The 70,017-nt window shown below is 48.9% G+C and overlaps 2 protein-coding genes and 1 non-coding gene across 4 annotated transcripts; 2 read left to right on the forward strand and 1 right to left on the reverse strand.

The window, feature by feature from the left end:
• The first annotated feature begins 11,613 nt into the window (after nucleotides 1-11,613).
• Nucleotides 11,614-37,139, forward strand: Nsmce1 (NSE1 homolog, SMC5-SMC6 complex component). Its single transcript, XM_052199721.1, has 8 exons — nucleotides 11,614-11,720; nucleotides 16,612-16,758; nucleotides 31,251-31,372; nucleotides 31,527-31,604; nucleotides 32,434-32,580; nucleotides 35,591-35,707; nucleotides 36,375-36,495; nucleotides 36,942-37,139. Exons 2-8 carry the CDS (start codon nucleotides 16,623-16,625, stop codon nucleotides 37,019-37,021), a joined length of 801 nt encoding a protein of 266 aa, XP_052055681.1. The 5' UTR covers nucleotides 11,614-11,720; nucleotides 16,612-16,622; the 3' UTR covers nucleotides 37,022-37,139.
• A 3,148-nt stretch (nucleotides 37,140-40,287) lies between these two features.
• On the reverse strand, nucleotides 40,288-57,375 carry Kdm8 (lysine demethylase 8). 2 transcript variants are annotated; one of them, XM_052199733.1, is made up of 9 exons: nucleotides 57,214-57,375; nucleotides 54,829-54,911; nucleotides 49,003-49,503; nucleotides 46,470-46,636; nucleotides 45,190-45,322; nucleotides 44,764-44,808; nucleotides 42,709-42,858; nucleotides 41,746-41,838; nucleotides 40,288-41,666 (listed from the first exon to the last, which is right to left on the reverse strand). In XM_052199733.1, the coding sequence occupies exons 3-9, from the start codon at nucleotides 49,492-49,494 to the stop codon at nucleotides 41,502-41,504; spliced, it is 1,245 nt and encodes a 414-aa protein (XP_052055693.1). In that variant the 5' UTR covers nucleotides 49,495-49,503; nucleotides 54,829-54,911; nucleotides 57,214-57,375; the 3' UTR covers nucleotides 40,288-41,501. The 2 variants fall into 2 exon arrangements, with proteins under 2 accessions (XP_052055693.1, XP_052055684.1); XM_052199724.1 differs by lacking the exon at nucleotides 54,829-54,911.
• On the forward strand, nucleotides 53,936-54,042 carry LOC127676496 (U6 spliceosomal RNA). Its single transcript, XR_007975973.1, has one exon. It is a non-coding gene; the product is annotated as a U6 spliceosomal RNA (small nuclear RNA).
• Nucleotides 57,376-70,017: the final 12,642 nt, after the last annotated feature.

Here is a 70,017-nt window from a genome sequence, read left to right on the forward strand (position 1 = left end):
GGCTGGGTGAAGAATATGTTACCCCATCCTCCTGAGCCTCTGAAGCTGCCTGTGGAGGCTACAAATTATCAGTCTCTGCGAGTTACGAGTCTGCTACTTCCTCTCTGTTCCACAGCCTGGTGGAAATCCCTCTCCCCCTTTCTCTCTTCCTCTTCTTCCTGGGACCTGAAAATCCCACCTTATCCTTCACCCAGAGATTAGCTTCTGCTTTATTGACCAGTTAAAATGGGGAGGATGTTCACTTTGTATGTGATCCACTCCTCTTCAGGGCAGCCCCTCTTGAGGAAGCAGAATTAGCATCAAAATACAAATAGTACCAGGGCAATCCACAACACTCCGAATCTTATTGTCGCAAGTACTTGTAGTAGTGACAGAAAGCTAGCATAAGCCACAGGCCACAGGGTCTCTGCAGCATAACCTAGGACAGCAATGGTGTACCCTACACTAGCCCATCCTGTCTAACAGAGTGCCAATACCCTTTCAATAAACTCTTCTTGCCTAAATGATGATATCCTTGTACTCAGTGACTTAGTAAGTACTCTATCAGCATTCAGCGATTTCTATGTTTTACTGACTAAGCTCCCATTTTTAAATGGGAGATTTAAAAAGACCATTTTTAAAAGTTTTTTTATGACATTAATTTATTGTGTGTGCATGTGTATGCGTTGGGGTGGGGGCTGGGTGGGCACATGCTCGGCCCAGATGTGGAGGTCAGAGGCCAGCCTGAGGCATCAGCAGGAGCTGCTTCTCTCCTTCCACCGTATGGGTCCTGGGGCTTGAACTCCGGTCCTCAGGCTTGGCAGCAAGCTCCTTTTTCTGTTGGCCCTCTTAAAGACTATTAAAGTTCTCTGCAGGACTGAGATGTGGCTTTGTCGAGTACGTACAACACTCCAACCCAACACTCCAGCTGTCTGCTTGTAAAGCTCTTGATGAATCCTAGGAGGGGTGCCAAAGCGAATGAAAACGAAAACTTACGTGAGTCAACGTGATACTTTCTTTTCAGCTGTGGTTCCCTCATTCATTTGCAAGTGAGTTCTAAGTAAATGAGAATTAAAAACACGGCTTGACTTCCATCTGTGGGAAGATGAACGCCACCTGTGCGTTATGTGTTAGAAGTCTATCATCGCAACTTGGGTCACATGGCAGTGAACCCCTGTTTTAACATGATAGAGGTTTGTGTTTTTATGTTGTCAACCCGTATTACAGTTCATACCTCTGTTATGGGGAGTCCACCAGAGATGACCACTCAGAAGCAGTTTATATTGCTCTTTCCCTCTCAGAATTGCAAGCAAACTGAAACTCTTTATCTCAGCCAGCTGGGACTACACTCAAGAATTTGGGTCCTAAGTGTAGCACAGAGTGTCTGGAGCACAGGGTGTTTGAAGGCAGAAACCCAAGCTCTGGCAGCTGCGGTGGGGGCTTCTCGGAAGCAAGCAATTTGACAGAAGCTGAGATAAGAAGTTGGCTGGAGGGGTTTCTGCACATTCGAGCAGTTTAACAGAAGCTAAGATAAGTTAGCTGGGGCAACTTGAGTTCCTAGAATAGGATTGGGAAATTTTCTATGGGATTCTCCATCAAGGAGATCAAATTCTAGTTAAACCTGAAATCTCTGTACTCTCATGCCCTGTCACACCTCAAAAAAAGATGTTGTTAGGTTCCAAAGAGTAAAGACTTTTGAAATATTAAACCAATGTTGCTCACCTGCTCCTAACCTTTGACAAACAAGATGCATTCAGCCCTCAGGCCCATCCCACCCCTTCCCTGGCTGGTTTCCAACATATTACTGGAGAGAAAGGAAACAGGAATGATTTGGAAATTTGGAATGAATTGTCTGCTGTTCCCAGAGGAGTGACTCAACTTCAAGTCAGACAAAAAAGGCCCCTGGAGGCTGCTGTAGACTGAGGAGTGTGGCGAGGAGGCCACTCCTCACTTCTGTTCCTTCTGAAAGTGATGAGTGTGAAGATAATTCCTGAGGAGAGAATAAGTACAAGAAGAGTGAAGGGAATGTGGGACGGCGTCACCATGGGATGCGGGTGGATCACACTGTCTCCTTGCACCTCTTTGCAGAGACCGTGATATAGGGTGGAGACTCCAGACACCTGGCTAGGTGGCCTCCTAGATCCCAGGAAGTCCTCCGATGATGCATAGAAGGCCAACTGTAGATAGGAGGGGCGGTGTTAGAGCCTCCTTGGGGGTGATCTGAGGCTTTGATTAACTTGTTCTGAAATCAGCTTTTCATTAGTATTGGCTGAGATGTTGGAAAATCATTATCACCTGGCCTCTTCTCTGGAAATAATTTCTCTGGTAATTTCACTACCTTTCAGAAAGCAGTCAAATAGTCAAGAAGGCCAGATGAGGCCAGACTGAAGGAGAGAAGAGTAAACAGGTGGGACACGTTCTTACACCTGGGCAGTCTTTCTGTTTGACCACACAGGCTATATGGCTTTATAAGGATGTAATTAGCTGGGCATCTATAGTCCCAGCTGCTCCAGAGGGCTACTCTTATCAATTTATTGTATGTGCATGTGTGGTGTGTGGCCCAGATATGGATGTCAGAGGACAATTTGCAGGAGTTGGCTCTCTCCTTCCACCATATGGGTTCCAGGAATTGAGTTTAGATTGTTTGGCTTTTTGGAAAGCATCTTTACCTGCTGGGCCATCTTGCCAGATAATTTTTTATTTTGAGGTAGAGTCTCACTGAGTTGCCTGGGCTGGCCTAGAGTGCATTTGGTAGTCCTGATTTTTTATTTTTTTATTTGACAGTCTCAATATGCCTGGCTAGGGTTTTTTGTTTCTAAGGCAATAAGCCAACACCGTTGGACAGACGTGAAGAAGCCACTATAGCAGACCTACTAGAGGGAGCTCCACCACTGGCCACTCAGGCTCTCCTACATTAGGTACCAACCAGACTTCAGTTATACACAATGCCACAGCCAAAGAATCCTCTGGAGCAGTCAGCTTAACATCTTAGAGGGGGTGATGCCTCCCACCCCAACTTTTCCTGAAGTTAGCCAAGAGTCAGACATGGAGTGACAGGCATTAGTGGGAGTGTAAATGATTCATCTTTGTTCACCAAGAGCCCAGATGCATGTGCATTCTTCAACCCGTAATTCTGCTTCTGGGAATCTGAGCAAGCAGGGATGTCCTCAGCAGTTAATGTGCAGACAATGCATCTTAGTCTTCTCTGTCAGGGAACATCCTCTTGTCAGCAAAGTGCTTCAAGAGAGTGATGGTAGCACATGCTAATTCTGGGAATACTAGGTCGCCTAAAAAGCGTGACGTCAGCAAGTATTTGGTGCCAGAAAAAAACAAAACAAAACACCATAATGCAGCATATTTAAAATGGGGACAGAGATTAGTGCGGGGATTGGGGGCTTGTGCCTGTAATCGCAGCAACTCAGAAGTCTAAAGCAATGTTCAAGGCCTAGTAAGAGCTGGGGACACACTCCTTTAATACCAGTACCAGGCATGTAGATCTCTGTGTTTGAAGCCAGTCTAGTCTACAGAGCAAGTTCCAGGACAGCAGGACTAAACAGAGAGAGCCCGTCTCAAAACCAAGCCAAACCAAACCAACCAAACCAAATAAAAACCAATAGCACAAATCATCTAAAATCTTTAGGAACTAGAGCTCTGGACTGGAGAGATGCCACACACACCTCTTATTTTTTTTTCTTGCATCTCACCAATCTTGCATAGATGATAACCTGATGCATGCATTCTTTTCTCTTGAGGTTTTACATTTCCGTGTGTGTGTGTGTGTGTGTGTGTGTGTGTGTGCTTGTGAGTGACTGCATGTGTGTGCAAAGGTCAGAGGATAGTTATCAGGAGTCAATTCTCTCCTTCCCCAGGGATGAAAATCAGGTCTCACCATTCCTCCTTCTCTTTTCCTTCTTCATTCTATGCTTTTAGGAATTGCATATGTAGGAACTTACGAGCATGGGTTAGCACATTCCTTTTAAGGTCACAGGATCATGACACAAGTATGTTTTACTTTTTCATTTCTTTGACAGCGGAACTGTAGACTATCCCCATCTTTCCTCTGTTGCATCAACCTTCTTGGCACACATGTGGGGTTCTCCAGCTGAGTTCAGACAAGCTGACTTGCTAGATGAGCTCTTGCAACATCAGAGATGCCAAACTGTCCTCCACTGTAGCTAGGAAGCTTCTACCCCAGCACATGCCCATAAATGTTGGTCTCTTCTTAACTCTTGGCAACAGTTAACCACTTTTATGGGTAAAGTTTTATATTTTTTCTTGTTTTTGTTTTCAATGAGTAGTAAGGTTGACTATTTCCCTTTCTCTATCCTTTTTTTTTTTTAAAAGATATTTATTTACATATTTTATGTATATGGGTGTTTTGTTCGCATGTACATTTGTGTATCAAAAGAGAGAAACATATCCAAAAGGACTGCAGTCATAGACTGTCATGAGTCATTATGGGGGTGCCAGGAACTGAATTCAGGACTTCTGGAAGAACAGCCAGTGTTCTCAACCATGAAGCCATCTCTCCAGACCTCTCCACATCTTTTGTTACATCAGTGTATTAGTCAGGGTTCTCTAAAGGGACAGAACTGATAGAGTGAACATATGTGAATATTCATATATGGGATATATATTCATATGTATGGGAATATTCATATATATATATATATATGTATATATATATATGGCTATTTATTAGAGTTCCTTATAGGCTATGGTCCAGCTAGTCCAACGATGGTTGTCTCTCTACAGAAAAATCTAATAGTTGTTCAGCCCATGATGCTGGATGCCTCAGTTGGTCTTCAGTATACATTGCAATCCTGAAGAAGTAGGCTCTAATGCCAGTGAATTGAGATCAAGGACAAACAGGCAAAGAACAAAAGTGTCTTTCTTCCATGTCCTTTATAATAGACAGCCACAGAAGGTGTGGCTAGATTAAAGTTGAATCTTCCCAACTAAAAAAAAAAAATCTGGATTTATAATTTCATTAAGAAAAGTCCCTCATAAGTGTATCCAGCAACTAGGGCGTTAGTTAATTCCAGATACAGTCATGTTGTCTACAGGAATAGCAGTAGCATACAACCAGTAAGCTGACCTTTGGCATCTGTGTTTGTGATAGAGATGTGCTGTAGCTGGAGAGATGCTCAGTGGTTAGGAGGACATTCAGCTCTTGCAGAAGGACCTATGTTTGATACCCAGAATCCACCTTGAGTGATTTACAACCAACTATAACTCCAGTTCCAGGACACATATACTCAGACACACAGATGCAAAAAAAATTAAAAACAAATCTTTTCACAAGTAGTTATACTTGGTGAGTTCTCTAATTTTGTATTTGTTCTTTTGATGCCAAGATCATTACCCGCAGAGGATGTATTATATAGCGTCTCTATCTTTGTATTCTTGTGACACTTGTTTACTATGATCCCTCCCCCACCCCTGCCACTTTCTTTCCCTCCCATGTCCTCTCCCCTTCCCTGCCCTTTCCTCTTCTCCCTGCCCCCTTCAGTTCTCCTCTGCTCTTTCCTTGTGGTTGAGTTCTTGGACCTTGGCCTGTGCACTCTGGAAGCTGGAGCAAATCCTTTCTTATTATTTCAATGTCATTGATAATTACTGCTCTACCTTTCTTCTTTAGCCAAGTTTCAGAATTTGCACTCTTATCAAGAAAGTATCTCTTCAACTTAACCTAACTTTCCAAAAACTTTCACCACAAGTTGTTTATACTCAGTCAGGTTTGGTGGTGCAAGCCGGTATCCTAGCCCCTGGAGCTGGAGGGCAGAAAGACCCCCAGCAGCCTGAAGTGATCCTGGCAGGTCCTGGCCAGTCTCAGCTAAGCACTGAAGGTCTGCCCTCCTCCCCCCACCACCACCTGCCGGTCAGCTTCTCGTGCTGCCTTGAGTGTTACTGTATCTGCTGTGTCCCCTTTGCCATTTACAATGTTGTTTGTGCCATTTTCCTGATCAACTTTAGAAGTTGATTTCACGGGACTGTAACAGAGCCCCAGCCTTTGGTTTCTGACTTCATTTTGAACCTATTTCTTCTTTTCTATTATTATGCCCTTCCTTCTGCTTTCTGTTTAGCTGACATTTTCCTGCTACTTAAACTGAGTAACTTACCCCATGACATGATCATGTCTGTTGTCTTGAATTCCTGGTCTGCTGGATCCCGGGCTGCCCTGCTACCCCAGCTCCGACCCTCACCCCCTTCTAATTCCTGTGTCTTGGGTCTGCAGAATGTTTTGTCATCTTCGAGCGCTCACTCCTGAGTGGTCTGTAATTTCCAGACTGCTGTTCTTGTTAACCTGCATGTATTTTCCAGTTTCTAGATAAACTATTTTTCTGTTTTTTTTTTTTGTTGTTTTGTTTTCCAGTTTCTAGATAAGCTATTTTTCTGTGTTTTTTTGTTTTTTTTTAAAGTATGCCAAAAATACTTTTTTCAGAAAGGCCATAAAGATGAACACAGCAAACACCTGCACATACATGCCTCATGCATCACTTAGTGTCAGAAAGGAAACTCAAATGTATACTTACAATTTTTAATTTTATTTTTTTGCAAATAGGTGCGTACAGTAAAAGAGAAAAAAGAAAAAAAGAACTCGTCTGACTTCCTGGCCCCTTCCTCGGAAGCAGCTGCCCTAACTGACTTAGGTGCAGTTTGCGCAAGGGCTTCTGGCCTGGCCTGGGGTTGACTTACAGTCTCTCTGTGCTGTGGTTCCTTGAGTGTGAACTGAAGATTCTCTGGAAGCTGTCAAAGCTTTGAGGCCCAGCACGCAGTCAGCTTCCGTACCTGTTCCAAGAATATCTGAAAAGCCTAGATGCCATCAAAACCCTTTCTCGTCAGTACAAAGTTAAAATCATTTCCTCTCTGACTGCTTCCATTGTCTTCTGGCAAATGACCCACCTGCTCAGTGCGACCCTTGAACTGAAGCTTCCTCATCAGCCCAGGCCTTGGCTACCTTCCTCAGCCTCCACTGTCCTCCTCCCTCAGCCTCCTCTGTCCTCCTCCCTCAGCCTCCTCTGTCCTCCTCCCTCAGCCTCCACTGTCCTCCCTCAGTCTCCACTGTCCTCCTCCCTCAGTCTCCACTGTCCTCCTCCCTCAGCCTCCACTGTCCTCCTCCCTCAGTCTCTACTGTCCTCCTCCCTCAGCCTCCACTGTCCTCCTCCCTCAGCCTCCACTGTCTTCCTCCCTCAGCCTCCACTGTCCTCTTACCTCAGCCTCCACTGTCCTCCTCCCTCAGCCTCCTCTGTCCTCTTCCCTCAGTCTCCACTGTCCTCCTCCCTCAGCCTCCTCTGTCCTCCTCCCTCAGCCTCCTCTGTCCTCCTCCCTCAGCCTCTTCTGTCCTCCTCCCTCAGCCTCCACTGTCCTCCCTCAGCCTCCTCTGTCCTCTTCCCTCAGTCTCTACTGTCCTCCTCCCTCAGTCTCTACTGTCCTCCTCCCTCAGCCTCCACTGTCCTCCTCCCTCAGCCTCCACTGTCCTCCTCCCTCAGCCTCCACTGTCCTCCTCCCTCAGCCTCCACTGTCCTCCTCCCTCAGCCTTTACTGTCCTTCTCCCTCAGCCTCCACTGTCCTCCTCCCTCAGCCTCCTCTATCCTCTTCCCTCAGTCTCCACTGTCCTCCTCCCTCAGCCTCCACTGTCCTCCTCCCTCAGCCTCCACTGTCCTCCTCCCTCAGCCTCCTCTGTCCTCCTCCCTCAGCCTCCACTGTCCTCCTACCTCAACCTCCTCTGGCATCTCACCAGTGTGTGTGTGTGTGTGTGTGTGTGTGAAGCTCTCTGACTTTCTTTGGGAGCATTTGAGCTTAGATGTTGTCATGAGTGGGTAGTCAGTGCTTGGCATATCAAAGTGGTAAACACAGAGCCAAAAACAGACTTCACGTCTTCACTCCTGGGGTGACGTGTGTCCTGTGGGGGAACCTGTTCTCCCTGGTCGACCCTAGTCATTTCTCATATTTGTTTCTGTAGAAAGATCTTGGACATGAGCCGAAGAGAGACAATGAGATGAATTGTTGAGATTATGAAGTTTATCAGAAGAGTTATCGATGCCACGGGCAGACGGCACGGAGGGGCTCTGAGGAGAGGCGGCAGGAGCAGAGGCCACAGGACTACTTTCCTGAGGATGGGGTAGTTCCGCAGCTCGAGGCTGCAGCTTTCCAAGACCAATGCTCTCTTTGCTGTAAGCTCATGTCCCCGGGTGAGGAGCCCGGCAGCTGGAAGAAAAGCCTGCCTCAGAGGGCGCCTGTGCTAGGGGAAGGACTGTTGCCAGCAAGGTGGCTGGATATCAACACCGCATTCTCAGGCCCACTGAACCAGTTCACCTCACTGAGCCCTCTGACTGACTCAGCCTCTTCATTCTTGATTGCCAGAACTTTCCCGTGTCTTAGGTTGAACAGAAATATCCACTATCCTCTGGTTTTGGTCATAACCACAGAGCATCGCCTCCACACAGCACTCTTACAGGTGTTTTCCGGGAGTCAGCTGCACAGGCCCACCGAAGGGCACTTTAAGGTGTCTCCGGGTCAGCCTTGCCTCTGGGCTCAGATAGCTGTTGCTCCTGCAGTCACAGTGTCAGACCTTGCTCCTCTTCGGCGCTTGTCTTGATGTGTGCTCCAAATCTTCTGGCTCCATCCTCTCACCCTCCTCCCCAGCATCTCCTCAGCACCACTAGGCAGTGTGAGACTCCTTTAGAGAGAAAATAGAAAACCTCATGGCGGAGAAAACAGAAGACACTGAGGCACTGATGCCTTTATTCCAGCTGGCCACTGAGTTGTCAAGGCTTCCCTTTCTACAGCACACTTCCTAAGACAATGCTTAGCTGCCCCTGCTTCGAGGCTTCTCTCCTTTTGGAGTCTGCTCTGGATTCCTGGCTGCCCCGTGGAAACGTTGTCACCTAAACTGCCAACCTATGGACCATCTTGCTGGAACTCCTCCCACTCCCGTCTCTCCTGAGCATAGCCTGGGTCACTGTGGTGTGGGCTTCCCGCACATTGCTCTCTTTACAGCCTCCACTTCTTTCCCCCTCCTTTCTTGGGCCTTGGTCCCTGGGATTGCTGCTGTTCCTGGGGTCTATCTTTGCTCCTTAGCTTTTCTGTTTTGCACAAGAGGAAAACACATTGTCATGACAACAGAGGTGAGGCTCTCCCTAGCTGCAAACAGACTTTGCCAAGGCAAAATACTGGCCCGTGGTTTCAGATTGGCTGGCTATGCCAGTCTTCTGTGAGATGCCCTTACTTTGATTACATTTATTTGTGTGTGTGTGTGTGTGTATGTGTGATACATATGTGGATCAGAAGGCAACTTTTGAGAGTCAGTTTTTCTACCATGTGGATCTAGTTGAAAAATGAGTATTGTGGTGTCACAAAAGAAATACACCACCAGATAAAAGTTACCCAGCAAGGCAGTGCTTTCTTGTTAAAACAGTGTGCCATGCTTGATTATCAGATCACAATTAGCCAAAATGTCCTCTGGCTCATCTTCAATTCAAGGCAGTTCCTAATGGCTGAGGTTCAACCCCACAATCTATTCCTGATTGGCTAAGTAAGCTAGAAAGCAGCCGGGGAGGGGCGGAACGTCCAGGGATAATGTAGACTATCTTAGGGGTTTAAGCAGTTCAGGGAATCCAGGTAGCAGATTACACCTGTTTCAACAAGCATGTTGGACAAACAAGTAACAAAAGGACTTTTCAGGAGCTGGGAGCATCAGGGAAAGTAGGCTTACAGCTTCTAATCCTGTCTGTAAGAAAAGAAATGACTGCATCTCTCACTTTAGGCTTGCATAGCAAGCGTCTTTACCCACTGAGACATACCCTTGACTCTGAATTCTGACAATGGTTTGAAAGGTTTTTCCAGACTGCAGGGCAAACCAACCATGCCAGCTTATATAAAGTTCTTTTTCATTGATATTTCAGTTACCAAGAATTTATTATTCACCGTTCCCAGTGGTTCACAGTTCATCTTCACAACCCTGTCCTCAGTCTGATACTATGGTTCTGTATAGATGTATAAAGACTCAGGCCAGGGGCTGACCCAGAGCTTTGTCCGAGAGCTCAGAGATTTTGGGTTCAAGAACCAGGATTTATTTGATCTTGGCCTTCCACCTCCAGAGATCAATCTTTTAATGACCTCTGTACTGTTAGTCTCCCTTCTCAGTTGAAGACCTCTCCAGAGGATAAGAAGCTGTCCAAGACTCCAGGGGTGGTGAGAGGCTACGTGTGCTCTCAGAGATTGGACCGTGCACTTTGTACAGTTGTATAATTAGTCACTTTTCCTGTGCATTTCCAGCTCTGAGATTCTCGTTTGGGATGCACGGAAAGGAAATGTGTTCAGCAGTCAGCTGAAGTGATTTCTTTGAAATTACTCCTTTTGGCAATTTCATCATCATGCCTCACAATTCTTAGGTGGGTGGCTAAGGCTTAACCCGCGGTATTGGGCCACACTCCTCAGCTGCTGTCCTAGCTCTCCCTGCACATTGGTAAAACGTTTCTGCCCCAGTAGTAAATTTCCCCCCTGATGGAATAAGCCAGATCAAGCAAAATTAAAAATATAAAAGCAGGTTTATTGGGAGCATACTCTTGGGCAGGTTCAGTGGTCTCAGAGAACGAGGCCAAAGAACTCTCCATGAGATGGAGAAAAGAACCTAGCAAAAAAGAAAGAAACGGAAGGCAGAGAGACAAAGAACAGAGTGTCAGAGAACAGAGTTTTAGGATGGCTGGGGAGGAGGCCTTTTATCTGCAACCCGCAACTGGGTGAGGACTTAAGCAACAGCTGGGTCCCCAAGAGCAGGCCAGTGGGATCACCTGTGTACTAACAATTAGTTCTTTCAAGTCTTATATTCAGGAGTGTGTGTGTGTGTGTGTGTGTGTGTGTGTGTGTGTGTGTGAGAGAGAGAGAGAGAGAGAGAGAGAGAGAGAGAGATCCTCTCTTATGCTTTTTCCTGTGTTATGTGAGGTCAATGTTAGATGTGGTTCCCCAGAATGCCTCCACTTTGTTTTTTGATATAATTAGTTCTTTCAAAACTCATATTCAGGACTTGTGTGTGTGTGTGATATCCTCTCTTATGCTTTTTCCTGTGTGAGGTCAGTGTTAGATGTGGTTCCGCAGAATGCCTCCACTTTGTTTTTTGATACAATTAGTTCTTTTAAATCTCATACTCAGGACTGGTGTGTCTGTGTGTGGGTTCGCGCACGGTTAGATGTGGTTCCCCAGAATGTCTTCACTTTGTTTTTTGATACAAGGACTCTCTTTGCCTGGCCAGGTCTCTGCCTGGCCTGCAAGCACTTTACAGATTGTGCTAGCCAACCCCAGAACCGACTGTTTTAACTCCACTTAGTAGTAGCTCCTGAATGGTCACCGCTCAACCAGTAGCTGCAGAACCAAGTTTCTAGCACAGGCTACAGGAAAACAAAAGCCACATTCTTCCTCTCCAGTCTTAAGCCTGCATTAATTTTACTACGACACAGGCCGTGGACTGTCCCGCCGTGGGCGCTCCTCCAGCTAGCGAGAGGCGGGGGCGGCGGAAGCCGTTCCGGGAAGTACGAAAACCGCGCGGGAAACCGAGTAGCTCGGAACGCAGCCCACAGGTGCGGAGGCGCCATGGCAACAGCGCAGGTTGGGGAAACGGAAGTACTCCCCTAGTGAGCAGGAGAGTGCGCATAGACTACCAATAGGAGCTTCATTACTGGCGATCTCTCCGCCCAGGAGGCGGGCTCCGAGAGTGGCTTCCGGCGTGACCCCGCTGGTTTGCGGTACGTATTAAGACTTTGGGGTGCTGCGGGGACCAGAGCGGGCGGCTGTGGGCGATGGGATCGGCCGTGGGGTCGGTGCGGGCTTTGGCGCTGGCGAGATACTGAAACCCACAAAGGGCATGGGTTGGAACAACTCCATAACAAGTTGTTCATTTTTAATTTAAATTTGAACAATTTGTCTTTTTGAGACAAGCTCGCACCATGCACCCTAGGCTGACCTGGAGCTCGAGTAGCTTCTGTCTCGATCTCCTGATGGGTCAGGCGGTGAAAGTGTGCCTTGCCATTAGCAGTGTTAGGTGACAGCCATTTGTATCGTTCTATCCAAAACGACCACACCCGCCTCGTGCCTGCACCCCCCACCCAAACCCCCTTTTGTTTTGTTTGTGGAGCCAGTATTTGAAAGCCCGAGGCTAAATGTGTTCAGAATCATCCGTTTGTCCGATTTTGGAAAAGTCTAGGATTCCTGTGCTCTGTGTTGCACTTTGTCCTGATAACCCCCAATAACACCTCTAACCCAGACCAAGTTCTCAAACAGAAGTCTGGAGAAGTCTAGATAAGGAACCTAGATCATGGTTTTTGGTCTGTCTGTCAGTCAATCATCTACCTACCTATCTAAGCAATCTAATCTATGATTATGTCTTCTAGACAGGGTTTCTCTTTGTAGCCCTGGTTATCCTGGAATTCATTCTGTAAATTAGGCTGGCCTGAAACTCAGATCTGCCTGCCTCTTCCTCCCGTGTGATGATGGGATTAAAGGTGCACCACCTCTGCCCAGCAACCATGGTTTTATTATTTGTCCAGTTTTTTTAGAAAAAAAAAATGGACTGGAAGTGCCTTAAGAGAGACTGCTTTTGTAGTACCCTCCAGGGCCCCATCACCTCTGCCTGTGTGCTTTAGTGGCCTTAGATCCCTCCTTGTAAAACACAGTTCCTCAGGTGAGTTTCAAACCAGGCTGTGCCATCAGAGCCTTAACACTGCCCAGCACAGGCTATCCATGCTGGGCAAGCTTCTCTTACTCTGTAGACGCTTGGGTTTTAAAGTCCTTTGAGTGGGCTGCGCGTATCTATGGTTAATCCTCTCTGCACAGTCCCTTGTTGCAGATAGTTGTTATCATAGCCACAGCAAACATGGCTCCTGTGATCTGTTCCACACCCATTTTCTTACTGCCTTTCCCTACATCACACCATTTACTACTCTTCACTCATGAATATTTAAGTTGCCTTCAAGTATTTTTGTTTTGTAACATACTTATAAAAATAAAACGAACACTTTGTGTGCCACCACCAGATTAAGAGCGGTATTAGTCCACCTCGCCCCTCCCTCCCCCATTGAATCCCCTTTCCAAAGTTTCCCACTGCTCTGAATTCTGTTTCCCTTGCTGCTGGTAGGCCTCACTAACTTGCTATGGCCCTGTGACAATCACTGTATACAGACAGCTCTTTCAGTCTTTGGCATCCTGTGTAAATGTGTGACTTGCTTTTTGCATATGGTGTGGTTTTGTGTGTTTGTGGTTTGTTTTGTTTTATAGCAGTTTCTTTGTATCCCTGGCTGGCCTGGAACTGGCATTGTAGACCAGGTTGCCCTAACTCAAAGAGATCCACCTGCCTCTGCCTCAGCGTGCTGGGATGAAAGGCGTGTGCCACAATGCCCAGCTTGCTACAGTGTGCTGTGAGCAGCACTGGTGTGGATGCAGTAGCCTTGCTTTCGTCCTCACTGTCCTGGATTCCACAGTGGGATTTGAATCCCTTTATATGGTTATTCCTTAGTTGATAAGGCATTTATTTATAGCACTGCCAGGTGTTTCTGGGGACATGCAAGTTTTTTAGAATCTGTTTTCCTCCAGAAGTAGATGAAAGTCATGGTCCAGGCATTCCACCACTTTTACCCAGCTGAAGATTCTTCTCTTTCTTTCCACTCCTCTTCTCTTCCCTCCTTTGGTATGTCCGAGTATGGGTGTGTCCGTGATGCCCTCAGAGACCTTGGGTCCCCCGAGCTGGACTTAACAGGTGGTTCTGAGGATGCTGGGAACAGAACTCTGGTCTTTAGTAAAAGCAGCACACGCTCTGAACCCCTGAGCAAGAGTCTGTAGCCCACACTGGCCTGAAACTCCCTCCATCCAGAGTCCAGACTGACTTCAAACTTATCCTCTTGCCAAAGTTGTGTGAGTCCTGGGAATGCTGGTGTGCATTCCAGTGACCGTGCCAGCGTGTCTTTGGCTGGCTTGTGTGATCACACGTGTCTTGTGTGATCACATGTGTTTGTGTGATCACAGCTTTTAATGTGTCCTTGTTTATGCATCACCTCTCATGCTGCCTCTGCGTCTGCTCTTGCCTTTATTTTTCTCCTCCTCTTGATCCGCAGGGCTTCTTAGTGTATTCTGAAGAAGGCTCTGTGGTTAGTGTATTTTAAACACCTTCCAGCATGTCGCCTCCTCCCCTTCCTTCCCCTCCTCTGGTATTTTTGGTGAGGTTCTATAATGAAGTCAGCCAGTACTGTATTCTTTTATGCTTTGTTCTTTGTGGCTTTTGTGGACATCCTTTCCTACTCTATGTCTTTGCTACTTTGTAGCAAATACTTTGTAGCTTGAGCACATTTTATCACCTTGTTTTCTGTGTGTACTGACTCAGTGCCTGCTTTCTCCCTTTCTTCTGACTTCTGCTGCAGTGGCTGACCATTGCCAAGCCTGGCACAGATGTCTTGTCTTTACTTTGCTTCTCCCCTGTTCCCCCCCCCCCCCCCAAAGACTGGCTTCATGAGGCCCTGCATCACCAGACCTGGCTAGGATTATTTATAACTGCATTCCCTAAGTTCTGAGCGGATGGACTTTCCTTAGTCACCTCTTGGATATTGGCTTCTAACTTCATTGTCTCATAGTCAGCCCAGTCTGCAGCCTGGATCTGGCTGCCTTGGCCTGTCCTGTTCTGCAGCCAGCAGGGCAGGCAGGATGGCCCTCCCTTTTAGCTTTTGTTGTCCTGCAGGTCACCTCTCCCTATGTTCTTCGGGCTCCCGTGCACTTAGCGTTCCCTGTGTTCACTGTGTTGTCACCTCATGATTCCGAGAAGTGCATGTTCCCCATCCTACGGTGGATTTGTGTGTGCTGCTGCAACCCTGATAACTTAACGTGAAGGTTTGTGAGGCTTCCTGTAAAGGCCTCAGCATTTGAAGAAATGGTGTGCGCTTGTATGACCATTTGCCACTTTATGATGAACTTTATTTCTGCTAATCCCTTTTTTAAAAAAAAACATAAAGTACATTTGACTCATTAATAAAACCACACTAGCTCAGTTTGCAGGATAGATTTGTTTTTAATCTTTAACTTGGTTTTCTTCTTTATTTTCTCTTCCCCTCTCCTTTTCTCCCCTCCCTTATCCCAGGGTTGAACCTAGGGCCTGGTGCATTCTAGGTGAGCTCTCTGTTATTGAGCTATTTTTCTTCATTGTTATCATTAACCTAATTGTGTAGCCAGAATTCATGTTGCCTGTCACGCAGAGGCAGAAACTGAATCCTTAAGCCGTGCTTATTCATTGAGATGGAAATCAGAGAAGACAAATAAAATTTTAAAAAGAAACCTCTGAGACAGGCATGGTAGTTCATGCGTTTAATCTTAGCATGCTCAGGAAACAGGGGCGCACAGAGACAGGAGTATTTCTATGAGTTTGAGGCTAGCCTAGTCTTCATGGTGAGTTTTAAGCCAACCAGGACAATACAGTGTGACTCTTTCTCAAAAACAAACAAGAATCTGCTTTCCTCTCCTCATGTGCAGAAAACTGATTTATACGGACTGGGAAACAGAGGCTGTCAGTCACTCCAAAGCATGGTCTTGGACCTCTGGTCACATGGTCAGCCTAGCTTCTGAGACTCTGGATGCTTTTCTGGGTATCCTCTGCGGAATTTTCCTTGTGTTTGGAGAGAGAGGGACTGGGGTGTGATCTCGGTTGTGTGACTGCATAGCCTGCATCACCCACCCATCTTCAAACCCATGTGTGTAGTGCTTACCCGGCCCCGCCTGCCTGGCAGGAGCAGGTGTTTTGATCTGCCTTGTGTCATGTGTTTGTTTATCAGCTCTGATCTTTGCGGTTTGTAGAAAGATAAGTTTTTTATTACATTTATTTTTGTATATATGCATGTCCCTCTGCGTGTGTGGGTGCACACATGTCGTAGTATTCCTGTAGAGGTCAGAGGAGAACTTGCAGGAATCGGTTCTCTTTCACCATGTGGGTCCTGGAGATTGAATTCAAGATGTGAGCCTCTGTGGCACTTGCCTTTACCTGCTAGGCCATGTTGCTGGGCTCAAAAGAGAGCTTTCTGTGAGAGAGCAGAGGAATGCAGAAGTGGCCCATAGTCCTCCTGATACATGTTTTATTGGCAGCTGGGGAGAGGGGAAGCTAGAGTCTGTTAAGGCCTTCTTGGCCGTGGGTACCATGCTTTATAGAAAGAACACAGGCCTTGGCTTAGTTTCGCCAGGGTCCAGTCTCACGGTACAGGGTACAGACTCAAGAATTATGCGGTAGTGACTGGCTACACTGTTTATCGCTGTGCTGTCCTCTCGCCTGTGTTAACTCACCAACTTACAGGAGTTCTTAGGAGAACATTTCTGGCATCTTTCCACTTTTTATGCTAGAGACTGAATAAGATGGAGACGTCAGTGGTCCGGGTCACCACTTTGTAAGTAATTAGTTAGGAGGGCTGAGCATCAGTGCTTATGGCTCCAGAGTCTCCAGAACCAGTGGGATGGACTTGAGCTTACCACTGGTCCTTTTACTTCTGGAGTCATCAGCACAAGCTGAACTTTGACAGTCCCAATCAGTGTGTGTTTCTGAACATAATGGACTGCAGACCCTCCGCCATTGCTCTAATGTGCATGCGGGTGACGGCCACACTTGTTTTCCAGCTCCCTCCGACATGCAGGGCAGCACAAGAAGAGGAGGAGCCATGACGGATGTGCATCGGCGCTTCCTCCAGCTGCTGATGACTCACGGTGTGCTGGAGGAGTGGGAGGTCCGGCGTCTGCAGAACCACTGCTACCAAGTCCATGACCGTAAGTGCTGTGCTCTGCTCCCCACAGCCCGGCTGCTGGGATGATCAGGGAGTAGCGATGCTGGGATAAAAACATGAGGAAAATAATCTGGTAGCCCTGACCCAACCATTCAAGACTCTGATCTCACCTTTCTCTACCTCCCCGAAGCGACTCTGCCATTTAGTCAGAGAAGCAGAAGCCTGGGTTCTGAATGTGACAGTTCACAGCTAGGCTCCCGTGTGCACTCCAGCACTGGTGTCCATGTCTTCAGGGTGGGAAGAGTGACTGTAACTCACAGGATCCTGAGAGCTGAGGAGTGACTTCAGCCTAGCGCAGGAAGAGTGCCCAGGGGCCCGTTGTTAGACAGAGGGCAGCTTAGCACATGGGCAGACAGCCATAGATCCAGCCTGCCTGGTGCGAGGGCCTGCTGTGTGCCCTGTGCTAGCCGTATGCATTTGGAGCATCTCCTTTGCAGGTCACTGGGAGGCGTAAGATGGTACTTGGTGACGGGGCTTGGCACACACAGATGCCTCCAGTCATTGGAAGGGCAGTGGACGTGATGGGGTCAGTCAAGAAAGCTCTTTAGACTTACAGGAAGCTGACTGTTGAGTGTCCTCATGGGAGAGTTTGTGAATGAGAAGGAAAGTTGACCCTACTCTACGATGTTACCGTGTTAAGTTCTAGGAAAGTGCAGTGCAAAGTTATTTTCCTTTCTTAGGAAAGTACCAGTGTGGACTGGAAGGTAGTGCTGTGGGCCGCAGGGTTGCGAGGTGTAGAAGAGGATGGTCAGTGGGAATCAGAGACACTTCACCTTATGCTGCGTTCCTTTCTAAAGAAGGAAGCTAGACAGGAACATAGTATACTGCTAAGAGTTTTGCTTTCTTTTCCTTCCCAGTAACCCTGACTGTCCTGGAACTCGCTCTGTAGACTAGGCTGACCTCAAACTTAGAGATGTACGTGCCTCTGCCTCCCGAGTGCCAGGATTAAAGGTGCACAAGCCCCGCCTGGCTGTGTCAGTGCACTCTTGACTGAAGTGTTTGCTTTGTTCTGCAGTTTTGTTTCCCTTTCTGTATTTCTAATTTTAACAACAACAACAACATGGTTTTAAAAAAGTGAGCCAAGCAGAAGGAGTGAGGAAGGGGGTATGGGTGGAGGACTGGGAGGAGCAGACATGAGGAAAGCGCTGAGTTAGGGCTCTGTAGAGGTAGGTAGCGCCCATAGAGAGGGGGGTGCGTGGGCTGAGAGGGGGGCAGAACAGAGAAACGGGCTTCCTTCAAGACCTGCAGAGGGGAGAGAATGTGAGAACACAGCATGGAGCCTGTTCTCCAAGCAGAGGGCACGGGTCACTCTAGACCATTCCTGGAGGGAGCGAATGCGCAGAAGCAATCAGAGGCTGGGGGCCTGAGCAGGGCGGCCTACTGAAGTGTCCTCTGCTCAGGTGCTGTTTCCAGATGGGAAGAGCCCAGCGCCCAGTGCAGACCTCTGGGAGGATTTGAAGCAGGGAACTGTGATCAGTGTCTGCTTGGGAACTGTCCTCTAGGAAGCCTGTGAGCTGCCTTTGCCTGAGCAGCAGTGGAAGAGGGGTTGGTTGAGACTCTTCACTGAGCAGGAGTATCACACCTGTCCTCCATGCTTCAAGCCCCACAGAACTTCATGTCTACCACTCAGCAGCCTCCAGAGAGAGAGAGAGAGAGAGAGAGAGAGAGAGAGAGAGAGAGAGAGAGAGAGAATGAGAATGTGAATGTTTCTGTCTCTGCCCCATTTCCCCATATGTACACCCTTACCTGGCTTTACATGGTTGCCGGGGATTTGAACCCAGTCCTCATGGCTTGCACTACTAACATTTTCCCAGCTAAGACCCATCTCCCTAATATGAGGCCACCTCTTAGCTATAGGGCAGGGTTTGTTTTCCTTCTTCCCTTTGGTTTCTTGTTGACAGCACAGTTTTGTGGTGCTGTGCTGGAGCCATATGATGCCTTAGTGCTAGTAATGAAAGCAGTTTTACTTTTATTTAACCTCTAAGTTGCTATGACCTAATTTAGGAAAGTCCTATATAATTTGTCTAGGAAGTGATTTCATAGCAGTAGCCCCTGTCTGCTTGTTCTGAGACTCCCCGTGCATACCTGAAATTTAGGCTAGTATTAAACCCCGAGTGTACTGCGCTTTCTCCTGTCCATACACACCCACAGTGACGTCTAGTGTGTGAAGGAAGCACAACAGGAGACTCACACTGAGCAGAAGACTAGCAGTGATAAGTCAAGTGAGTGTGTACTCTTGTCTTCATACCACCATACTGCTCTGTACCAAGGTGACTGCCACTGCAGGTGACATCAGAAAGTAGCAACTTGGCTGGAGGAAGCCTCTGTGACTTTGTGCACTCTGTCTGTCTATCTGTCTCTCCCTTCAAGCCCCCCCCCCCACTTTCCTCTTATTTCTGGGTTGTTTGAGACTGGGTTTCTTTATGTAGTCCTGGAACTCACTATGAAGACCAGGCTGGCCTTGAACTCACAGAGTGGTGGGATTAAATTTTGTGCCACCACGCCTGGCCATGTGCACTATTTTCTATGTTTGCCTATGCTGAGGTAAGCAGGGTATAGCCAGGCTGTTGTTCCCTGTCTGCCATCCAAGAATTCTTGTTACTGGAGAGATTTTAAAACAACTGATGATGGAACTAAAATGATATAAAAATCAAAAATGCTTACAAGACCCAGTATTATTTCTCTTCTATTCTGAAGCACTGCCCAGGAAAGTCCCTTGCACAGTGGGACAAACATTGTAAGAGAAATGTGATACAAAGTAGCGACTGATGTGCAGGCCACGCCCTGCCATGGCTGTATTCATGCACATTAGAAGCACTGTTTGTCCCAGTTTCTCCTTGTGGCCCTTGGGGGATGTTTATTCCCCATTCTCCTTGACCTGAAGTCCTGGTGCAGAGCCGTCTGGCTCCTCATAAAGAATCTGGAGACTTGTATATGTTGCTAAAGACCTTGGATTCTATCCAAGGCTTATGTCCCTGGGCATGTCGATTGTCCAGTGTTAGTGTCTGAGATTGACAGCTCAGCTCTGTGCTAGGGACTGGTGACCTTGAGTCATGAGTCACGTCATGTCTGTAGAAGCCCCTTGCTGGTCACAGGCACAGGAAGTTTAGAAAACAGAGGTTAGGAGCTAAGTGGAGGATGTCCACATTGGATCTAGGTGGAGTAATGGCGACATTTCCTTCTCCAAACAGTCCAGAAAGGACAGAATGTCAGCAAAGGCCAGCGAATTCCGGGGGGACTGACTGGGACCCCCCCCCCCACTAGACAGGCTGCCTTGTCCATTCTCCAGGACAGGTGTCCAGCAGGTCATTTAAGTTTGACACTGTCTTTGTGAGAGAAGCATCAGATTCCATAAGCTAAAGGGTGACAGTCCCCCACACTGTCCCAATTCAGGGTGCTAGCTGCGAGTTTCAGGTCACATGTACTTTTGACTGTAAGTCAAGGGCTTCTGTGAGTCCATCTTCCTGCTAGCTAATTTTCTAGACTGACCCAGCCCTCAGGAAAGTACTTTGAGATGCACAGGACTGTGGCTGTGGACTGGACATGTCTGCCATAATTGTATAACTCACACATAGACAGATAGAGAAAATGTGGAGGGTGGGACTTGGGAGGGGAGATGGTGTGGTGCTCTTGAGCCTTCTAAGTGTGCTGCCCTCCCAGAACATCAGGTTTCTTTCTGGGGTTCCAGTACTGTTCAGGGGTTTTATGAGGGTCTTATTACATGGGCCTGATTAATTAGAGCATCCTATCTATGACTAACTCACTCTTTAGATCTTCCTTTTTCTATAGTTTGGGGGGATTCTGATGCTGGCACTGTCTTTCTGGTGACCAGCTCTGTCTTTCTGGTGACCAGCTCCTACCTTGAAACTACCTAGAGTTTCCTCATTAGAACAAAAGGTATCCTCACCCTGGAAATTCAGGGCTTTTAGGAGTCCTATGCCAGGAACCAGGGGCAGAGGCTGGGTGGTGTTTCTTGTATGATAGGCAGCAATGGGGCGATACTTCGGCTGTCCTAGCTCAGCTATGCAGGGTGTCAGCCTTGGCAGACTGACCAGGCTGAGATGCAGGCACATCTAGAACGCTTAAGAGGTACCCAGTGTATCAGGAGGTCTATGTCACCAGAGAAATCACCACTTGAAGTCCAAGAGGTCAGGTAGCTTCTGCGAGGACTGGGAAGAGTTGCCTCTTCTAAGTTCAAGAACCTCCTGCCATAATTTTAAGTAAGAGATATAAGTTGACATCAGGCTGTTGAGATGATTCAGTGGGTGAAAGTGTTTCCTTTCCATCAAGTCTGATGACCTGAGTTTAGTCCCCAGTACCTACATGGTGGACGGAGAAAACCAACTCTGACTGCTGCAAAAATAAACAAATGTGAAAGGAAAATAAAATTTAAAATACATATTAAGCACTCCTAAACCAAATGCTCCACAATCTGGAATCTTTTGAGCACCAGCCTGACACAGTAGAAGTTTCCATACTCAGTCTTTCATGTACAACATTCTTTAAGCTGTTAGTGTATAGGAATCCTGAGAGAATTTCATATTTAGACTGGGGTCTCATCCCAAGATGTTGTGTTGTATAAAGTCAGATATTCCAAAGTCAAAGAGAGGGCCAAATTCTTGTCTGTAATACCGATTTTGCTCTGACTGAGTGAAGTGTGATGAGAAGGGAGTGCTATTCCCTTAGTTTATGAGGGCCGCATCCTTGTCATGTCAAAGGCTTTGTGAAGACAGATCACAGACCATGGTTTACCGTGAGCATTCTCAAGCTGATCTGCTGACTCTAACGCAAAGATGATGCAGCGGGATCAAGTGGGGTCATCTGAAGAATGTTGGGTTAGTTTGGTATTTGTCTTATTTTGGTTTTATTGCCATAAAGAGACACCATGACCTCATCAACTCTTATAAAGGAAAACATTTAATTTGTGTCTGGCTTACAGTTTCAGAGGTTTAGTCCATTATTGTCATGGGAAACATGGCAACATGCTGGGAGACGGTGCTGGAGAAGGCTCTCAGAGGTCTACATCCTGATCCACAAGCAGCAGAAGGAGATTGCGTATAAGTATATAAGAGTATACTATTGAGTATATAAGATATCAAAGCCCATCTCCACAGTGATACACTTCCTCCAAAAGGTCACACCTCCTAGTAGTGACACAACCTATGGCTAAGCATTCCTATTCAAACTACCATAGTATTTGAAAAGTCAGCTGGTGAGGTCACGGGGCTCAGCTGATAGAGTGCTTACCTGGTACACATGAGGCCTGGGTTGTAGCCCTGTACTACGTGAGCTGGGTGTGGTGTGCACGCTTGTAATCTCAGCATTTAGGAGGTGGGTGCTGATGATCAGAAGTTCTTCCTTCACTACAGACACAGTTCAAGGCCAGCCTGGGATACATGATAGAAGAAAAGAAAGTCAACTCATAAAATTATGTAATTCAGCCTCTTAACAATTAGGGTTCCAGGCCAACATCGCACACTCATATAAGGTTACTTAAGAAATATCTTACATATTCAAAAATGCTGTAGCTGTGGAATTCAGTGTGAATTTTTAACACACAGAGCATATCAGTTTGGAGCGGCCACAGCTGAAGTGCACAGTAGCTTCATGAGATAGCTCTAGAAAGTTCCTCAGCTTCTCTCGTAGGAAGCCTGCTCCTGCTTAGATCCAGGCTGCTTTCAGGAGTGTGCGGAGGCCTGTAAAACTGGTGTTGGGTCCTCGCCGCTCGGAGGAGGTGAGATGAGGTGGAGGTCAGGTGGAGGAGGTGATGTCTGCTAGGCTTTTCCTCACTAATGTGACCAGTGTGTGTCTTATGGGGAGATGCTTTAGAAGCATTTTTTTCTTTCTTTTTTTAAAATAAAGATTATTTATTTTATGCATATGAATATACTGTAGCTGACTTCAGACACACCAGAAGAGGGCATCAGATCCCATTACAGATGGTTGTGAGTCACCATGTGGTTGCTGGGGATTGAACTCAGGACCTCTGGAAGAGTAGTCAGTGCTCTTAACTGCTGAGCCATCTCTCTAGCCCCCTAGAAGCATTTTCTACTATGTGTGTGGTATGATGAGTGTAGGGTTGCTCTGGAGGGTGTGCTTGTGGAGGTAGAGGGTAGCATCTCGTGAGGTCTGCTCTGTCCTTCCTCCTTTCCCTGGGTGCTGGGGATCTCCCACTTCCATGACACAGGATTCACCAACCGAGCATCTCTGAATGGGAGCCGTTTGGAGACAGGTAAATGTTTGTTCAGTTGACTCTCTGGCTCATAATTCACTAGGATTTCTCCCTAGATTTGTTGCCTAGGGGCTGCTAGTGCCACTGACATATTGTAATTGATTTTGCTTTTAAGTTTTATGTTAATTTTTAGTAAAGTGGAAAAATTGTTCTGAAGATAAAATATTCAAAATTTTAGATATAAAAAAATTAAGGGTTGGGCTTAGTGGTGCATACCTTTAATCTTAGCACTTGGGAGGCAGAGGCAAGCAGATCTCTGAGTTTGAGGCCAGCTTGGTCTATAGAGTGAGTTCCAGGGCAGCTAGGGATACACAGAGAAACCCTGTCTTTAAAAAACAGATAGACAGACAGACAACCAGATTGGTAGCTAAAGAGATTGCTTAGGGGTTAAGAGGTCAGGGATGGCTGCTCTTTTTTTGTTTTTTGTTTTTTTTCCCCCTGAGATAGAGTCTATATAATCCAGGGTGTTTTGGAACTTACTATGTAGACCAGGCTGGCCTCAAACAGAGTTCCACTTGCTTCTGCTTCCCAAGTGCTGGGATTAAAGGACTGCACCACCACTCCCAGCATATGGGGTGGCTACTCTTGCAGAGGACATGGGTGTTCAGTTCCCAGTACCCATATTGTGGCTCAAACCAGTAACTCCAGTCTAGGAGATCCAGTACCCTTTGCTGACCTCTCTAGCACATGGGACATGTGCTAGACAGACATGCAGACAAAAGACCTCTAGGCACTAAATAAATATATCTAAGAAAATGAAGATTGGAAAACTCTCCAGTAAGCCCAACAAACAAGTCCCTGAGATCTGTGTGAACAGTTTGGTGAACTCAGTATCCATAGGACATGGGCGTCTTCCCGTGTTTGTAAACCTTCCCGGCTTTCCCTGGATTTGATGGTAGCAAGCAGCTGACCCGCCTGCGCCCCTTTCCTTTCTCTCGTGGTGAGTCACATGCGATGCTGGCATTCTAGCTGTGTCATAGTATGTAAACACATCTTCCCAGAGAGGTCTTAGGAACAATTAGAAGCTAATTCCAAGCAAAATATTCTTGTTTTTTTTAGTGAATTTACTGTATACCTGGCCTCCTTGGCTGTGGTGAGCAGTTTCTAAGCTCACTGGAGTTGGGAGAGTGGGTGCTTCCCCTGGAGGGAGTGTTAGATGGGGTGGAGCTCTGGGCATGGGCCACAGGAGGGTCACTGTACTGGAGTTCATCAGGGAAACTGTGGAGGGAAAGGTATCTGGTTAAGAGTAAGGAGATCATCCTGAAGGTGGACAAGGCATCTGGCTCTACTCGGGCAACATGGAGGACTAGTCCACTGCGCAAGTGCAGGCCACAGGGGCTCAGAGAAAGTGAGTGAGTGGCCTGTGCAGAATGGGAACCTAGGGTTACTGTGCCAGTGCATGCCCATACCCACGTCTAGCCCCAGGGATCGCGCGGTGCCTCAGACCTGCAGGGTAAGGTACTGAGGATCTGGGCTGCAGAGCAGCTGCTGTGAGCCGGTGCTGTACGTGGAGGAGGAGTGCAGAGGCCTTTTAGGGGCCAAGGCAGGCTGCTGGCCTGGGGCAGCTGGAAGCAGGCAGACCCTTAGGGACGCACACTGGAGCTGAAGCGGGGAGCTTTCAGGTGTTAAGTAGGTCCTGGCCACCCTGAGTCTGTTAGCTCTGGATAAGTGGCTGGTTTCCCGGGCCGGTTGTTAGAGTTGTGATCGGACTTAGCACAGGTCTAGTTGGGGCTTAAGCTGGTTTCCTGAGCGAGGGCTGTGGCTTACGGGTGGGACCCGGGCGGCTACTCACAGGTAAGCTTCTGTGTATGGCTTTCTGGGGAGAGTGTTCCCATCCTGCCTCAAGTCAGAAACTAGCTCTTTGTCAGACAGATAACCAGGGAATAGGGTGGATCTGTTTACTTCTTCACAGGAGGGTCTCAGGCCATGTCAGAGTCTGAAGACTGGAAGAGCCCTGTGGTGTGTGGTGCCCTGTAGTGGTCTAAGTCAGCTAACAAGCTAAAAAGAAAACCCCAGGGTTTTGTATGTTTGTTTTTAATAAGACCCTGCTGATTGTGCAGTTGCTGTGGCCCGCCCTTTTGGGATGCCGTGCTCACAGTGGTATCTCCTGCTGCCATCTGGCCTGGAGGCCCGCCTTGCTCTCACAAAACCAGAGAAGAAACTCCATGTTACAGATACAGCAAGATGAGGCGCTCTGGTTTCAGCTGGGCCTCTCGTGCTGCCCTGGTGGCACAGAGCTGTCACCATGGCTGCTTCTGTAATGAACGGGTAGATGGACACCTGCTTCAGCAAGAGCAGCCGCACTGGAGTCCAAACTGACACGGTCAACAGTAAAATTCTGCTGAAAGTGGTTTGCATGTGACGCTTCACGTCAACGTTCAGAACTCAACCAGGATGGGAATATGTCTGTGAGGAGCAGTGCTGCACAGCAGACCTCTGGCCAGGAGTGTCCTTGCATGGATATATATAGCATGACAGTGCTCAGGGACATTCTGTACACAGGCAGGACTGTTAGGTGCTCTGTAGTGAGCACGTGGTCCTGTCTTGTTCTGGTGCAGCTGTGTAGATGTGCTCGCTAGAATGTCTGTTAGGTCGTGGTTGCGGCATGCTGGAAACTGGGCCTCTGAACAAAGAAGGCATCTAAAACCTGAACTCTCGAGCTGGTGGTCCATGCAGAGACTGCGTGAGGACCATGAGCAGTCCATGAGGACAGGCCAGTGAGCAGCACTCCTCCATGGCCTCTCCAGCAGCTCCTGCTTCCGGGTTTCCGCCTTGAGTTTGTGCCCTGACTTCCTCAGTGATGGACTGTGATATGGAAATGTAAGCTGAGCCCCAACCCTCACCCCGGTTGCTTTGGCCATGGTGTTGTATCACAGCAACAGGAAGCCCAGCTAAGCCAGTCCATCTCCTTCCTGCACCCTAGAGTCTATCTATCGAGTCCCAGGCTGGCTGCTTTCCTCTTCCTTGACTCCTGAAAGTGGAGGAGTTGTTAGGCAGTTGTGAGCCCAAGGATTTTTTGAATCATTGATACAAGGAAGAACAACCACAGGGAAGGAGGAGACCAGTGCAGGAGGGCCCATCATTAATGCTGAACCAGAAGGATGGCCCCTGTGTGATTTTGATTCTCTTGGATGTATCAGTATGTGTCCATCCTGGGTGGCGATTCCTGAGGGTCTGCTGAGAAAAATGAGCAGTGCTGGGGTGACCTGACATGCTGGCGCTGAGAACTGCCAGGCGTGTTCTGTGCTTCATGGAAGATGTTTCTTTGTCCTCTCTCGCTGCCTGTGCAGCAGAGCACACAGCTGCACTGCGGTGCCTCTCATTTTTGCGCCTGCATGTCCAAAGGTCAAGATGGTCTTTCCCTCGGGGCTGATGAGTGATATACTCTGAGAGGGAAACCCAAGGGTCCCCATGCACCTCTGTGTCTGTCCTGCCAGCTCTTCCCTTGTTCCAGCTCAGTAATTCTCAGCCTGTGGGTCTCAACCTCTTTTGAGATCAAATGACTCTTTTACTACAGGAGTTGCATATCAGATATTTACATTATTATTCATAACAGTAGCAAAATTGTAGTTGTGAAGTAGCAATGAAATCATTTTTTGGTTGGGGTCACCACAACATGAGGAACTGTGTTACAGGGTTGCAGTGTTAGGAAGGCTGGGAATCACTGGAATGAAAGGGTTGCAGCATTGGGAAGGTTGGGAACCATCGCTCCGGCTCCAGTCAGCTCTGCCTGGCACTCGGACCTGTAGCAGGGCCTGCCTTGCTAGTAAACTCAGGTGGCCTTCTTGCTGTCACAGGACAACAGTTTGGGCCCCTGAGGCTGATTTTTACTCTTATTTTCTCTGTCTAAAAATAACATTTCCTATCTTTGGTGATTCGTTTAGAACAAAAATACTTCTTAGCCAGAGGTTAGGGCAGCAGACTTCCTGACCATCTGCTATTAGGGTCCAATGTGTAGTGAACTGTAAGCCCCACAGCCTGTATAGGCAGGTAGGCTCTGATTTAGCAGGAAGTTCTTTAGTAAAGGCACACTAGATTCAGCTATACAAAAGGGAGAAAATACATGTAAGCCAGAGAAAAGCGGTCTCAGAGGGCTAAACTCTCAAGTCCGAGAGGCCTGTTTTGTTTAGTGGGACACCGCCCTGTGAAGCCGGGCCCCAGGCTCTAACTGGTCCTGTCAAGCCTGTCCTAATGGAAAAGCAGCAGAGCATCTTCCCAGGCCCATGCGGATCTTTCCCTGTCTACAGCCCGTCTTGGGGTAGGACCAGACCAGGCTGAGCTGATGCCCTGCATGCCGATGTTGGCCACTTGGCTTCCGGCACATCGTCTCCAACTTCAGCAGCCTCTCCGGTGACTTCATCCAGGCACTGCAGTTTCTGTGCTCCCCTCCCATCCCCTGGCAGAGCCCCCTTTTTGTGACTGAAGACCGAGACAGCTCTGGGATGTGGTGGGTGAAGGCTCTCAGGTTTTCTCTGCTGAGCGTGTATGGCTTAGTGCCTGGGCTGAGGATCCGGAGTTTGGCAGCCCAACTCTATGTCCAAGTTAGGGAAACTCTGAGCTGTTTACTCTCTTTAGGCAACCAGTGGAGAAAGAGGACATTAATAATGCACCTGGTAGGGTGGCTGTAATGATAAATGCACCATACCAGTTCCCAGTGTCCAGCAGGCCGTAAGGTGCATTAATTATAGTTTCATGATCACAGCCTAGAAGAAAAACAGGCGCTGCGTGACAAGTAAAGAGACAGACCCTGGCTAGGCCCAGAGCCTGCTCACCTGGTGGCTGAGCAGACCACATTTCACATTGCTGCTGCTGCTGCTGCTGCTGCTGCTGCTGCTGCTGCTGCTGCTGCTGCTGGGAGAAGCAGTCTCTGATTGGCTTGTGTGACCCTCGGTGTTTGAAGTATGTCCCATTTTCTCAGTAGGTTCAAGATTCTGAAGAGAGGTTTGGTGTGAGTAGTGGGAATTAACTTAAATCTTTCACAGTAGAATTTTATGACTGGAAATACTTGCCTTAGCGTCACATGGCACAGTTGGGGGCACACGGGGCCACATGTAGCTGGCAGGTTTACACACTGTAGCTTCTTGGCCAAGACCTCCTGGAGCAATAGAGACAGAGCAGTGCCCACTTGCTGTTCAAGGGCTGCAGGGTGGGCAGCAGCACCTTGGGTAACCTTGGTGCTGAGTGGCAGCACCCTCAATCTTGGTAGCACAAGAGAGACCCCAGAGCTGGCAAGCTTAGAGTGGAGTGTGCTGGGAAGCTTCTAGAAGGACATGGGGGTGCTTGGCATCTGGAGCCAGGCTTGGGATTCCTGGGTGGGTGGCCAGATGTGGTAATTGGTGACCACCATGAGGTTACTGTTTGAGATCTCTGGGGGGTAGTGCCGGGAACTCTGGCTAGCTTGTCAGGGCTGAGCCAGGCCAGGAGGCTGAGGAGATTAGAGGACACTGAGAGCTGTGTAGGCCATCTGCAGCAGTTAAGGGAGGGTTTGAGGTAAAAAGTAGCGTTGGCTTTCAGGGATGAAAGGGGAGATGAGCTCACAAAGAAGCTACTGGCCCTCTTGCTACCAAAGAGAAAAGCCAGTTTGGAGCTAATGAGGTTGTGGGGACCTGTTGGACATGAGGTCATTGGTGGAGGCAGCCGCATGGATGTGGCCTTCCTGGGGGATTGTGTGAAAAGAAGGCTGACCTCAGCCCACCCCCCGGAGTACTTGGAAAGTACAGTGTGTTAGCGCGCCTTTGATCTGCCCACAGAGTAGAGTTTTCTGAATGACACCTTGAGGTGCCTCTTTGGTGGAAAATGTGAATTGTCCCTTTCAGAGGGAGGTGAGATTTGTTCTTTGTGTCACATTAGGTGGACTGGGCTGAACCTGATCACAAAGGATCTTGTCACTTACCCAGTGAGGGGTAGTGATGCTAAAAAAACTCGATGTTATAAATGGCTCAGTAATAGATTTGCTCTGGAGAACTTAAGTCACACAAGTAGAATTTAGCTAAAGGAACACTGCCTTCAAAACACCCAAAAGTAAGTAAGTGGTCTCTAACCGGGTCTGTTAGAGGTAGGGGAAAGTTAGGGTCCTAGGATGTAAATGCCTGCTTACCAGAAGGACAAGCCTTGAGATTCTATTCCTATAACAAAGGAGACATTACTAACTTAGAACCAGCCTTTAGGCCCATCCCCAAAGATATACCTCTAATGGCAGCTCAAAGGGGGCAGTGCAGGATCACAACCATCAATAATCATCAGTAGTCTGCTAGGTGGATAAGTGGACCTGGGTAACAGCTATTCGAAAAGAACACTTGTGTACGGAAGAGATAGTTTTGGCAGTGTCTTTGCTGTGTAAGTTTCCCATCTGCCCAAGTGGACAGACTTGCAGTCTCCACCTGTCTCTGTTTAAATTGTTCTAAGTGTGACTTGGGGCTGGGACCTAAAAAAGGTTTTTTGTTTTTTTTTTTTTTTTTTTAAAAAGAGGTCAGTTTACATAAGTTAGCAAAATCATCTGTTCAAGGCCAGTTATTCCTTGGGTGTTAGCCAGTGCTGGACACACCCTTCATTTCTAAGTGTGTAGATAATTCCTCACTGGGAAGGCGTGCTGTTTCTATTACAGTGGCTCTTGAGCACCCGAGTCCCTTGCCAGAATCAGTATCAGTCTTCCAGAGTTGGTGCCTGGGGATCAGAGAGGCTCCTCGCCGTGCGTCAGCCATCTTACATGCCCAGGAGAGTGCTTCTTGGGAAAGGCCTCTTCCACATCATTTCCTTCCACTTAATAGCTGGTGCCGATTTTTCATTTAGCTTGCATTTATTAAACAAAAGGAAAAAGAGCCAATGCAGCACACGTATGTGACTATTACTGTGAACCCATGAGCCTGGGTCTTCATATGCTCTTAATGGTGCATGTCTTCCCCTGCTACCAATACAATCTTTTTTGTCTTTTAAGCTGACTTCATTTTTGTTTTACAGTGTTAGAAATGCCCACTTTCTGTGGGAAGCCAAACAGTCAGGGATCAGACCCCGGTGATGACCCTTTAGATGAGTCTTCTTTCTCGTGCTAGCCTTAGTGGCCTGCATAGTGCGGAGTAACCTGGCCTGTGTCCTGGGTTTGATTTTGTTGTTTTTATTATGGTTTACAGCATAAATGGTGGCATGGTATCTGTTTCTGTTTTGTTTTTTTCCTGCAGTTTTTTCTCAGTGGTTCTATTTTTTTTAATTAAAAACATTTTTTTTTTTTGCTTATTTTTTTCATGACAGGGTTGTTCTGTGTAGCTCTGGCTGTTCTGAAACTCACTTTGTAGACCAGGCTGACTGTTGAACTCAGAAGCCTGCCTGTGCCTCCCAAGTGCTGGGGTTAAAGGCATGCACTAACACTGCTGGGCATCCCAAAGTAATTTTAAAGTATAAATCTTTTGAAATTATTTTAATAATTGAAAACAGTAATACTCTTGCCTTGAAAGTATCACATTGCAGATAGGTAATTCCAGCATCTGAAGCTGGCCATATGCCTTCGCTATGTTAAGGAAGGTTCTGTTGCCTCCCCAGGGCTGGCTGTCCTAGCTGGGGTGTGTGCCGTGTGTCTTCTCCCTGTGCAGCCTCTCCTGGTCTCTCTCACCAGCTAATTAGTTTCTGTTCACCTGAGTCCCCACAACATTGCTTCGGGATCTCCTTCCCTCCTCAGACTCAGGGCTCTTAAAAAGGTCTCTGTCTGTGGCCTCCTGACAGTGGCATAGCGTGAGCTTCTGCTACAGCCAGGCTCCCCTAGCTCACACCATCTCTGCCCGTGCTCAGCGGAGCCAGTGGAAGGACACTTGGGCAATAGCCACATGGACTATGCTCAGAACAGGGCTTCTTCTCCTGTGAGTGCCTCAGTGAGCCTCTCTTGCCCTGCTGTGGCTCTTTATTTAGGCCTGGACTGGCCCAAGGCCTTCAGGTGTGTCCTGGATGGCTTCATTGGAGGAGGGAGCTGTGGAGGGTCACTGGCACAGCAAAGACGCCTTGGGACAGAGGAAGGAAGCCACTGTCTCAGTGGTCTGAGATAACAGTCTCGGCGGCCTTTCTGCCTCACTGCACCCTCTCTGTCTCAGCTTATCTTCGAGCACTCCGGGAAGAAAGAAACCACAGTATTGGCATTGGACCAAGAAAGCCAAACCATTTCTGGCTAGGCGGCTAGTGTGCTCAGGTGCCAGTGATTGAAACAGGCTGTGTGTGCTTTTCTGATGAATCCACTCTCATCCCTGCCTGCTTATTTCCAGGAAATGCTACTGTAGATAAGCTAGAGGACTTCATCAACAACATCAACAGTGTCCTGGAGTCTCTGTATATTGAGATAAAGAAAGGAGTCACAGAAGACGATGGGAGACCCATTTATGCGCTGGTATGTGAGGCAGCGCCCTCTACTGGCATTTTGAGTAACTAGCACAGAGGGCTCTGCAAGGTGGCTCATTCTGACCCACTCTTCTGAGAGGGAGGAGAAAGTGATCAACTTTGTGGTGGAGACGTGGCCTGATCCTTACGTGGTTTATTTTTAGGTGAATCTTGCTACAACTTCAGTTTCCAAAATGGCTACGGATTTTGCAGAGAACGAGCTGGATCTGTTTAGAAAGGCTGTGAGTACAGTATTCATCTGCAGTTGTGGCGGTCACTGTCACGCTCCCCAACTTCCTGGGTCTCACAGGGAGCGACAGGCCTTAAGCTACCTGCCAGACAAATCACCTGAGAACTTGTTGGAGTGTGTGGGTCCCAGTCCCTGCCCCAGAATGCTGTGAACCCAGCCCTGCACTTCAGTGAGGCGCTCACTGAATGGTTGCCGTGCTAGGGCCCCCGCTCTTCCATGCTTCGTAGCTCAGCCGTCTGCCGCACACCGGGCTAACGCTGGTTCTGAGTCCTGGGAGCACATAGCAGTTACTGGAAAGGGAGGAAAGGAGCGCCCCTCTCCAGCCCCAGCGTGACTGAGCCCTTTGAGACAGGTTCTAGTTTTATGGTTTCATCGTGCCCCTAGGCTGTCAGCAGTGGTGTGGAGAATAAGGCTAGGACAAGGGCCACAGCCTGTGTGGACATAGGATACCCAGCTCCTGTCCTGCCACAGGCGTCTTAAAGTCTTAGGTGTGCCTGGTGTGAGGCCATGCAGCTTCTCCTGACGCACACTGGCTCTGCTCCTCTGCCTGAGAGAGGGGAGGTGCTCCCTTGGGTGCCCAGTCATTCGCTTTTTCTCCTTCTTCTGGGAGACGGAGGCAGGGCAGGAGCGCTCCTCGGGACGGTGCAACAGGAGTTGGATTGGACATGTCCACTGATGATGCATTCTCTTCCTGAAGGGCTGTCTGTACCACTTTGCTTGTGTTGAGACCATTTTACCCCATCCCCGCCAGGGCTGGCTGGAGGCTTAGGTGCTGTGATTTTTATTCATATAGACGGCTAAGACACCTCTTTCCCTTGCAGTTGGAACTGATTGTTGACTCTGAAACTGGCTTTGCTTCTTCGACAAACATTTTGAACCTAGTTGATCAGCTCAAAGGCAAAAAGATGAGGAAGAAGGAAGCGGAGCAGGTGCTGCAGAAGTTCGTGCAGAGCAAGTGGCTGATCGAGGTACCCTGGCGGCCTCACCGCTCCCTGGGTGTGCGCTCAGCTGGTCATGTGGGCCCTTCTCCACCGTAGGCTTTCTGTGACCTATGAGAGGAGAGCCTGTGCTCCCTGACACTCACGTGGTCTGTCTTGAGTGCTGCAGCCACAAGTGGAAGAAGCTGGACTCGGTGGAAGGTTCATCCGAGCTCTGGCGCAGACAGGCATCACGTGGTGGTGTGAATGAAAAGGGCCCCACAGGCTCGTGTGTTTGAACACTCCTGGTTGGTGGAACTGTCTGGGAAGGGGCAGGGGCACGCTCTTACTAGATATGTGTCTCTAGGGCGTGGCCTTTGAGGTTCCAAACTACTCCCATCATCCCCCTGTGCTCCCTGCCTCCTGCTTATGGATTGGGATGCAAACTGTCAGCGACTGCACCGCCACCATGCCTGTCTGCCGGCTGCCGGGCTCCCTGCCATGATCGCCATGGTCTCTAGCCCTCGGGACTGCGAGCCCTAAATTAAATGCTTCCTTTTATAAGTTATCTCACGCACGGCTATGGACAAGTAACAGAGATGAAGTTTGTGGGATGAACCTGGCCCCAACGCCTTCCTGGGTCTGACCTCTAGTACAGGTCACTGCTCTTTCATTCCTGTGCCTGGGGACAGGAGTCCTGGTGTGGGAGGGGCAAGCGTGAGAGTGTGAAGGGCCCTGCTGGGCCACCTGCCATAGGAGGCTTCTAGAATGCTTGTTGTGACAGCATTGTTAGCACTGTGCTGCCGGGGGCCAGTGCTCTTGGCCCTTCCACTTAGGACACTGACGCTAGAGGTGCACAGAGTACATGGAAACCCAGGTGGGTCTGGGGGGAGCAGGCTGTGTGGGGAGGCCCGGCTGGAGCGAGGCACATGCCCCAGGTTTTTCCCCAGAAAAGGCACTACTGTTTCCAGAAGCCCAGGCCTGAACTCAGGCTGGCCCCATGGCTCACAGCTCTGCCCCACCAGAGCCCCAGCATACTGCCTCCAGCCTCTTCCCTGGGTAGTCAGTCCATGGCCGGCCTGATAGTGCTGGCTGTGGCCGCATCCACCACCCTTCACTGCCTTCTCTGGTAAGAGAGGTAGGAGTGGCCTCGGGGACTGAGGAGCATCCTGGGGACATTTCTGTTTGCCCTGTGAAGGTGTGTGCTGACCACAGCTCGGGTGTTTAGCCTGTGTTGACACCCTGCCAGCATGCAGCCCAGGTAACAAGCCTGGTTAGGTGCCTGTAGCAGAACTATCACTGACTCTTCAGTTTCTTGTCCTCTCTGGGGTGGGTTTGTCAGTGTAGAATGTTTTCTCTCTTTGAGAGATGTGCTCTCTTTGAGGTAGACTGAGAGCAGGGGTTCTGACTTCACCGTCCTGTTTCCGAATGTGCCTGACAACTGAGTGCTCAGCAAGTGCTTGCTGAGTGGGTGACCGGCCAGAGATGGACTCCCTGTGAGTTCTTTGCTGCTCGCAGGCTGGCGACAGAGAGGAGGAGTCCCCCCTCCAGCTTCTGAGGCCTACCATGGTGTCCAGGGCCTCCAGGCCCCTGTCCTTCTAGTGCCTTTCAGAATGAAGATGCTGGCTGTGTATAATGAGAGTCCTGAAAAAATCTGTGAGCTGCTATGGAGGGGAGCATGGAGGGCCTCCACCTTGGCACCTGAGAGCCCCTTGGTCTCCTCAGTCCTGCCACTGGGCATCCTTTGAGTTCTTGTTCACCATGTATCTGGTGAAGGAAGACACAGGCTCAGGCAGTAGGGGGCGTGGCTGGGAGAGCCCTCTGGGCTCCTCTACTATCAGGGCAGGGCTGCTGTGAGTTCTGTGGGGGACCCACTGAAGGATTGTTGACCAGGTTGCTGGCTGGTCCCTGCCAAGCCTTCCTAGGCACCCGGTTCCTTGATTAGAGTCATCTTTGGCCTCGGAAATGCAGCCTCCCTTTGCTAAGGCTTCCCAAGGCTTCCCACAAGGTGTTATCACTCAAGGGCATAGGTGTTGTGCAGCTGGATGGCCCATTAGGAGGCTCTGGACTGGAGGGTGGTAAGTCAGGCATCAGAGCTTGGCCCATATCTCCCCATAGTCCAGGTTGGCTCCCTCTGGTGGGGTGCAGCCTGGAGCAGGGAGCTGGCTGAGTAGTGGGCCACTAGTAGACCTGGGACTCCCACAGGACTGAGAATAGCTTGAAAGTTAGCCATGCTCTTACCACACCTGAGGAGGCTCCAAGTCCCTGTCTGCCTAGCAGTAACCACTGCTCAGGATACTGGACTAGTGCTTTGTGTACAAAGGTCTTTCTATTTCTGAACTCCTTTCCCACTGCCCACTCTGGCTCCTGGAACTAATTTCACTTGCTTCCTTGGTCACCAGGCCCCCTCATAAATGCCCTGCTCCCACCCTACCACTTCTGCCTTGGAAAGGAAGCCCAGCTTCCACGAGCACCACTGTGTGGTGGGTGAGGAGGGAACTCAGGTGTGGACAACAGCAATATCAGGGGGACTGTTCTGTCAGGCTGTCTCCTCAGCCTTTCTGTGTGGCCATCCTGTCAGCTTCCCTTTGCCCACTTCACATGCCCAGGACCCGAGACTCCACGCTGACACCTCCAGCTTCATTTGTAGAGCGGCAGGCAGGCCTGGCAGTGACGGGCAACACTGGTGGGAAGGGGTCTGGAAGTGGGCACCCTGCTGGGGTTATCCAGGGGAGACTGCTCTCCTCCCTGGCCTGTCTTCCCTTGCTGAAGACACTGACTGTGACTAGCTTGTGGGGCAGCTGTGGTCATCACATCGGTGAAGGCAAGGGGGGTTCTGAGATCTGGAGGGTAAGAAGACTTTCACCTCCATTGTCTGTTTGACAGTTACTTTCCCTTTCTTGAGGTTTGGCCAAGGAGACTCTGCTGACATTGGTTGGCTGGGATTGGTTGACAACGTGCAGTGACTACTAGAGCATCTAGACCTAGTCCCCGTGCACTCTGGGCTGTGGGACCAGGAGAGTCAGCCCTAAGCTAGCATGAGTGTGTTGTATCCCTGCAGAAGGAGGGGGAGTTCACGTTGCATGGCCGAGCTATCTTGGAGATGGAGCAGTTCATCCGAGAGAGCTACCCAGATGCTGTGAAGACTTGCAACATCTGCCACGGCCTCCTCATCCAGGTACTGCAGGCAGCAGTGGGAGCGGGTCCTGATGCTCGGCCCGCTGGACCTCCACTGTTAGCTCCCTCAGAATGCGGCCCCTTCCGGACAGGCCGTGATGTGCTCCCCTACTGATGCACCCCTAGTTCTCTCCCTGGCCGTTCAGCTCTACCCCAAGGGTGCTGTTGGGCGCCGGCGGATCTCTGTGATGCGTGGTCCCCTACCTACCATTCTTCTCAACTGCAGCTTCGCAGGCGTCCTGTGACTCAGTCAGGCTGGTTGCCTGGGTTTGCTTCTTTTAGATTGTCTTGGGCAACCAGACATTCTGATCTTCTGTGCGTATCTGCAGGGGGCCCATGATATTTCTATGTTCAGATTCTTGGAGGTGGAGTTTCTGGCTTACAGCATGCTTCTCTTGACCTTAAAGTGTTACCATGTTACCACTTGGCCTATGAAAAGCTGTATGCCTCTATCAGGGAGCCTGTGCTTGGGGCTACAGGTGCTTGGCAGGGAGGGAGGTTTTCAGTATCTCCCATTCATGTCTACTTGTTCAAATTTTATAGTGAAACGGCTTGGGATTATTGCCAGCATTAAGTTGGGGCCTGCTAGCCATTTTCTTGCAGCTTTCTGAAGGTTTGTGAAGTTGAGAGGTGTGCTGGTCCTTGGTCATCAGGCTTTCTTGTTTCAGGGTCAAAGCTGTGAGACATGTGGAATTAGGATGCATTTGCCTTGCGTGGCTAAGTACTTCCAGTCCACCCCTGAACCACGCTGCCCCCACTGTAATGACTACTGGCCTCACGACATACCAGGTATGTGGTCCCCAGAGTGCTCATGGGATGGGGTGACCTTGTGATGGGCTGTCTGTGGGACCTCTGTTCTAAGTCTGGGTCCCAAGAGCACCTTTGGAGGGAGGGCTGAGGACTCTGAGCATGAAGGTCACTGTTGGTGACCTGCTGAAGCACAGGTTAATGCTTCCTGCCTGCCTGCCTGCCTACTTTGTTCTACAGGGCTCTAAAATCCAATAGAAACTCAAGGCTTGGTAGGGTCAAACAAGGCTGTCTGTATAGCCATCCAGGAACAGGGATGGGAAAGCGCTCCCCAGCTCCCTCAGTGAGCTGTGCTGCCCAGCTCACGGTGCTGTGGGAGGAGGGTTAACAGTGGCAGGTCCTCATGGGAAACAGCTGTAGATGTCAGCTGGTGTTGTGTGTGATCGGTCCATTCTGCTCACTGTGTCTCCATGCTGTTCTATACGCAGAAGTCTACGACCCTGAGAAGGAGAGGGAGGCTGGCATCTCCAAGTCAAGCAGGAAGTCCTTGCGGACCCGGCAGCACTAGCCGTGCCCTGCCTGCAGTTGTCTCTTGGTGGGATGGCCCACACAGCCCAGTTACAACTGCCCTGCTCCTTTGTTGATACTTGCTTTTAACACATTTTTATTAAATGTTTCCTGATGGAGCTGTGCTCTGTAATCCAGGGTTTGGGGGGGGGTTGGGGTGGGAGGGCGAGCTCCCCTTGCTGAGTTGAGTAGGCTGGCCCTGAAAGGCAGCCCTGGGCAGGGTTTCTTTGTCTGACTCTGGGTGCCTTTGCTTTGTTGCAGTTTGGCCCATGGTGTGAGCCTTGGTGTCCACAGCTACAATAGGACCTTACTCTGGTCCCAAGTGCAGCAGACCCCTGCAGGCCGGGCTGGACCAGATCTGTGCTGTTTCTGTGGGGCCTGGTCCTCATCACCCCACCAGTTATTTCAGCAGTAGCCTAAGAGTTAGTCCAGCCTGTGCCCCTGCGTCTACATCAGGCTGTTCTCAAACCCTGTCCAGCCCCTGCCATGTGGCCTCACAACTGCTGTCCAGCCCAGATCCCTCCTCTCACTTCCAGCTGCTGCAGCTGCTCTGCTCCTGGCCCCATGCCCCTGGACAGCACACGCCATCCCCTGCTGAAACCTTGGTTTGATTTCAGATGATTGTGTTGAGTTGGGACTCAGGGTGAGGGTTCTCACCTGCTCCCCTCAGCCTGCCTTCCTTTCTCAGCTGCTGCTCTTTGGTCCCGGGGCTCACCACCACAGGACGGGGCTCACCACCACAGGACGGGCTCACCACCACAGGACGGGCTCACCACCATAGGACGGGGCTCACCACCATAGGACCCGTTGCCCTTCTTTGATCAGCACTTGTGGCACTGTGGTCCCCTGCTGCCTGCTTCTATTCACCCCAACATGTCAGGGCCCATACTGGCCCAGATGAGGAGGGACATGCTACTGTTCCTTCTGGAGAGGCCTAGGCTGGTGGTTCCAATGATGTCACCAGGTCACCCTACTTTTTACCTCTGTTGAACTCTGGCAGGAAGGCAGAACTGGTATAGAATAGCCAGGACTTGGAATTGGGGGCTCTGGGTTGGAGTGTGAGTCCCTGGTCCCAGGATCCCCTGTACCCTCACAGCCTTCAAGTTGACGGTCAGGGGCAGTCCCTCGAGTCCTGCCCTCAGGACCACATTGGGCAAGGGGGCTCTCCTGCCCCTGCAATGTTACAGTGGTAAAGCTCAGGCCATCCCTGAGGGTGACCCAGGAGCTCTGGAGATAGCGTCTTCCTGCCACCTGCGTCCATGCCTCTACGCTTTGTCTTACCATAGCACCAACCAGTCAGTGTAAGCATCCCACAGGACTGACACTCCCCACCCACGACCCTCACCTCTCCAGGTCCTAGTTTGATGTTCATCAACTAGAGTCTGTCCTGTCCTTTACAATCTGTCCAGCCCTCTGGTCCCTCTGGTGCCACTGGGTGGGAATCATTGACTAGACCAGGCCCCATCCACAACCTTCCCACTTGCAGGCCTTTGTCTACACTGTGACATCTGAGACTGGTTAGCTGGCTTCACCGAAGGCTTGTACTGCTCCAGTCGTACTGTTCTTCGTTTCCCAGGCCTGGTTGTCCCTCTTTGGCCTTGTCCTACTTCACCCTTATTGATGTAAACACCATGAGCAAAGGGATCTGGGAAGGAGAGGTTTACTTCTTATCTCAGCTTTCAGCCCATTTGAAGTACAGGAGCTCACGCAGAGGCCATGGAGGGGTGCTGCTTACTGGCTTGCTCTCTGGCTTGCTCTCCTGCTTTCTTATACAACCCAGGACCACCTGCCCAGGGACGGGACCTCTTGCAATGGGCCCTCCTATATCAGTCATCAATCAATAACATGCCCCACACACTTGCCTCCAGGGCAGTCTGATGGAGACATTTTTCTCCGTTGAGGTTCTTCTTCCCAAATGACTAGCTTATGTCAAGTTGACACCAAAAAAATCCAACCAAACAAAAAACCAACCAGGACAGGCCATGTCCCTGCTGTTGTGAGTGGGTTCTAATGCTAGTCTGAAGTCCTGCTCTGTCCCTTATCATTTTACCATCCATGTCAGCCACCCAACATGTCCCCCAGCCCTCCGTGTTGCCTGTCCTGTCACTCTTGGTTCTACTTGTCATATTTTGGTCTTGCTGATCCCTACTCTGTGGTGTGTCCAACACCAGGAGAACCAGGAGCCCATGGGGCTGAGTGCCATGTCTCCAGTGCCTGGCCCAGGGCCGCAGTGTGGGGCGGATCCTGGGTGTTATGAGTGACAGGCTGGTGGATCTTCACACTTGCTCTTTTCATGGCTTTGAAGGGCCTGTTGGCACTGTGGTTCCAAACCAACTTGAGAGTCCACACTCCTGAGTAAGAAGGGAGCCCTACAGGCAGGTTCCAGCCCTCTTGGGACCTGCCCATAGATGGAGCCATTTCATCCCCCTGCCCCCCACCTGTTGATGGCCATCTGTTGCTCAGCAATGGCCCAGGAGAGCATGGAGCCTGTCAGCGGAAGCAGGTGATGCTATAAAGTGTCCAGGTCACTGCAGGATGCTGCAGCCACATAGCTGATCTCTGCACACCTAGCAAAGTGTGTCAGTGCGTGAGCCCCTGGGGATGTGTGGCTCCTCAGGTTACACAAGCTGGCATGGTAGCTTTCCTACTCTGCCTGACCCAGCAGCAATGGTTCTGGTAAACTGTCCCAGTGAGATTGTTAACTGTACCAGACAGATGGCAGCCTCTGAAGCCCTTGCCACCTAGTCTCTGGGCTTCTGGCTACTCAGCCTGCTGTGCATTCCTCCATGCCAAAGCTACCTGTCTATAAAAGGGCATATTCTGATGATTTTCCCTCCCGGACCCTGTGTGACCAGGTTCAGATTCTTTGGCCTGGTCACCTTCTTGTCATGTCGGATGAGCTGGGGCTGTGAGCTAGGCCTGTCAATCAGCCGTCCCCGAGGCCTGATTCTTGGTTTGAACTGAAAGGACCAGCAGTTGATACTAGGGGTCAAGATATGGCGAGGGAGATAGAGTCAGAGCTGTTCTCCTCTCCTTCTTCCAGAAAGGTGAAAACAGTGAAACTAAGTAGAGACCCGAGGTGGAGGAGGGGAGCAGGGAACGGGCCGAGCTCTGTAGGAAGCCCAGGCCTTCCGTGAGCCACTAACAAGCCAGACCCATCCCGCCGAAGCTGGGCCTGTACTCTAGCACCTTTAGTTATTAGCCATCCTCCCACTCACCGTGCAGGGCCCTTGGCCTTACGACTCCGCTCCTGCCTGGCTACCAGTTCATCAATGGTCCTGACTGCTCTGGTCTCTGATTCTGAGCCAGTCTCTTTTGTGTGACATGTGGCTCTGCCTCCTTCAGTACTTCCCACAAGAGTCCAGGGAAGGGGGTGTTTCCTTTCCAGGATCCACACTTCTCTTCCTTTCCCAATGCTTCTTTTGTTGCCTGCCTTACCCACAGACGGCAAGGGAGTTTGGTTAAAGAAATGTTTCTTTTTTTAATTAAGAAAATATATTTTATTGTGTTATTAAAAATATTTAAGTTACATATGGGGCAAGTTGACAGTGCCACTGGACAGAAGAACTGGTAAGGTTGAGCAGGCTCTGGGGAAATCTGGCTGGAGTAGAGCCAGCTCTCTGCCAAACTATCTGATGTGAAACAAGTAGCCATGCACCCCACTGAAAGGACCATGACAGTGGGTCTGGTAATGTGAAGACCCAACCTTCTCCATGCTAATGAGTTAGGCTCCAAGTGTTTAGCCAATGAGCTTCCCTTCCTGGGCAATCCTTCCCACAGAGGTTTTTAATCCTTGGTTTACCCTGAATAAGGTGTATGCATTCACCTCCACCATCAAATAAAAGTTTGAACGAGCAGGGACTACCTCTTCACCAAGGATTGCCTGGGAGCAGGGGCTTCCTTGTGACAGGCTGCACCTATATATCCCCGGGAAGATTCTCCACATTCACTCAGAACCAAACCAATTCCGCTGCCTTCCAGCCTGGTGCTTAAATGCCCCGAGGGGAAGCATGGACCCAGGGACCTCTGTTTCCAACTCCTAGCAGTAAGCTGGCAGTAACACCTGGATACACAGAAGACTGGGAACAACAGCAACCATCCCAGACCCTGCTGTTTTACACCTAAGAAAACATGGACCGCAGACCCATATTACAGATTGTGTTCTGTCTCCGCTGAGCACCTTGCCAACGGGACTTGGGTACCCCAGCAGTTAAAACTCAGCCCAGCAGTTAAAAAGAAAACAAAGCATCCATAATCTGGATAGCCTGGGTGCATAGAGCAGCTCTGCCCCACACACCTGGGCACACAGCAGCTGGGCCACACACACGTGGGTACACAGCAGCTCTGTCACGCATATCTTAATGTACTGGCTGGGGGGCAGGACTGCTGGAGTCTATCGGCATCCAGGGCCCACACTGATCTTAGTTTACTGCCTTTGGGTAAGGTGTCTGCCTGGAGGGCCCTTTCCACTCTGGCCCTGGCTAGGACCACCAGAAGCTGACAGAGAAGCTCAGGTCCAGGGAGCGCACATAATGCCAGTACTTAGCAGGTATAAAGAGGGTGTCTCCTGGGGTCAGAATGCAGGACAGGAATGGGGCCTCAGGGAACTTGGGGAACTTCTCTAGGTCGGGGTTTTCCACATCAACCTGCAGAAAGCAACAGAAGTCATCTGCTGTTCTGTAGAGACAGAAGGCACCATGTCACCCTGATGTCCTGGGTGCCTACCTGGCTGGTGTTATGAAGGATGTGTGTCTCGTGAGGGTACACTGCCTCAGACTCTTGTGGAGAATACAGCCGGATATACTTCTTTCCTAACACCTGGGAGAGAAGGCCCATTAGCTTCAGGAGGTGAGCAGTGGTACCCACTGACTACAGGTCTGTAGGCCTGCCCTTCCAGGCCTTCCTGTGGTCTGCCTGTTGTTGCCCTACCACATGCTCTGACATTCTGAGGGCGCTCACCTTCAGGTACTTTAAAGATCAGCATTCTACGTGTAGCCAAGCTCAGCCCAGCACTGAGTGTTGACCTGGTTTAATCCCGGTTTCCTCTTCACCTTGGCTGTGAGGATTTATGACACAGAGGTGAAGTGAATTGCCCAAGCTGACTAAGGTGACAGTTGGTCCTGTGCCAGGCAGTAGGCTCTCTGGAGCTGGCTCTTAGTTGCTACTGAGCTGCATAGCAGGGCCGGCCCAGTGCTCGTCAAGAATGCTCTCATTTACTGAGTTTCTAGCAGTTGGACCCGTGACAAGGTTTTTACAGCAGTGTGTGCTGGTTCCCTTGTAACAAAACTGAGTCTCTGGAAACATCTCTCAGTGGCTGAGAGGCCTGTTCCATCAGCCCTTATCCACAGGTGCAAGCTGGCAGCAGGAGTAGAGAGGCTGGCAGACACTAGAATGTGCTAGGCCTCCACCCAAGCGCTCTCCTCTCTGGCCCCGGAGAAATCCCACTTGGGTGTAGCTTGACCTGGGTGAAGCCCTTTCCCAGGGTCATAGGGCTGTTTTTTCTGTCTATATCCCTTCCACTCCCTTTTCTTCTCCCCCTCCCTCCCTTTTGTGACCAGGTATCATGTAGCCCAGGCTTGTCTTGAACTAGCTATGTGCTGAGGGTGACCTGGAAGCTCCCAAGTGCTAGGATTATGAGTATTTACCATCACAAGCTCCTTGGTCAGCCCTGTCTGCAGCAACTCCTACCTGGACCAGGAAGTTCTGCTGGGGGTCCTGATGCAGTGGGGAGATGGTTCCTTGGGGACCAAACCAGGCATTGATAGTGATCTCTTCCTCTTCTCCATTGCCCAGGCAACAGTAATCGGGGATACTGATGTCCTGCTTCAACTCTGGGATCTGAGGGCAGCGGCAGAAAGCAGAGGCCAGGGTTAGGTATGCCAGCCAGGGCCCAGCTGACATGACTGCTGACAGCCACACACACACTCCTAGATGCACTTCTAGTTTAATTTTTCAGACAGTTTTTCTGTTTCTCATCCTCTTCCACCCAAATGCAGATATAGCATGTATGTGCCGCCCTGCCTAGTTCAGGTTCATAGTCTAATAAACTCTTGAGATAGAAATAATAGGGATGAATTATAATCTTGCTTCATATTGGTTTTTATATCATATAGGTATATTCTTTTTAGAAACCTGGCATTGTTGCTTTATACTTTTTACAAAAAGCATAATGTCATACTAATTTACTAATGACTAATACTTTCTTTTGTTTTGAGATGGGCTTACTTTGTAGCTCTGGCTGGCCTGAATCTCACCAAATAGATTAGGGTGGCCTTGAACTCACAGAACTATCTGCCTCTGCTGGCATTAGGGCATGAGTCACCACACCAGGCAAGAGTTAAGTTACCACCACCATCCACCACCAAAAAACAAAACAAAACAAACTCAATAAACAAAACAAAAACCCCACAGGTGCTGGGCTTGTTGGTGCATACCTGCAATTTCAGCACTTGGAAAACTGAGACAGGAGCATGAAAAACATGACCCAGGAGGTAAGCATGGGTGGCACAGTGAGATCTTATTTCAAAAAAACGAACAATCCTCAAAAGTCTAATGTACTGGATATTTATCAGATCTCTGGAGGATAATTTTGAAAAAGTTACTACCAGTGAGGAAATCGCAACTGATATATTTTAAATAAATTACTACAAAGACCGGCAAAGTAGGCTTTGTACTAAACTTACTCTGAGAAGAAAGGAGTTTATTGAACAGTGTTCAGAAGCCAGAGAAGAGAGCCTTGGGACCAAGTTGAGTACATTTCCTAGCCACCAGGGGACTAAAGCAAGCACTCAGAAGCAAATTAGTGGCGAGGAAGGGTTCGGGTCTTATTAGCATGTGAGCAGAGCTGGAGAGCCCACAGTCTCCAATGGGGCTAAAACCCTGGCACCTAGCATACCCATTACTGCTTTGATTGAGTGCGACCAAACCTTGCCCCTGGATGCTGAGCATAACTCTGATGGATTCCTGATGATGTCATCAGAATTCTGAAGGGTGACTGGTTGGCTAGATATCAAAATCATTGGCCAAGGATTCAGAGACCCTCAGGAAACACATGTTCCAGCAATGTGACTATTGACAAACTCAAAGCAGTGGCCAGAGGCTTCCAAGATACCACAGCAGGAAGAAAGTCAGTGCAAGGTCCCTGGCAAGCACCTGTCAGTAGCCTACACTTCCTATTGACACAGAGGTCCTAGAAGACAGCCTGTATCCTGTCCCTAGGATACATGGCTGCTCAAACTCCTTGGGGTGCTGGACAGCAGAGACAACTGTGAGTGCTGAGGGACAGGCAGCGTCATCTGCCTGAAATAGTCTTACACATTCTAGGCTCACCCTGAAGATAACAGCAGCTTGCCTTCTGGCCCGGGTCAAGGCTCCAGATAAGCAGGTAAGGACATCCTCAGGATGAGCCCTCAGCCACTGTCTCAGTGTCTTAACCAGACAGCTTGGAAGGAATCCCAAGCGCTTAGATTCAAGGTGTACACACCACACCCAGGTCCAGGCAGCTCAAATGGTGAGGTGCTGGGGTGTTTCCTAATGGGACTATTCTCCCACCCAGTCCTACTCCAGCTCAGCCAGGCTGTACCTTTAAGTCATGGCAGGCCTGGACCCCAGTCTCCGCATACTCAATCTCTCAAGCCTGGCAGTTTGATTTGCCTCACTGCTGCCTGTGGTAATCAGGAAGATGCTCCAGCAGATAGCCAATGGGTGCTTCGCAGGAGCAGAGGAGCATGGTCTGACACTTACCTGGTCGAACAGCTGGTGCTGAGCAAGGTACCCGACATCCTTTGCCTGACCCAGAGGAAGAAAGCAGAGGTGACCATGGTTAGTTCGTGTCAAGTATCTCTTGATGGCCCTGTTGCTTAGTTGGATGCTAAGTCCTGGCCTCAGCCCCACCTACCACTGTCCCGTGTGGCCCCTTCCCCAGCTTGGGGTCTGACATGGTCAGTGACCTCCCAGGCAGGACAGAGCTGAAGGGCAGGAGACTTAGGGCCTGGGACGCAGCCCTGCTCTGTCTCAGTGAGCCACCAGTCCCTTTAGCTTTTCCTTTAAGAAAACAATGCAGGTGCAGCACATAGCCAAGTGCTGCTGCTTCTCACTGGAAGTTGTTTTAAAAATCGTGCTGAGGTGTGACATGCCTTTAGCATCTGTTACATAGTAACTTGTACATACCTCGCTCAGGATGTATTTCTGGATGAACTCATTGACTGTCATGAGAGTCTGGGACCAGTCTTCATCTGTGTACCTTGAACCCACTTCCACGGGGACAGTGCGGCAGCCAGCAGTCTCCTGGATGTACTGGAGACTACAAGAACATCACCATAGTGTCAGCACGCATCACTGCTACTCACATCTAGGACTGCTTTCCTTTGTTCTCTTCATGCAGAACCTGAGGAAGGGACTGTTGCCTTACTCCCCTGACAACATTCTCACAGTAGAAAGGCGAGGCTGTGTACCTGAGACCACACAGCTCAAGTGGCTTTGCCTTGCCCGTGCCCAACCCTCAGGCTCAACCTGTCACACAGACTGTCCTCACCACCTCTGCCATCCATAATCCTGCTGGCTCTTCACTTTCTGCTGTCACTGCTGAGAAGCCTTGGGGCAAGTGGAAGGCAGTATGGGGTGATGAGTGCAGGCTCTGAACTCTGTTAGCCGGGGGTGAGTCGGGATCGTTGAATGAGTTAGCCTTCCTGAGTCCGGGTTAAAGGAGGATGCCAGAACCCACCCCCATCTGGAGTGTGACTGCTCTGCTGTGGCTCCCACAGCATTCTTCCTCACTGGAGTCTCGGGGACTTCCTCCACAAACTCACACCAGGCCAACCTGACCCAACCCACTCCCATGAGCTACAGCTGTCTCACAGAGCGCCCAGGGTACTTTTACATGACCCTGTGATGCTGAAATGTTGGGATTCTCCAGTCCTTACAGGAAGCATTAGTGTGGCCTCTCTGAATCCTAGCAGCAGCAGTCTCCTGGGTGAGTGCAGTCATGGCCTCAGGGCCCATAGAAGGAAGAGCAGTGGGATCTCTAAGATCTTGCATGAACACCTAACGGCTCTGAGTCTATAACTCAGGCACTTGCAAGGCTATGCTCAGGGTGAGTGCGTGTTGGTGACAGCTTAGACCCCTGCACACACTCAGGATGGCCCATTAAACATTTTGTTAATTTAATAGAATACTCCATGTGCAGGGAGGTAGACATGCCACTGTGTGGTGTGGAGGCCAGAAGACAACTTTGTAGTTCTCTCCTTCCACCTGTGTGGGTCCTGGGGTTTGGTCCTCAGACCACTAGGTTTTTGCAGCTATCTTGCCAGCCCCAGGGCATCCCACTTTAAAGTCTTCATTAATCCTCTGTAATCAATCAAGGGATTCTGAAGGTTGGTCTGAGACAGTGACTTATGAGTCCTGGGGACACTCAGAAGGAAGGACCTTAGTTCCCCACAGTGACTACTCACCTCCACTTCTTCATGCACGGCCAGTGGTCAGCCACACCTTCCAAGATCACAGGCCTCCCGGGAACTAGGAAATGCTTTCTGAAGTACTGCAGAGGCGGGCAGCGAAGCCTGGGCACTGCCCGCTCCAGCACCATGGTGGGGGCTGAGCTGACGGCAGGCCTGGCCTTCTGTTCAGAATCCAAACAAAGCAAGATGGCAACTGTCTCAGGATCTGTGTTAGTGGCAGATGTCTGGGTAGCGTTAACAGCAGATGGCAGTTATTTGTGTGCAGTGTGTGGCAGAAGCTAACCTTGGCTAGTACTCTGTATCGTGCACATCCACCTTACTGAGATGGGGTTTTCTCCCTGGCCTGGGGTTCACTGACTCCAGAGAGGCTGGCTGACTAGCAAGATCCACCTGAATCTACTTCCCCAGGTATGGGGTGACAAGAACATGCCACCATGCCAAGTTTTTACATGGTCCCAGGGATCAAACTCTAGTGCTCCTACATGTACGGCCAGCTTTTGTCCAAGCCATCTTCTTAGTTCTGAGCTTTGTTTTGTTTTTGAGACAGAGTCTAAACATATCTAGCAGGCCTAGAAGGCCTAGCAGGCCTCACCTCAGACACCTCCTGCCTCTGCCTCTCAAGTGCAAAGGGTAAGGTGCCCACCACCACATGGGGCTATGTTTTGTATTTTTGAGACAGGGTCTCAGGAGGAAAGCCTGGAATGACCATGAACACAGAATTCCCCTGCCTCAGATTCCAGAGTACCCACCACACCCAGCAGTAGATAACATTTCTACACCGTTGCTTTCATGAACTCAAGGTCCCCTTTTCCTTAGCCATCTCACAAACTTAGAGCACAGAGGTGACAGCAGTCCTACAGAGTGAGAGGCTCTGCCTGGCACCTGAACACTGTGTCCTAGGCAGTTTCCACAAGGCCACAGCCCTTGCAGTGTCACACAAATGGCTGCACTGCACTTTCCTAGTACAGCTCCCTTGGGTAAGCTGAGCAGGTGGGTCACTTACCATGCCTGAGCCTCCATTTCCTCATCTGTAAACGGGCGGTGACAACAGCACCCATATGTGGTACCCAGGACCACTGGCTGGCCTCTACTGTCCCTGCTTCCTTTACTCTGTCCCCACTCAGCATAGGCCTTGTATGTGCAGCCTCATAGAAGCCCCCACCCGTCCTCTAGCAACAGAGGATTCTTCTACAGCCTCATAGGAACCTAGGCCGTGGGGGTGGAGGTGGTGATACTCTGTATACATGTTCAGCCAGTTCAGCCAGGGCATACCCTCTTCCATAAGGTACCAAAGGACAGAGACGAAGGGACCCTATCTGATCAGATAGGGTGTAGCATGGGAAGTGAGCTCAGGCAGGATGACAGAACGGCCTGTGCTCTTCTCTTTGGCTAGGCATCCTGCCCCCTACTCCAGTGAGGACCACTTTGGGCAGGAGTTCACTGTTATATCCCCTTGGGACACACTGATGGGAAGATGGAGGCCAGTACCCTTAGGTCGAAGGGGACATGTTTGTCTCTTGAACTGTGGACTGTCCTGCTCTCTAGAGTGAAGCAGCATGCTCTCCTGAAGCCATACAGATCTTAGTGGAACCGAGAATCACATACACAATGTCTGATGATAATCTCCAAGGCCGCCTGCTTCTCTCTTAACTTGTGATTTATCATTGTTATTATTTATTCCCTCCCCCACGAGGAAATCTCATTACAGACCTGGCTGGCCTCAAACTCTCCAGTCTGTGCCTCTGCCTCCCAGGTGCTGGGATTACAGATGTGTGCGCCATCACGCCTAGCTTCTCTTTAGATGGCGAAGCAGAGGCCAGGTGCATTTATTCCTGGCTCTCTGTCCTCAGTGACTGGCTATCCAGGCTTCAGCTTTTCCCTGCTGAGCCCTCCAGCTCCGCATGGGAAGGCTTCTGCCCTGCCTTTCTTCCTGGCTTGTGGATCTCTCCCCACTGTGGTCACACTTAAGTGGCAATGACATCCATCTTATGTGTAAGTCACACTCAACAGGACATTCTAAGACTGCAGGAAAGCACTGAGAAATACATGCAGAACAGTCCAGAATTCCATGGCTGGCATGCAACACAGCCCCAGCCCTTCTTCTCTGAGGCTCAGGACCTATCTGACAATCTACAGATGAGGACACCGAGGCCCAAGGGAGATGGGAAGCTGGGTAAGGACTACATGTCTGCAACCTTTGCTCTGGGACACTGAAATACCACGGCCAACCTCCATGAGGGCTGGAGGGGAGAGCACACTGGCCCCGGAACCTCAGTCAGCTGGCTGAGGTAGGTCTCTGAGGCTAGGTGGTGAGAAGTCGCGCTGGATTTCCTGCAGAGCTGCCTCTTAGATTAAGGAAGCTGCCACCTTGCCTTCTAAAAAGTGCTGCCTTTGCAGCTGCTAATTCCCCAAATCTACACGATACTCTTCAGCAGAGAGGCTGCCGTGTGAGACTACCCTGGAGAGGACCGGGTTCTTCTAGAAGACGGGCTGGGCTGCTGGATGGCAGCTTTCAACAGTGACCCACCTTGGTAGCAGGTTGATCCTGGTGGGGGCCACAGGCAGACTGCTTTCTTGGGAGCTGGTGTGTCTGGAGGACTGAGACAGCTTTGAGAAGAATGTCCCCAAGGATGGCTGCCCCCATCAATAGGCCCATGTCACACACCCGCAGTGCTTCAGCCACAGCAGTGGCCTTCTGTGGTGCCTGGCACAGGCACAGGGCCTTCAGGAGGCAGCCGAAGGAATATACCCGGCGCCATTCCTTGTCTACATCTCGCCAGGGACCAGTGTTGAGCTTTTCCCAGGAGTAGTCCAGGACGGCCTCGCTGGCCTGCAGGCACTCCTGCCAGTGGCCCACATAGAAGAGACTCACAGCCTGCTGTAGCAGCGTAGCTACACTCCTGTCCACCTTCTCCCCGAGGTCCAGCCTCAGCTCCTCCTCTGTGTCAGGCAGAAGAGCCCTGAGGTCCTTCCAGAGGGTGCTGGACACCACCAGGGGCTCTGTAGTATCTTCTGACATGCTCAACACCTGAGAGGAACAAGACAGGAATCAGAGACCACTCACAGCCCCTGTAGCTCACACCAGTGCAGTCCAACAAGGTCTTTGCTACTGAATGCCTCGCTGGTGCAGGCCTTTCCTTTGGGGCCGCTGCTCTGTCTTCAGGGCCTGCACAGTGCCCAGCACCAGATAGATACCTTTTCAGAGAGGTGAGCGCTGTCCTTATCTGGAACAACTCCAGCATGCCTCCTCTGCCTGGCAAACTCCTACCCAACCTTTTAGGCCCATCCTGAATGATCTATGTGATGTCTGAGGAAACTCTCTCCAGTGTTTGTGTGTCTACAGCCCTTGGGCTCTCTTATAGCACTTGTCACAAAATACATCTACAAGCACACACACACTCTGTGACTAGCCTCTCCAAGGGTAGAGGCAGATCCATTTGCAGATCCATTTTGGTTCCCCTAGAGCCTAAAGCTACAGGTGCAGGAAGAAGTGCTCTGTCTTAGTGTCCCCAAAGGCCCATGTTTAGAAGGCTTAGTCCCCGGCCTATCATGGGACTTGGGGGTAGTATAGCCTTTTTAGGAGTTGGAGCCTGGGGGCGGGGGGGGGGGGGAGAAACTAAGGTCATGGAGCCATGGCCTTACAGTTGGACCCATTATGACCCCAGTCTTGTGTTTCTTGGTCACCATAAAAGAGGCATCCTCTGCCTATGCTCCCACAATGATGTACTGAGCTGTCACAGATCCAAAGCAACAGGACCATACAACCTGCTGATATTCTAAAATCATGAGTCAACACAATTCTTCCTTCCTTCCTTCCTTCCTTCCTTCCTTCCTTCCTTCCTTCCTTCCTTCCTTCCTTCCTTCCTTCCTTCCTTCCTTCCTTCCTTCCTTCCTGGGTGGCTTAGCCTGAGTGTTGTGTGTGGACGATGCTGCTATACTAACACTAATAGCTCTGCAGCTTGCAGACAACCGTGGCTCCCTGCCCTGCTCTATGTTCTCAGCTCCATCCTAACAGCTGTGGCATTTGCTATGTTGGATGTGATTTATCCCTAAAGGTTTGTGGGCTGGGAGATTGGGCCTTAGGAGGGGCATTTTAGAGATGGGGCCAGGGAGGTGATGAGGTCATTAAGGGCACCGCTGTGGGAGGGGTCAATGCCCATCTTACAGGAGTGGACTAGGTCCTACAAGGCTGGTTGTTATAAAGGACCCTCATGTTGGCTCCTTGCATGTGTCTGTGCTCCCGCCCCCACTTCTCTACCATGTGGTGACAGCTGGATGGCTCTCATAAGATGTCTGTACCAAGCTGTTGGGACTCTGTGGCTATCAGGATTGTGAGCCAAGGAACACTCATCCCCCAGTGTGTGTCAGACAGTCTTACAGCAGCACCAGATAGCGTGGGACATGTCCTCTGCCTCCTGTGCTGCTGAGTGACAGGGCTGTCCTGTTTCTGGCGGAGAATGCAGATGGCTAGATATGAAACATCAGGCTTTGTTGGCCACACAGTCTCAGTTGCCACTAGTCTGCCAATCACAAAGCAGAATAAACAAACAGGGGTGGCTGCATTCCATTAAAGCTTTATTTATAAAAAACAGTGGCTGCCAGATGCAGTCTGCTGACTCCTGCTCTGCTGTGTACTGCAGTTTTATCCCTGGGTTTCACCCCTGACTTGGGGTAAAAGAAAAGAATAAAAAGAAAAAAATACCTTTTATATATTTTCCTTTGAGACAGGGTCTCTCTGTGTATCCCTGGCCATCATGGAATTCACTATGTAGATTAGGCTGGCCTCAAACTCAGAGATCTGCTAGCCTCTGCCTCACAAGTACTGGCATTAAGTGTGTATCACCACCAGCAGGCAGAAAGGTAAAGATAGCTTCCCATAAAAGGCCCGGTCAGATAAGCTTCCCATGTAATTTACTGGAGTAGAAGCAAATGCCACAGAGATGAATTCAGTGACAAATGTCTGGCCATAGACACCTCCTACAGGTCTCCTAAAGGCAGAGTGGGGAGTTCTCAGGCTCCAGGGAATTAAAGTTACAGGTGGCAGAAAGCTGCCACACAGAACGGGGTATTGTGGAAAGGCCTGGAAGAACCACATGGGAATGGCCTGAGTCAAAAACAAACACACTTAGCCAGTTAGCAGACTGCAGTTGGTGCTTCTTACAGCAGTTAGTCTGTGCTGCCGAACAGATGACAGTCCCTACAGATGGCCATATCCCGACTGAGTGGTAAGAATGTTTCCTAGTGTGACTGAGATTGGGAGCTAAAATGGAAGATTATCTTGGATTATCAAGGTGGGCTCAGTATTACATTCTCGTGACTTCAGAAGAATGGTCACAGAAAGGCAAAGTGGTTGGCTTTGATGACTAGAAGCTGAGAGAATGCAGGGCAACTTACAGGAGCTGAGAAAAAAGAAATAGATTCTTTCCTGGGGCCTTGTTGATCCCTCGATTTCAGTCCAGCAAGACAGTTCAGATCCCAGCCCACAGATCTGTGAGGTGGCAAGTCTGGAGTTTTCAGTCACCATGCTCATGATAAAATAAGATACACAAGATAAACAAGAAAGCAGTGGTAGTAGGAAGTGACAGGACTCTGCTTCTGTGGTCAGGCCACACAAGCCTGGAGCTAGATGACTCTCTCCTAACCAGTCAGCTAGTATGCGTTGGCTCAGGCCACCATGTTGGAAAGGCTACATGGCAAAGAGATGAAGGGAGCCTGTAGCTAACAGAGAGCAAGGAGCTGAGGCTCGTGTCCGTAGCTGCCCACACCATATGGACTACTGCCCCCAGAGCTGGCACGGGGCACAGGTGTGTTAAAGCAGCCACTTCCGCTAGGCAGCTGAGTCTTTGTATGAGAGCTCGGCCCAGACCACAGCCTTGTAAGGGATTCTAGCACAGAGGACCTGGCTAAGCCCACACACATACACTCAGCTCAGAAAAACAGGTCCTGAAGGGACTCTGGCCAGTTTGGGTGTGGTGAGCTTGGCTCTGGCAGGCCTTGCTTGTTCTTCTTTCCAATTCCCTCTGCCTTGCTAACAACTGTTATGTCACTGTTACAGAAGCTGGCTAGTCCATTATCTGGCCACTCCCTCCTCCTGAGGCTGACTACCAAGGTCCAGCGTTCAAAGTACTGAAGTCCAGCAATCAAAAGCCCCCTTTGGTTCACCTAATAAATACCCCAATAAAATATACCACCACATGCTAGCCCATGCTACCACTACATGCCTCCCTTTTCTCCTCTTAAAATCACACGTGCAAGGTCACTTGCTGTTTTTCTGCCTGAGTCAGAAAGTGGCCACTTCAACTTTTCTTTCTTGCTTAATAAAGGATCTCTCTGTGAAAACAGATATTTGGGTGTGGTTTGTGCCTAATACTAAAATTATTTTGCTGATACTTCATAATTGTAGTTTTCTATTATTATAAATAGTAATGTAGATATCTGTATGTGACTATGTGACACCTGTGAAGGGATCATTTGATCCAAAGGGGGTCATGACCCACAGGTTGAGAACTGTTGCTCTAAAGGAAAAGAACTGATAAAATAGTGTGTGGTGTGTGTGTGTGTGTGTGTATGTGTACGAGAGAGAGGGGGGGGGAAGGAGAGAGATTGATTGATTTATTAAGGTGGGTTAAGTGGTTACAGGCTGTGGTCCAACTAGTCCAACAATGGCTGTCTACCAACAGAAAGCCCAAGACTCCAGTAATTGTTCACTAGGCTGGATGTCTCAGCTGGTCTTCAGTATATGGCCAAATCCTGAAGAAATAGGCTCTAATGCCAGTGAAGGAATGAACTGGCCAGCAAGCGTGAGGGCAGGCAGGCAAAGAGACAGTTTCCTGCTTCCACGTCCTTTATACATAGACCGCCAACCAGAAAGTGTGGCACAGGTTAAAGCGAGTCTTCCCACTTAAAATGTTTTAGTTAAGAAAAACCCCTCAGAAGTGTACCCAGTCAACTTGGGGTTTAATTCCAGATATAGTCAAGTGACAGCCATCACAGCCCAGACAGGAATGTTTGTAGAGACAGCCTTTCTTCCAAGATGATCTGTCCTGCTTGAGACAGAGAATTCCAGCAAGAGGGACTGCAGACCCACGTGCAGTTCTCTACAGCTGCAACAAATTATTCGTCCTTGAGCCTCGAACCCTGCCTCTTTGAAGGCAGCCTTTTCTCTTACAGGTACCACCTTTCCCACAGGAGAGTGTCTGCCCTCCACTGTTTGAAATGAATGGTCCCATCTATTGATGTCGGATTCTGTCTCCTTCTGCCTTTTGTCTCTTTATATTGCCCCAGAAACCCAACATTTATAAGCTGCTACTCCCAATGGCCTTGAAGATAAGGACCTCCTGTTGTAGACTACATGAAAGAGCGTTCTGGGAGAGGGCCTCACACTGCCTATAGTAAATCATCATCTCTCAGCCACAAGAGCTAGCCTTAGTAATTACAAGCAATTTAAATTACAGTTAATTGTGCTTGCTTCGGCAGCACATATACTAAAATTGGAATGATACAGAGAAGATTAGCATGGCCCCTGTGCAAGGATGACATGCAAATTCGTGAAGCGTTCCATATTTTTTATATCCAGAGGATTCTTCAGCCCTATTTGTAGTAGCCAGAAGCTGGAAAGAACCTAGGTGTCCTTCAACGGAGGAATGGATACAAAAAATGTAGTATATTTACACAATGGAGTACTATTCAGCCATTAGAAACAATGAATTCATATAATTCTTAGACAAATGGATTGAGCATGAGAACATCATACTAAGTGAGGTAACCCAGTCTCAAAAGATCAATCATGGTATGCACTCACTGATAAGTGGATATTAGCCTAGAAACTTTGAATACCCAAGACATAATCCACAAATTAAATGATGTCCAAAAAGAATGGAGGAGTGGCCCCTGGTTCTGGAAAGACTCAGTGCAAGAATATAGGGGAATTCCAGAACAGGGAAGTGGGAAGGGGTACATGGAAGAACAGGGGGAGGGAAGAGGGCTTATGGGACTTGTGGAGAGTGGGGACCCAGAAAAGGGGAAATCATTTGAAATGTAAATAAAAATATATCAATAAAAAAATTGATGAGGCAAAAAAATACAGTTAATTGCTGTGGGCCATGTTTTGGTGGGGCAATATTATGTAAATATCTCATAATCTAAATGACTGGAATTTTTGCTGGACCTCACAGCCAAAGTTAATACACCTTGAGGTCACTTAAGGCTATCATTCTACTGTGTACTCAAACTGTTTAACCTGCCTTTAAGAGAAGACTGTACAATCAACTTTACTTGTATTGGGTTTCTCTTAATTTCAACTTTTACAACCTAGACTAACGCAGAACTATCATATTAAGTAATGTACTCTTACCTGCCCCTGAATCGGACGATGCCATTGAATAATTTGCTGAAAGTTGAAAGAATCCTCCTCCAATCTACCATGACAGTGGAAAGCTGCATTTGTGGATATTGGTTGAAACACAGTGACTGTTAATGTCTTGGTGAGCGGGAGCTGGTCAGTAACTTTACCCCATGTAAGACTCTGTTACAGATGCCTACAACGTGTCATATCCCTTCCTCTTGTGATGCTTTCTGTACTGTTCAAGAGATAAGAGTGAAGCCCTTTATGAGAGATAGTCACACAACACACCCAGATACATAGACAGTCACACACAAGACAGACACATATAGAACATAGACACAGGGCTGAAGAGATTCATTAGCCAGCCTTCAGGCAGGCACTGATCCAGACGTGTGCAACAGACAGAGGACAGAAGACACAGGGAGCATGAAGGAGAAAATTCAAATCTGGACTCACTCTTGGTTAAGTGACTGGAAGGGCAAGAGCTTTTCCTTCCTTAACATGACACTGACATATTTTTGGCAACTCATATTTTGGTAACGTTAGTAGCTCTGGTAGTTTGAATATGCTTGGCCCAGGGAGTGGCACTATTAGGAGGTGTGGCCTTGTTGGAGAAAGTGTGTCACTGTGGGGGTGGGTTTTGAGAACTTACTCCCAACTACTTGGGAGTCTGTCTGTTCCTGGCTTCCTTACAGTGAAGATGTAGAACTCTTGGCTCCTCCAGCACCATGTCTGCCTATAATCTGCCATGTTTCCCAACACAATAGACTGAACCTCTAAAAGTCTAAGCCAGCCCTAAGTAAATGTTGTCCTTTATAAGAGTTGCCTTGGCCATGGGGTATCTTCACAGCAATGGAAACACTAAGACGGCAGCTAATAGGTATAATCCATGCACTGGGTGAAGCCACATTTTGCCTTGGTTTTACAACCAATTTGTCAAGATTTCTTTAAAAGAGCTCCAGGATTCAGCAATTGTCCATTGTGTAGGATCCTAAGGTCTGTGAATGCCTCCAGAGGGACTGGTCTGGTGTGGGCCCAAAGCAGAGGGAGTAGTCATTGGTTCATAAGCCAGGCTTTCATAGTGTACCTAGACTAGCCTCTAAACTGGCTTCCCAGAGTACCATATAAAAGTTTATTGTGAGTTGTATAGTCTTCCAATAGTCAGGTATAGATGGGCTAATTATGGAATTCACCATCTAAACCAGGATACTATAAATTTAGGAGCCTAGACAAACAAAACTGGAGATTATTACTGGTAAAATGACACCTATAATTACCCAAACACAGGCCACATGTACCAGCCTCAATGGCCTCATATACTCCATTTTAAGTTTCTCTCCCACAGTGCAACAGTTACAGGCCTTAAAGACATCTTGCTGGCCATTGCTTTGTGTTTGAAGGTGGTAGGGGCTGTGTCCTTGCTTGCAAAGTGGCCTTCTGGTGTTCCAGGTCCACGAGTCAGGCAAAAGGCACTGCTTTCAAGTAATGGCCAGGTGCAGGTTGCACTAAACAACTTTTCTCTGTAACCTTAATTCTAAAAGGTCTTTAGATAAAGGCCCATTTGTTGGTACGCAAAATACCCCTTTTTGTGAAGGATGTCAGCTAAAGGGTGCAGGATCTAATCTGCGTGTTTCTATCCGGGTTTCCTACGTGAACTAAGCTGCTCACACCAAAACCAAAGGAGCCGAGAACGGGGCCCCCCGAACATATTCAATCCTTGCTTCTTAAGTGCACTTTTTTGGGGGACGAACTACAGAAACTGGTTTTGGTTGCCATGCCAGTTGCTGGAGGCCTTAGCATGAACAAACTTCTAGGGAAAGCACGTGCAGTCCTTCTGGCAAAGTACTGCCACATCCAGCGGCTCATGCCCTTCTGCACAGTCTGGATTGGAGAGCTGGCTATGTGGCCTAGGAGAGGACGCCTGACTCCCAGACGTCTTTGGTCGTTGCCTGTGAAACTCTGTCTGCTTAAGGGGGACAGGCGGACTCGGGCGGGTTCGAGGGTGGAGACTGGAGACAGGCAGCAGTGGCCGCAGCCATGCCTTCAGACAGCGCAGGCGTGTCGTGTGGGCCGGTCTCGCCACTAAACCTGTCCCCACCCTTGAACCACTGTCCAAAGCCTTGAAGGCAACAGTAGGGGCGCGGTAGATTCACGCATGCTCTATTTGACACTTCTAGAAGTTTACATAATGCTCGGCATCTTTTCCTCCAACCCTTTGTGGCGCAGACAGTTACTACGCATGCGGCTCCCAGGCCTCCCAAGGCGCCTGCGCGAAACCGTTCCGGCTCGCCCGCTCTGGGCTTTAGTGTGGCGCCTGCGCAATCCGCCCTTCACGGCCCACGCTGCAAGTCTAAGTAACTCCAGCTGCCTGCTTGCCGCGGGGCTCCAACTAACCTCTCTGGCGCTTGGATAGGTTTGTGCCTATCGTCGCTGGAGATGACTGGTTCCGTCGGAGCGAAGATTGTTCGACTGGCTTTATCAGGGACTACACCGAGAGCATCGATCACTTCTGACTCAGCTGATCGCGACGGGTGCCTAGAGGAGCGCCGAGCAATCAATGCCCGGCCCCGCCCTCCTCGGGTCAAATACTTGGGCGGCTTGAGCTTTATTTTCCGGGTCATTCATTGCAAAGCAGTTTGCCGCTTGCGATTTTACCTAATTCTTCCAACTCAGATAATGAGTTCTCCTTATTTCACAAAGTAGAAAACCGAGGTGGAAGAAAAATATTCACATGGTTTTAGAAGTCACATATATAATTTGAACCCACAAGTACAGCGTTCAAGGCTGGTTCCTGTGCCTATGATTTCCTTGCAGAGACAGACTGTGGAGTGGTGTGGTAGTCAGTGTTTCAAGCATTCTCTCCTGATGGACTCCAGAGGTGCCTGGAGCAACTGATTCCCTGCAACGATCTGCTAGCCCTAGGTTTGGAGTGTGACTAGAAAAGTGTAGTGAATTCTTATACTGGTCAGCAGGGATTGAGTCAGGGTGCGACACTCCTTCGTTCTCATCCTCTCAGGAACGCTGCTCAGTAGAGATGAAACTAGGGAGAGTTTTTGCTCAAGGCCAGTGCAACGAGTCATATTCTAGGTGCTGTGGTAGTGTATACAGGCTAGGGGGTCTTGATCGGCACGTTTTCTGTGCCGGTTAAAGAATTAAAAGGCAATAAATAAATAAATAAATAAATAAATAAATAAAATCTTGCGCTCAACAGGTAGCAGAGTAACCTCAAACACTACAGATAGCAATAGATAGAATTAGCAAAGAAAAAGAACTTATGCAAAGCAGATTTGAGGCGGGTGGTGGGGTGTGTGTGTGAAAAAAACAGTCTGAAGGCTGGCATTTTAAAGTCTCCCCCCACCCCCAATTTAGGGTTGATAGCTTTGAAGAAAGAATGTTTGATTGTCCTGCAACTGTTGTGTGTCCTGATCTGACCTTGAATTTGTTGAGCTAATTCATCAGCAGGGGACCTGCTAGTGGGACTGCAAAGCCTATTAGGCTTTTGTTTTAAGCTGTCAGACTTGTCTCAAGTCAGAAGCGTGAGAAAGTCGGCCATCTTGGAAATATGACACCTTATTAGGTACCCTTGGCTCTTCTCCCTAGGTGCCTGCCTACCTGGAATCTGTCTGTCTCCTCTCAGTAGGGACACACAGACACAGACACACAGACACACAGACACACACACACACCCTTTGAAAACATTATAATCTTACCTAGCTGTTGATGCTATCAGCATCCTCAGCATTGGAGGGAAGAAATAAAGAACAAAAGGCTGACATACCCACTAGGCTCACGGGGATTTTGCTTACCTTCCTTCCTCTGAGTAGTGAGTGCTAATTTTACCTGAGCACAGTGCCCCTGGAAACCAGCGAGGAGGCAAAGCCCATCCCTTTGTACTGCATCCTTCCAATAGGACTTGGAGCTCCGGGATTCGCTTTCCTTCTCTGTCCCTCTAAAGTCCCATGCTTGGTTTAATAAGTGATTAATGGAACTACTTGTCCCCACTTATCAGCAACATTCTGGACAGCCAAATTAGGTTGCTGCATGTTGGTCCCATACATGACCCTAGGCTGCAGTAGGTCTGGCCTGCAATGCCAGCAGGCTACCTTTCTGTTTCACTTCCTGAATTTTCTAGCTTTGGATTTCTTTCCTGTGAAGGAAAAACTCTAACTGGGAAGATGAGCAGTCAGTTAAGTCCTTGCTCTTCGAGTGTGAGGGCCTGGCTTTTAAATTCTTAGTAAAAAGTCAGGTACAGGGGCAAGCACCTACAATTCCAGAGCTGGAGTGGTAAAGACAGGAGGGTTCCCAGGCTTGCTGTCAGTCCAGCAGAGTCAGTGAGATCAAGGTTCAGTGAGACATGCTTGTTTGGTTTTGGACCCCAGAACAAGGGACTGAGGTGCATATTTTACACACCAAAGCAGATCTGGTCTCCAGGTTCTCCCAGCATTCCTCAGTTTCTCTTTTCAAATATCTCCCCCCGCCGCCCCCCCCCAAACCTACCAAAACCCAAAACAAAAACCACTCTCTTTACTAAGTCAGAATTTGATCTTTATTTGACAATGGTTAGTGGAAGAGAGGTTGCTACAAAGATACTGTGGTAGGGTGGACGTTAGGTTTGTTTTGGTGTTTTGTTTTGTTTTGTTTTGTTTTGTTTTGTTTTGAGACAGGGTTTCTCTGTGTAGCCCTGGCTGTCCTGGAACTCACTATGTAGACCAGGCTGGCCTCGAACTCAGAAATCTGCCTGCTTCTGCCTCCCACGTGCTGGAATTAAAGGTGTGCACCACCACTGCCCGGCCTAGACCTTAGTTTTTGAGATGTCCAAACAGATTCCAAACAATTGCCAAAGGAGACTTGAACCCAAAACCTGCAGTTCCCAAAACCCTCCTACACAGTGTTTGGGGATGGGATTTAGGCAGCAGTGTGTGGCTTGGAGTGCTGCGAGCCAGAGAGACAAACACTCCTTTGTCAGCTTGATTGTGTCTTTTGTTCAGTGCTGGGGATAGAACCCAGGGTCTTACCTGTATTAACACACTCTCCCGCTGAACTGCACCTCAACCCCGTTTGTGTATTCAAAGCCGGCCTGTTAGGATGAGTCACAGGCACAAAGGAGATGTCTCCTTAAAAGAACTGTAATCTCCACCGCTGTGGGGGCTTTACCTCCTGTCATCTCTGCACCGCCACCCGCTCCAGTCCTAGCTTTGGAATTGGCCATTAAGCTGGCAGACCCATTTGAGAGCCCTGAGCACCGCCAAGCAAACAAAAGGAATCATTTATGCCCATATTTGTGATTTTTCTCCATTAGATCAGAAGCCTATAATTTAAATATCTCCAAGTGCTCTGGGAACATTTGTGGCTTAATTATGAAATTTATTTAAAATACACAAACAAGACTCTAAACTCAAAACCAACATTTAGTGTGACTGCGGGAGAGACGTTTAATGCACTTCAGTGGCCCGAAGAGGAGAGTGGAGACTTCCCCGTGTTTGGCTCTTGTCTTGTGTGTGATGGCCACTTATCATGTGGCGTCCTTATTCAGGCTACATCATTGCCAGCAAAGAGCTGGTGAGAGAGCCTACAGTAACCACAGCAAGGCGCAGTCACCGTAGCATTTCCAAACAAAAGCGGCTTTGAATGTAAGACCAACAGTAAAAGCTCAGACATAGAGTTAGGCTGGCTGAGGACTTACTGCCATCTCCCTCCTCCATGGAATGAACATAATATCTCCAAGAAAACACTGCCGGGCCTTCCAAGTAGGCCTGGGAATGCTCTCGAGAGAATATTTTCTTAGTGTGCACACGGGCCTACATTCCATCCCCAGCACGGCAAACAACAACAGACACAAGTCAGAAAGTAAACTTTTATGAACCATGGCAGAAAACCCTGGGGGTTGTTTTGGCATCTACTAAGGCTGGACCTATGTTTAAATGGCGTGGTCACATCTCAGCTACGCCTCTGAAGTGTCTCCTTGCCTCTGAACAGACATTGTTTCCAGGCAGATTCCTCTATGGTGGCCCTGGTGCCTCTGTGTTTACTCAGCATCTCAGGGGAAAACAGAGGACCTGTTTCCCAAGAGTCCTTGCAAAACTAGGCGGCACTTGCTCTGCCATAGGTGACACACATCACAGTGGTGATACTGCTGTGACTGTCTGAGACTGCGCACACCGATATGCTTAGCTAACAGGAAGGAATGATGGGACTCCTGCTCAGAGCAAGGGAGCAGGCGTTAAGGCTAACTTTACTGTTAAATTTATATCACAACATATAGTGGGTTGAGTGTGGGGCCCCTAAGACCTGGAGGATACCCATAGATCCAAGCGACTCTATGTAACCCTGCCCCAAGTTACTTCTGATTGATAAATGAAGATGCTGTCAGCCAATAGCTGGGATCAGAGAGGAGGGGAAGAAGGAGTTAGGTAAGTTCATGAAAATGTGGTCTTGAGGGCCAGCCATTGGAGTTAAGAGCATCCCAGATGAAACATAGTAATAACTTGGGGTTATCTATAGGAAAGTAAATTCTAATAGCTTAGAGGGTAGATAGAGATCTGCCCAGCTCTTGTGCTGTTTAAAGCTTGTTTTAAACATAAAGGATGTGTGTGTGTGTGTGTGTGTGTGTGTTTTATCTGGGAACTGAGTGATCAAGGTGAGGTAAAAACCCTGGACTGGGATTAAAAATGTCTATAACAACCATGTTTTTGTACACTGAAGCTATGTCTCTGTCCTTCCATGCCTGCCTAAGATACCTTCTGATTGGTCAAAATAAGAAGCCTATGGCCTTTAGCAGAAAGTAGACCAGAAGGTGGGATACCTGGCATAGAGAAAAGAACTCTGGGAAAGAGTGAGGTGCAGGAAGATTCCCCACCCAGACTTGGAGGAAGTTACACTTAGGAAGCTGAGGAGAGGAAACTAACTAGCCATGTGGCAGACAGAATGCTGTAAATGGGTTAGCATAAACTAAGAACCAGCCGGGGAGCAAGCTAAGGCCATAAGCTCTGTAAATAAAATTAAGCCTTCGTGCCATTATTTGAGGACTGGGGCAGACAGAAAAAGCCCAAATGTAGTTTATTATATTCCAATAAAAAGATAACTAAAAAGATTAACTGAAAAGAAGAAGGTTGGGTTGATCAGAAGGCTGGGTGGGTAAGAGTGTCTGCCTTCAAGCCTGATATCCTAGGTTTGAGCCTCAGGATTCACATGGAGGAAGTTGTTACAGGATGACAGATCACGCTGCAAACCCTGAGATTGATTTCTTTACTTAAAACAAAACAAACCCATTTCTAGTTGTGTTGTGGCTCAGCCTTAACACACACCCTTAATCTCTGAGGCTGGAATACAGACACGCCTTAGCACACACACTTAATTGGGAACAATGAAGGTAAAGTTAGTTTGTAGAAGGAAGCACCCATGTATATAAGTGATGTCTAATTAATTGAATGGCAGACAAAGTGAGGAACCAGAGAAAGATTTGGCATAATAGTAAATGCCCAGCTAGGAAAACTGAACATACCTTCAAAGTCTCATCTCGGTCACTTGGCCAGTCCTGAGCAGTCTCGTCATTTCTCTGCCTGGTCTCAATCTCCTCATCACTAAAATGGCCGTAATGAGTGCATCTCGGGGTTCACTGGAAGGCTAGATCACTGAATGGAGAACAGAGTAACATACAAGGGCTACTATAAATACTAACTCATCCTTTTGCCCTAATCTAGCACAGCACATCCTTAACCCAAATCCCTAAACCCCAATACTTCAAAACTTGGAAGCTCTGGGCATTGACATGATGTATAGTTTCATTCACTGTATTGTTTTAAATGGTGACTGAGGTGCATTTCATGTTTAAACTGGGTTCTCATTATGCATATGCAAATACTTTAAAATCCAAAACATATACCCAATAGGAAACCCCACTCATTCCAAGTTTCTTGAATAAGGGATGCCCCTTGTTCTTACTGTCCTCCTCCAGGGCTGGGGCCTTCTAGCTCTTCTAGGACAGGAGCCACACCCTGGGACTCAGCTGCCCAGCACATGTCAGTGCACATGTGTAGCAGACATCAACCAGTCGCTGGAGTCAGCCTTTCAAACCAGCTGTGTTTTTGTACTGCTGTGGAATGAACCTCCCTGGCAGCTAGTGGGTGGAAACACATTAGGTGTTTTTGAGACGGACCTGGTAAGGTCAGGCTGCTGTGTCTACTTGGGGCCAGGAGAAACCTAGGGGCTGAAGACATTCGCAAGGCTTCCTCACATATCAAGTGGAGATTTCTGGTTTCTTTAGAAAGTCAGTTGCGCCGGGCATGGTGGTGCACGCCTGTAATCCTAGCACTTGGGAGGCAGAGGCAGGTGGATTTCTGAGTTTGAGGCCAGCCTGGTCTACAGAGTGAGTTCCAGGACAGCCTGAACAGAGAAACCCTGTCTCGATAAAAGAAAGGAAGGAAGAAAGAAAGAAAGAAAGAAAGAAAGAAAGAAAGGAAGGAAGGAAGGAAGGAAGGAAGGAAGGAAGGAAGGAAGGAAGGAAGGAAGGAAGGAAGAAAGAAAAAAGAAAGTCAGCTGTATCAGATGGTGTTTTGCTGGTGCAGATGTGTGAAAGAGTGTTTCACTGAAGCAGACACAGGTGAAAGGGCATTCTGCTAAAGTAAACACGTGACAGGATGCGTGCTGAAGGATTCTTTGCTAACAACGCATGTGTGTTGGTATTGCATACATTGTGTTGCTGAGCTCTGCTTGTTGTGACTTTATAGAAACTCACAAAATACTTCAGGGGTGCTCTGGCGGCTTCTTGCTGATTCTATGGACTTGCGCTCATTGGCAGAGTGATGCCAGCTGATACTGACACATGTGGAGTTTTGCTAAGACAGACTCGAGTGGTGAGGCAAGACCCACGGAGAACACGTGATGTTTGGAGGGAGTATAAATAGGACTCAATGGACAGTGATGGGGTCTTGCATATCTACCTTTGTGATGTTTTTTTGTCTCGAGTCTTCAACCATCTTCACTTCATTGAGAGAGGCTTGGCAGAGAACTTCCCCCTGGTGTCCCTGCTGGTCCTGGTTGCCCCTGCTGACTCATGCCAGGTTGGCTGAGGCCTGGTTGTTTTTGCTAGGTCATACCATGGCTGCTGATTCATGTTTGCTATACTGACACTACTGAACTAGACTGCTAATATATTCATAAAGCGTTAGCGAGTGGATTGAGCTGCCGAGCTGCCACTGTGAACTGAACTGCTGATTTTCTGACAATGCAGATTGCATTTGCTCCATAGAACAATTTCTGAGCAGGTCCACTTCCCCCGTATCCTAATAACCTTTCTTTTCCTTTACCTCTGTTGGGTGGTGGACTAGAAAGGAGGTTAAAGCATTTAAGAACCCATATTAAAAGTAGGATTTGAAAAATCAAAGCACCTCTTTCAGATACCTGGGCTGAGAAATAGCCAGCAGATATGGGCAGGGTCTGTGAGCCGTCTGGCATCCCTGTCTCCAGGTGGTCTTTCTCCACCATCTCTTTGACATGTCTGCCTCTGGAAGCTGGACTCACTGCATTTTGTCTCAAGGCACACAAGATGGGTATCCCAACAAAGACGGGCCTCATGCATGCTAAACACTGAACTACAAACTCATCCCAAAGTTAATTGTGGAATACTTTTAGATTCAGGAAAAAGTTGCAAAGATAGTTCAGAATTTCTATACACCCCTGGTTCTGTATACATGTGACAGTCATACAGTTGTCACAATTACCAAACAACATGGAGAGGCGCTGGTGATTAAAGCCCTGGCGTACCTGCAGATGCCTAGCATTCTTTTCTTCCCAGGATTCCCTGGCATCCAACAACCACTTATCCCCACATCTGCTCTTGGCTGCAGCAGTCTCAGATCCCCCAACATTCCCGATTCTGAGGAGTACCATTTTGTACTCTGTGAAGGTATTTGGGGGACCATCCCATTACAGAAGTACTTCTGATGTTTTTCCTCAGAATTAAGCTGGGGTTATGTGTTCAGGGGAGAAGACCACCCAGCTGTGTCCTCACCCCCAACACCCATGCTGGCAGAACTATGGTAGCCCCCTCCTTGATATCGAGTACTTGGCTAATGGATGCTCGTCAATGTTCTCCAAAGTCAAGTTCCCCCTCTCCTTTCTTCTTGTGTTCTTGGAGGTGGTCATTGCTACAGCTCAAGAGTGGAGGTCAGAGGACATCGTGCGGAGTTAGTTCTCTCCTTCCTCCATGGTGATGTAGGTCTCAGGGATTAAACTCAGGCTCTCAAGTTTAGTGGCTGTCACCTTTATTCATCGAGCAGTCTCAATGTCCCAGTGCTGAACTACTGATTTGTGTGTGGGCAAGTGTGTGTATCTGTGCATGTGGAGGCCAGAAGTCAACCTTGGATGTTTATCCCCGGGACCCACCTACCTTTCTTGAGTCTGGATCTTTCATCTGGCCAGGAACTTGTGGATTAGGCCAGGCTGGCTGGCCACTGAGTTCTGGGGACCTGTTTGTCTCTGCAACACTAGGATTACAAGTATTACTATCATATTTGGTGCTGTGTGTGTGTGTGTGTGTACTGGGGGCACATGTGTCTTGATAAATACACATGCTAAGGTCAGAGGGCTTCTGAGTCTTCCTGTCTCTGGGCCACTCCTTACTGAGCAGCGAGTGCTTCAAGCCAGGCACAAGTTCATTAGTCCGTGTCTTAGGGTTTCTATTGCTGTGATGAAGCACCGCCACCAAAAGCAAGTGCACTTCCACCCCGTCATCATCGTTGCCATTGTCATCATCGCCATTGTCGTCGTCATCCATCACTGAAAAAAAAAAAAGTCAGGGCAGGAACTCATGCAGGGTAGGAACCTGGAGACTGGAGCTGATGCCGATGCCTTGGGGGGGGGGGGGCGGCTGCTTACTAGCTTTCTCTTCATGGCTTGCTCAGCCTGCTTTCTTATAGAACCCAGGACCACCGGCCCAGTGGTGGCCCCACCTGGACGAAGCCCTCCCCATCAATCACTGAATAAGAACATGGCCTATGGGCTTGCCTCCAGCCTGATTTTAGGAAGCATCTTCTCAATCGAGGCTCCTTCTGTGGGCCTTCGTACTGGAGGCTAAATGCAGAGATCTCTGGCAGGGCCAGGTGGGAGAGTCAAAGTGAAGAGGAAAGGGTGCGAACAGGGAGAGGGAATTGCCTCCACCGCCCCTGCCTTGCCTCCATTGCTGCTGCTACTGCCACCACTGAGGGAAATGCAGGGGAGATTTTGGTGGCAAAAGTTTTGGGAGAGCAGCTCTCTTCTCTGGCAGTGTTACAGCTCTCATGGCAGACATTCTCAGACTACAGAGTAGTTCTCACACCTTTATTCCTTCTGGATAGGATCTTATGTACAGTTTTGGGGTGGGTTGGGGTTTGACAGTACATGCTTCCTATTGGCTTGGTCTGAGATGTTAGGTATGCCTCATCTACACATGAGGAGCTTGGGGTGTTGCCCCTTCACGACTGATGGCCGCAAATCTCTCTACAGGGTGGCATGTGTGTGTGTGTGTCTGTGTGTCTGTGTCTGTGTGTGTCTGTGTGTGTCTGTGTGTGTATGTGTGTGTGTGTGTGTCTGTGTGTGTCACAGGGGCATGGTGCCAGTAGGGCAAAGCTCCTACCGTTCCTTCGGTCTCTGGGGCTTCCAGCCTTAGCTTGACCTTACCAGGCTTCCTGTCACAGTCCGCTGCCCCACATCCCTCCTCTCTGATGACTTTAGCTTGTGTCAAGTTGACACAAAACTCTCTAGCACAGCCAGTAACTGGGTCTTGTCACAGTGCTCTGCACATTGGAAAGTGCTAAAACAGTCATTGTCCTGAATGCATCCCTTCCAATTAGGTGTCATAAATGAGAATTTTGGCAGCCATATGTTCTACTTTGATGTAATGGGTTTAACCTTTACTGAATGTATGCGTGTAAACCTGTGAATGTGTATGCATGTGTGTGTATATGTGTGTGTGTGTATGTGTGTGTGTTTGTAAATATGTGTGTACTTGATACTCTTTGCCTTTTCTCAGTCCTCTCCACCCTGTTTCCCCTTTCCTTATCTTTCCTGACCTAGTATATCCATCCCTCCACGCATATGTTTCCTTCTCTGCAAGCCAAGGATACGGTACCTGTAGGTAAGGAGTCTCATATGCAGGAAGCACCCAGCACTTCACTTGGTACACAGCAAGTGCTCAATAAGTAGTCATCATCACCATTTACTTTACAGCAGGGTGCTTGGCCTTCCCTAACCAAAATCGCTCACCTGAGAAACAGCCCTGGGGTTGAGAGATGGCTTGGTGGATAAGAGCACTTCAAGGAGGCCTTGGTTTGATTCCCATCAATCACTAGACAGCTCACAAGCAGTCTCTAGTCCCAGATGATCTGATGTCTTCCCCTGGCCTCTATGGGCACTATATGCATGTGGTCCACAGACATACATGAGGCAAAAACACCCATACATGTAAAATAAAGAAATTTTAAGAAGAACGAAAAATAGGCCCATACCATTCCTTCCATTTGGTTACTGAGCTCTCTGATGATCATTAAACATCCTTTTACTATGTAGTCAGTGAGCAGGTGATGAATGAATGAAATGAATTCTGGAACTTTCTGCATTCTAGAGTAGAGTCCCTTCAGTAACAAATCACATCCTGATGTTGGTGGATGGACAGAAGCATCCGGGGAGCCTCACTTCTCCATAGGATGCCCACCTCCTCTAGAGAACTCAGTGTTCTTTTTCTGGAAGATGGAGGTAGAGCCCGCAGGCCCTCTGGGGAGGTGTAATGGGCCAGGTCTGGTGATCATCAACTCTGTCGTCAATTCCCTCAGTCTCTCAGTGAATTGCTGAGCCCGGGAGGGCTGAGAGATTTGTCTAGCTGCGTGCCCAGGACAGCACGGGAGAGCTGCATCTCCCCTGGATGTTGGTCCCTAGAAACCAGGAAGCCAACACAATCTTAAATGCTTCTGAGACTGAGTCTGACCTGATGCCATAAACAGGGAGGAGTGAGGAGGATTTGAGAAGAGAAAGAGACGGGAGAGTGCCTAGGGTGGGGGTTCCTCTCCTACCCTGGGCTGGTGTCACAGTTGCCACCCAGCTGCTCCCCCCTTCTTCCCTCTGTCTCCCTCAGTCACCTGCCCTCCGGAATCCATTCTCAAGCTCTGCCACTGTTTGCCTGATTTCATTAAAATGCCGCTGAGACAGGGCTCCGCAGTCACCACTTCAGTCCTAAGTGGGGCATTTCTGCTGGATGGATCAATTTTTTAAATGACAGCATCTGTTTGCTTGTACACATTTATTTATAATTCTTCCCTTGGTGATTAGAGCAGGGGAGCTGGCAAGCAGGAAGCAGCTGTTTGCATTAGTGGGAAGGGAGGTGGTGATTTGCTCTGTGGAGTTTCAAAGCCCTGGCCAGAAGCAATAAAAAGGGAACAGATGCCCCCCAAACACACAGCGCCCCAGAGGGACCAGTAACTCACAGGCTGCCAGCCCCAGGAAGAGGCTGGGGAGCTGGTGGGTGGGGAGAGCCTGTGAGAGCCCATCCCGGGCTTGTGTGACCTCCCTGGAACCCAGGGAAACCTGTGGTAGAAGCATTTATAGAGCACTTACTGTATGCTCCCCTCTCAGCTCTTTCACTGGCCTGTCACTCTCAGATCTGTGTTCCCAGGCTATTGCTTAAACTCCCTGATTAATCTTGATACCACATCCCTGTGTTCTCGGCCCCCTCTCCTCCTTCCTGTCTTTTAGGGTTTTTGTTTGTTTGTTTTTGTTTTTGTTTTCCCCTCCAATGCTTGTAGTCTTTCTAGCGTAGTCTCCTGTTTTTGGAATGGATTTTCCCGGGGCCTGGACCTGGTGTGCAGCCTTCACTGCTGACCCACCAATGATGTGAAACAAATATTTAATGTGTGCAAAAGCACAGGCCTTTCATGCTTTTGCTTTCTTCTACCCCTTCCCTGAAATTTCGGGGCCACGGAAAGCCTAGGCCACTGAGGATGGCTCTCTGGGGATACCAGCCCTGACTCTAAGCTTTTTGTGCCAGGTACTGGAGCACAGCAGGTGTTGGTAAATGACCCAGGCTGACACTTAACCGTGTTTAAGGCTAAGAGCAGAGGACACCTGGATTCTTTTCCTTTCCACACCAGGGGCAGGCGACAGCAGCTCTGAGGCATGCCTACCCTGCATACGACCTGCCTCAAGCTCCTCTGTGGAAGCCAGCCACCATCACCTTCCTTCAGCCCCTTCAGCTCCCTCACGTTTTGGAGATCCCTCTTCCCCCCCCCACACACACTTTGATCTATGAACAAAATAATACCACAAAACTGTCAATCAGATTCTCTAAGTTAGGGTTTTATCGCAATGAAGAGATACCATAACTGTGGCAATTCTTATAAAGGAGAACATTTAATTGGGGCTGGCTTACACTTTCAGAGGTTTAGTCCATATCATCATGATGGGAAACATGGCAGCTCGCAGGCAGGGATGGTTATGGAGATACTGAGAGAGCTCTCCATCTTGATCCATGGGCAGCAAGACTGTGTGTCTCCCCGGGTGTACCTTGAACATAGGACACCTCAAAGCCCTCCCGCACAGTGACACACTTCCTCCAACAAGGTCACATCCACTCCAACAAAGCTATACTTCCTCATAGTGCTACTCCTTATGGTCCAAGCATTAAAACACACGAGTCCATGGGGGCTGTACCTGTTCAAACCAGCACATTCCATTCCCTGGCCCCCAAAGACTTGTAGCCATACCATAATGCAAAAGGCTTTTAGTTCAACTTCAAAAGTCCCCATAGTCTATTACAGTCTCAACAATGTTCAAAAGTCCAAAGTTCAAAGCCTCTTTTGAGATTCATGCAATCTCTTAACTGTAATCCCCTATAATATAAAATTAAAAAACAGATTACGTACTTCCAACATATAATGACACAGGATATACATTACTGTTCCAAAATGTAGGGAAGGGAGCATAGTGTAGAAATATCGGATCAAAGCAAGACTGAACCCAGCATCTCCATGTCTGATGTCAAAGAGCTCTTTATATTCTCCAACTCTTTGCAGCTTTGCTGACTGCAGCGCATGTCTGGCTCCTGGGCTGGTTCCACTCCCCTAGCAGCTTTCCTTGGCAGGAACCCCAGGGCTCTGGCATCTCCAACGTCTTGGGTCTCCAAGGCAATCCAGGCTTCACCTTCACAGCTCCACACAGTGACCTTCTAGGCCT

The sequence above is a fragment of the Apodemus sylvaticus genome, chromosome 1 (genome assembly GCF_947179515.1).
Source record: "Apodemus sylvaticus chromosome 1, mApoSyl1.1, whole genome shotgun sequence".
Classification (NCBI taxonomy): Eukaryota; Metazoa; Chordata; class Mammalia; order Rodentia; family Muridae; genus Apodemus; species Apodemus sylvaticus.

Coding starts and splice junctions, on each gene's coding strand:
- Kdm8 (XM_052199724.1), bottom strand. CDS start 49,494: ATGTCAGAAGATACTACAGAGCCCCTGGTGGTGTCCAGCACCCTCTGG. Junction 42,859..44,763: donor AGCACCAGCTGTTCGACCAG/GTAAGTGTCAGA, acceptor CGCTGCCCTCAG/ATCCCAGAGTTGAAGCAGGA. Junction 41,667..41,745: donor TCCTTCATAACACCAGCCAG/GTAGGCACCCAG, acceptor TGCTTTCTGCAG/GTTGATGTGGAAAACCCCGA.
- Nsmce1 (XM_052199721.1), top strand. CDS start 16,623: ATGCAGGGCAGCACAAGAAGAGGAGGAGCCATGACGGATGTGCATCGG. Junction 16,759..31,250: donor CTGCTACCAAGTCCATGACC/GTAAGTGCTGTG, acceptor GCTTATTTCCAG/GAAATGCTACTGTAGATAAG. Junction 31,373..31,526: donor GGAGACCCATTTATGCGCTG/GTATGTGAGGCA, acceptor GTTTATTTTTAG/GTGAATCTTGCTACAACTTC.